Raw genomic sequence first — 72,089 nt, 5'->3', positions numbered from 1 at the left:
TATAATTTATATTTATATAATTAACATTCATAAAAATTAAACTACAAGTATGCAACATTTTCAATCTCTTTTTCACTTGCTTAATCTATAAATCTACAAACAATAATGACTCAAATCTTGGTTCATCGAGTGAGATTGATAATCTCAAGAGTGAGATCCATCTCTTTCAATATCCCACATCTTTGTCCCTCTTTTCTTATATTGTATTGTCTTTCTAGAGAAAAGGTGCAAATTAGTATGGACAAACACTAGATCCTTTATAAGTTTTGGAAGTGATCTTGTGAATTATAAACAAGTGCTCCAATTACGTTTACAACAAGAGGATGAGAGAGGATGGCCAAGAATCTTAACTGTTATTATAGAATTATATTGTATCTTCTAGAAGCTTCTCTGATCAATTCTGTTACAACAGATTCTCTGCTCATTCCCTGCACATCATTTTCTACCATTTCACTGCCACATTATGTTATTCTTTTTTTGTCTCCTTTTGCTGCTGGTACAAATGAGCTGGCAGGATATTTTTCTCTTTCTTTCTTAGCTAGAGTAGCATACAAGTAATCGTTGTATATATATATCCCCTACTGTAAATCTTGTTGATATAAACGAATATATAACTAAGGTACTTTTGACCTTGTTCTACCATTAAATTGTTCATGGTATCAGAGCACCAAGATCAGGTGCCTGTATAACCCTTTTTTTTTTTTTTTTGCTATCATGGTTGATGGTGAAAATTCAACTAATAGAACTAGTAATGGAGATCCTTGTCTCCTTCAAGGTTCAGATCATCCTAGCATGGTTTTGGTAACAGCACCATTAACAGGAATAAATTTTCTCACATGGAGCATATCTATGAAGATTGCATTAAGAGAAAACATGAAGTTGGGGTTTGTTAATGGAAAGATACCTATTTCTGATGAAGAGAGCCTTGATTTTGAAACATGGACCAGGGTCAACTACATAGTGACTTCCTGGATCCTAAATTTCATTTGTAAAGAGATTGTTGATGGTTTTCTCTACACTACTACTGCTAAGGAGCTATGGGATAAAATAGCAGAACGCTATGGAGAAAGTAATGGACCTCTCTTATACCAACTTCAGAGAGAGATTTCCTCTATTTCACGGGGAAATGAATCAGTCTCTACTTACTATACTAGGCTTAAACGATTATGGTATGAATTTGCTTGTTTGATGCCTATGCCCTCTTGTTCTTGTGGTGCATCAAAGGCAGTGGCTAATCTCCACTCCATGAATAGGCTAATGCAATTTCTGAAGGGATTGAATGGCTGCTATGATAATACTAAGAATCAAATCTTAGTTATGGAACCTTTTCCCTCTGTCAATCGTGCATACTCTATGATGCTCAGTGTGGAAAAACAAAAAGAGGTTCATATCAATTTTAATGAACATGTAGAAGGAACTGGACTGATGGTCAAGACTCAAGGGAACTTTCAGACTCAAAGGAAAACCTTTTTTGCTAAAGCTCGAAGCAAGAAGGATAAAGAGAAGAAGTTATGTGAACACTGTAAACAAAATGGACACTTGAAGGATTCCTGCTTCAAATTGCATGGATATCCAGATTAGTTCAAATATCTGAAGGAACAACAAAAGAAAGGCACAATGAAGGCAACAACTAACATGGTTGATAGCCCTTTGGACTATGATTCAGAAGAGAAGGAGGAGGGCAAGAAAAACAGACAAGATGATATTGCTAGTCTGGTTCAGTAAGAGATCAAAAAACTGATGAAAGGAAAAATGCTCACAGAAGGTAATTTCATGAATCTTGCTATGATGGATGGTTATGCAGGTAAACCCTCTCAATTAAACTTTGCTTTGAGTATTGCCTTGAGTACTGTTAATTTATCTGAAACTGATGCCTGGATATTAGATATAGGAGCCACTAATCACATGACTAGAACCAAAAGAAATTTTAAATAACTTAAACCACCACATAGACCTACCCCTGTTTATTTACTTGATGGCACAATTAGATACATTGATAGTGTTGGAGATATAGATCTACAGAATAACATTGCTTTGAATAATGTTCTTTACATACCTAGTTTTAAATTCAATTTGATTTCTGTCCATAAACTTACTAAAACAGCTAAGCTTAAATGCACTTTTACACCAACTGATTGCACTTTGCAAGACCTTCAGACTAAAACCATTCTAGCCACAGGAAAAGCTTTAGGAAGCCTCTAAATCTTGGACACTCTTAGTCTTAAAAATTCACAATGTAATGCCTCAAAATTGTTTTCAAATTCTGAAAGTAATGTTCTACCTTGTAATGTCGTCATTAATGAAAGATTTCTTTCTTCAAAACATGTATTATGGCACAATCGTTTAGGACATTGTCCAATAAATGTTTTACAACATGAAGACTTTTTCCTTAACTTAAAATTAAAGGATCTTCTTGGATGTGAAGTTTGTCATAAATTAAAACAACATCGTTTACCTTTTCAAATCAATCAAACCACTACCAAAGAACCTTTTAATCTTATTCATTTGGACATTTAGGGTCCTTACAAACTTCAATATGTTGAAGGAGCAAAAGATGTTCTCACTATTGTAGATGATTTTCCAGAGCTCCCTGGACTTTTCTAATGGCAAATAAAACACTTACCATAACCATATTCTGCCATTTCATCAAAATAATTCAAAACCAGCATGAAAAGGTTATAAAAATAGTTCGAAGTGACAATGGAACTGAATTCACCAGCCTTGAATTTCAAAAACTTTTATCTAATAATGGAATTAGTCATCATAGATCATGTCCCTACACTCCATAATAAAATGGAGTTGTAGAGAGAAAACATAAACATCATCTACAAGTTGCTAAAGCATTAATGTCCCAATCCTGTTTACCAAAATTTTTTTAGGGCAGCTCAATACTGATGGCCACTCACATCATAAACAGAACCCCATCCTCCATTTTGCAGTGTAAACCCCCATATGAACTTCTGCATAAAACAACTCCTAACTACACAGATTTAAAAACCTTTAGTTGTTTATGTTTTATGACAAATACTCATCCAAATAGAGACAAATTTGAACAAAGAGCATACAAATTATTGGCCATAGTCATGGTAAAAAAGGTTACAAGGTTTACAATTTAGAAAATCACAAAATCTATGTTTCAAGAGATGTGAGATTTTATGAATCTGTTTTTTCCTTTTTTGAGACTAAGAGTAGTAATGATGTAAATCCTCTCCCTATTCCAATAGATGAAACCCTTGATTTCACCTCTTTTGATCTTCAACCTCCTGCTCAAACTTCAAACACAAACAATAACTTAGAACAATCTCATGATTGCCAAGATTCTCCAACTTCTATTGTTTTAGACCACATTCAAAGTTCTATGATCACTACTGCACCTGCACCTACCAAACAAAGTACTAGAATCAAGAATAAACCTTCTTGGCTTAAGGACTATGTCATCAACTTCACCACTGTGGTAGACCTTAATACTCAAATAGAAATAAAAAAACTAACTCTGTATATACCAAACACCTTTCCTTTTACACAAACCACAAATCTTTCAAAACAATATGCCTCTTTTTTGGCAAATATGTCTAATATGCAGGAACTAGTTTTTTATAAACAAGCATGTACAGATCAATCTTGGATCTTGGCCATGGAGAAGGAATTACAGGCTCTATAGGATAATGGTACTTGGAAATTGGTGGATGTACCAGTAGATAAAAAGGCTATAGGTTGCAAATGGGTTTTCAAACTCAAACTTAAGCCAGATGGAACAGTGGATAGGCACAAAACTAGGCTTGTGGCAAAGGGTTTTCACCAATTGGAAGGAATTGACTATTTTGAGAGCTTCTCACTAGTGGCAAAGATTGTTACTGTCAGAATTTTTATTGCTATTACCACTGCCATGTCTTGGCCTATTCATCAACTTAATATAAACAATGCTTTTCTTCATGGATTCCTTGAAGAAGAGGTTTATATGCAGCTCCCAGAAGGTTACTCTAAAGCCAAAGAGAATACAGTTTACAAATTAAAGAAATCCCTCTATGGTTTAAAACAGGCTTCAAGGCAATGGAATGCTGAATTCTATGGCAAAGTAAAGGCAATTGGTTTTAGACAATCAATTTTTGATAATTGCTTATTCATCAAGCAAACTTCTGACATCTTCACTATACTATTCATCTATGTAGATGATATTTTGATAAATGGAACATCAGAAACTGACATTTCTCATATGAAGACTTACCTAGATCAACAATTCACCATTAAAGACCTTGGCCATGCTAAATACTTCATAGGCCTTGAGATTGCCAGAGGCCCTAAAGGAATTATTATCAATCAAAGGAAATATCTGTTAGATATCCTTTCAGATGTTGGTCTTCTGGGTGCAAAGCCTGCTGCTACTCCCTTGCCCAAAGGATTGAAACTACATTATGCTTCTGGACCACTCTTGATAGAACTAGAAAAATATAGAAAACTAATAGGGAGATTACTCTATTTAAACATCAACAGGCCTAACATCATCTACTTAGTCCAGTAACTAAGTTAGTTTGTTAATTCACCATGTGAAACACATTGGAAAGCTACTTTTTATCTCCTTAGATACTTAAAAGGTAGTCCTTCACTTGGCCTCCTCTACCCCAACAACGATGATCTGTAGTTACAGGCCTATAGTGATGCAGATTGGGCATCATGCATGGATACAAGGAGGTCATTAACTGGCTTCTGCACTTATCTTGGTCCATCTCTTATTAGTTGGAAAACTAAAAAGCAAACAACAGTCTCTAGATCTTCTGCAGAAGCAGAATACAGAAGTCTTGCAGCAACAATGTGTGAGCTTCAATGGATTTCCTATATTCTTAAAGATTTCAATATCAATGTCACCACTCCCATCTCTCTCTGGTGTGATAACAGAGCAGCTATCCATGTAGCAGCCAACCCTGTTTTTCATGAACGCACCAAACATTTGGACACTGATTGCCATTTAGTCAGAGATAAGTACAAGCAAGGTTTTGTTTATCTCCCAACATGTCCCTTCACAACAGCAGCCAGTAGATATTTTCATAAAATCTATGGCTGCTCCTCAGTTCAAACACTTGTTACTCAAGTTGGGATTATTTGATCTCCATCAATCTCCAACTTGAGGGAGGGAATGCAGAATTATATTGCATCTTCTAGAAGCTTCTCTGATCAATTCTGTTACAACAGATTCTCTGCTCATTCCCTGCACATCATTCCCTACCACATTATGTTATTCTTTTCTGTCTCCTTCTGTTACTGGTACAAATGAGTTGGCAATATATTTTTCTCTTTCTTTCTTAGCTAGAGTAGCATACAAGTAATTGTTGTTTATATATAGCCCCTGCTGTAAATCTTGTTGATATAAAGGAATATATAACCAAGGTACTTTTGACCTTGTTCTACCATTAAATTGTTTAGTTATAGATTTAAGCATTGAGCAAACCCTCTATGGACAAGCAAATAAGATGGTTCCATATGACTCCTATAACTAATGGAATCATAATCACTAAAAAATCTTCCTATAGAGATGAAAACTTGAGAAATTCAATTAGAACATTCTTACATTCATCTGCATTTAGAAAATATTGCCTGAAGTACTTGTTCCTTCCATTAATAATCTCCATGTCATTGCGTGGAGGTACACGTCCAACACCACTTTTAAGTCAATCATCGGTGTAATACCTATAAGGTATAAAGAATTACATAACTAAAATTATATTATATATAACATGAATTATAATTATGCTTGCACACTATAATATTTTTAGCACAATTTATGGTAAATAATTAATTACCAAGGATTCAAAGAATGAGCCGAGCAATGAAGTAGAGTGATGCTTTTGTTCCAACGAGACCAAAATTTTATGCACCATATTATAGAAAGTAGAACCTCAAAATCGTCATTCTTCTCATATTGATAAATAACACCTTACCTTTTCAATCATTATGTCCTACATAGCATAGATCAAATGAAGCATGGCTTCAATCCTCAACATGTTATAAATAGGTTTTGTAAACCAAAGTATGTACGTGATCTTCTCCCACCAAACATCATTCAATACTTTTTCTTTAAAAGATGTAGCTTTTTCATGGTCTTCATCCTTAAAACTATCGCTTTTCTCAATCATAACCACAAGAGCAAGCACATGATTTATAGCTAACATTCTACTCCAACCACCTTGATTTTTTCTTTAATTAAATTGACAATAACGAATTTATCTTGTCATATGTGCATTTTCTAATGTGGCCATGAAGTTAATGATTGGTCTTCTTTGAAGATCAGTCCATCCATCACTAACCAAGTTCAATCCATGTTCAACCTATTTCATCTTAGTAGGTTGCAACAATCTCTCAATATTTGCTCTTTCTTTTGAAGCAAAGTAGAGCACAATATGTTATATCCTAGAAAAAAAAAGTAACCAACAAGATTAATATTAGTTACATAAGTGTAAAAACTGACATAATATGGCTCCTGGCAAGATAAAAGGCATCCCTCCATAATAGGATATTTTAGCAATCTCATTAAGCAATTGTTGGACTTGTTCATCATTTATTTAACTTCTCTAAGAGACTTGATAATGATGATTTTTTTTCATGAATCAAATGATGTTACTCCTTTAACTCTAAAAGAACCAATCCTTGATGTGCTACATAATTACCACCTAATGGGATAGAAAAGAAATACATTAGCAACAATACTTTGTGCTTGAGAAGAAGCTATTAAAGGAATTCTTTTAGGCTGATTTTTTGTTTGCCTCTAATTCACTATCCTTTACTTCCTTTTATAATTGAGCAAGCATCTCATTATTTACTTTGGATCATACTCGAATCCAACATCTTGTAATCTTTAACACATGAGCTTTAATTCTAGAGTAGGAACTAGTAAATTCCAAGTTGCAAAAGTTACATTTAAACCTTAGATTACCTCCCTTCCTTTCAAGCTTACCAAGTCTTGTAACATGATTTCAAAAGGCAAAATTATTACCTAAGGATCTTGATGCATCCCCATCAGTTACAACATCTAAATTAGAAGAATCAACGAAATAAAGAAACACAGAAATTTTAGGAAAGAATTAAAGAAATAAGAAACTGTAGAAAAAAATTAAAGAAATAAAGATGTAAAAAAAATTCTTGGGAGAAGTAGAGAATAGATAAACTGAGTTATCCAAAAATTATAGGGAATAGAGAAACAACCGTACGAAAATTGAAGGGGAGAGAGAAATAGAGAACAACTAAGATTAAGTGTAGTTAGGGGTTTTTGTTTTATGTTTTATGTTTTTATAATTTGACCCACTAGATTTTACGTTATTTTAAAGATTATCCTGTATTTTTTAAATTTTTATTACTTTTTATGTCCTCAAATGTGTTCTCACTTGAAAAAAGAAGAAGCAAAGGATATGTTTTTTGGCATGCCTTATATGTATTATGCTATATCCTTAGAGTGCCCAACATGTATACCCCCTAAGTGGGTCGGTGCTTCATAGGATCTAACTTAGCAAGCTTAAGATAAAGCATGTTGAGAATGCAATATGTAATCCTTAATCATTATATAAAGACATATAGTATAGGGTCAATTAATAAGAAAAAAGGCCTAAACCATTCAAATGGTTAAAAACTCACACAAACATTTCTCTCATAAGATGAAGCTACATGTCATATAGATTAATACCTTTTATTCAGTCACACACCATAAATTTTTTTTATTTCTTTATACAAGGAACTTTTGGCTCACTTTTATTTATTTTAAAATTTTTAAAGAAATAAGAATTTTTCACTCTAACTTCTCTCTCTAAGTTATATTGAATCCTAATTATATCCTTCTATCCTAACTGATGATTCCTTATAAAGGTAGTATACAAAATCAGATGAAGAAGGTGGTAATGAGGCTATAATAAAATATAAGACTAAACTTAAGTTTGATCTTTCTTCTAAAATTTCTATTTTTTGTTTGGATATGATCTTTAAAAATATAGATGAAGTAAAAGATGTTACGGCTAGGTGTATATCAAGAAAGTGTTACGTAGGTATTTTATAAAAAAAATGAAAAGAAGAGGTTGAGAGTTGAATGTAAGAAAGGATATACTTAGGTTTTGCTAGCTAGCACACTCTGTAATAACATATTAACTATGAAAACCTACATCCATACTATAAATGTCATAGAAAGAATAAGACCAAACTCTATAATAGGGAGTTTTTAAAGAAACATTTTAGAGATAGAATCATAGCCCAATCAAACATAAGGGCTTAAGGATTTTAAACAACTAGTTAGAACAAAGCTTAATATGAATGTCACAAATCATGTGGTTAGGACAGCTAAAAAAAGATTATTACTAAGCTATTGAGTTGTCATATAGATTATATACATTATTACATGATTATACTGAGGTGATAAAGAAGACAAATCTTGAATCAACATGTTTTGCTAATTCATGTTCTGAAAATGCTGAAAAAGAACCATTATTTAGTAGATTCTACATATGTATCGAAGCATACAAGAAAGGATGGAAAGAAGAGTGTAAGCCAATCATTAGGTTAGGTGGTTGTTTTTTAAAGGGAATATTTAAGGGGCAGTTATTGTGTACTGCTAGAAGGGATGGGAACAACCAAATATCTCCTATTGCATGGGAAGTAATGCAATTGGAGACTAAATGTACATAAAGTACTAAGTTTGATTTAAAACGTGAAGATGACTCTGAATTAACTATGATATCTAAAATACAAAGGTAATCAAATGTACTATTTTGTTAGTTTTTATTTTTAGGTTTAGGTACATTTGGATAATAATTTACTAAAGTTTGTTTATGATTTTTATTTTTTAGGAACTTAAAACTGCAATGAAAGCTTTACTCCCTCTAGTTGAGCATAGGATATATACTAGACACTCATGTGCTAACTAGGCTACGAGATGATGTAAAGAGAGGAAAATAATATTCTGGAATTATGCAAGAGTAACATATCCTATAGAATTAAAGAAATAGATATTCCACTAAGGTGCTTGATAAAGTTGGATAAGAATAAAGAGAAATCTTTCTTTTGATTTATGGAGTTCAATGGAGACAATGGGTATGAAATCGCTGATATCGGTGGCAAGTATGATAATCATACAGTTGATGTCTTAAGCAAAACATGAACTTGTAGAGAGAAGAATCTAACAGGAATCTCATGTCTACATGCAATGTCGGCAATTTATTGTAAAGAAGACCATCCTAGGCATCATGTTGCATATTACTACACCAAAGAAACCTATCTAAAGGCTTATAACTATACTATCAACTATGTACAAGGTTGACAATATTTTCAAGAAAAGCTTGAAAAGAACTAAACCACCAAAATTTAAAAGAATTTCTGGCAATACCAAAAAAGGCAAGGAGGAAGTTAAAAAGATAGGAAAGATTTATAGAGAGGAAAGAGTTATGACACGTGGGATATGTAAATAGGCTGATCATGATATTAGGAGATGCCTTAACAAAGCAGATGAAATATTGATAATTCTAAGTGTAACCGATTTGTTAATTAAGTATTTTTTTTATTCTGTTGTTTATAATTGATCATTTTTTAGGAGGAAGTTAAAAAGATAGGAAAGATTTATAGAGAGGAAAGAGTTATGACACGTGGGATATGTAAATAGGCTGATCATGATATTAGGAGATGCCTTAACAAAGCAGATGAAATATTGATAATTCTAAGTGTAACCGATTTGTTAATTAAGTATTTTTTTTATTCTGTTGTTTATAATTGATCATTTTTTATTTTGTTTATAAGTTGAAAAGAAGGAATAAAGTAAAGAAGTTGAAAGTTAAGTCCCAAACTTTAAGAAAGATGTTGCCAATTCAAGAGTTATGGACAGTTCTGAGTTACTTAAAGAGCTGTCAATAAAAAAATAGTTTCAAAAGAAAATGAAATCATCAACTTATGATGCTAAATGGAAAAGGGTTGATATAAATATGCCAATTATTGACAAGTTTAAAATACAAAGACCATATTTAGATGAGTTTTTCACTGCATCACCTAGATATTTCTCTACTACTAGACAAATGATGGAATCAATGAGTCAAGCAGTTGACAAGATTGCTCATATTATAATGATAGACAACACTTTTCACAACCATCAATCATTAGAAAGGGTAGTGTAGGAGAAGATTGTTATATTAACTTAAAGACTAGTGTAGATCTTTACTAGTAATGATGAATGTGAATGTTCAATTTGCAAGTATCATTATCTATCTTTGAACTTAAATTGAATTATAGTTGGTTGTATCATTATTTTGTAAACTATAAACAAGAACCCCAAACCTTTGTATGGTAAGTACAATAGTAAAGATCATCAAAGCTCTACGGATGATGGCATGTCATAATCCCCAAAAGCTCACTCAAAAATTATGCTGCTTCACTCATTTTAAATATGGATTATCATATGCTACTTTAAATGCAAGGGGACTTCATTGAAATAGTACTCTTGCAGTCTCACTCGGTCAACTACAAGTTGAATGAAATAAAAGAATAAAAAAAGGCATAGACAAGTCAATTTGAAAACCATGAAATTAACATTTTGAACTAGGGCAATGATTTGTCAAGATTGTTGTATTGATTATCATCTTGTTTAGAAGTACTGTTGCAAAGTAAGTTGTGTAACTGTTTGTTTTGCTAGACATATTAAGTTGTTCACTTAGGTTGTTGGTTGACATAACTGTCGCATTTTATTAGGGCATATTGTCCTAAGATTTTTTTTTTGAATTTAATGCCAATATCTATATTCTTAATAGTAGAAATTTGGTTTAATTCATTTCATTACAATGGTTAACATAAATTAGTATAAGATGTATAGAAAATAGCCATAAATTGAGATTTGATTGCTATTAGGTAGCCAATTACACAATTCCATAACGTCATATCAGGTACATAAAAAAAAAAAAGCTAACTAATGGTACAAAAGCTAGACCAACAATGCGAGCAGCAACACCACATCCGACCATGTACATTACATCCATTTAGTTTCTCTGTAAGAGATTCAATCTCCTTATATAGAATACATATCTCTCTTTCATGAATAAATTTTTGCCACTCGATACATTGTTTGACTCCTACATGGCCTTTGTCTTTGTCCTAATAACCTTAACCTCCTCTAATCTAGCACCATTAATGGCACGACCTTCACCAATTTGAATCAAAGCTTCATTTCTTTCAATCCTTAGTTCATTAACCTGCCTCCTTAACCCATTCACATAATTCAACTGTTAATCAGTATATTCATTGTCATGCCATGGAAAGAAGTCGTATTCTACACCTTACAACTCAAGATATAAAAGGAAAAACTCATTTTTCACCTTAAAAGTTTGAGAGTACGAAGAACATAAATCACAATTACATTTGAGTGAGGATATGTGTAAAATCTCATGCATCGGTTGCGATCAAGTCCAAACTTAAGCATTATTGCTTGATTTTCGTAAGTAGGTTACCTCCATTTGCATCTGATTCTATAACTTTGATAGAAAAAGGAACAAATTGTTAACCCTCGACAAAAATATGGGACAATAAAATGAGAAGGAATGGCATTAACACTGAAGAATGATGTGGCTTGCAAAGATAATGTGTCCACTTTACAGACATGTAAAGTTCAACTACCAGAAGTCCCAACCGTTTATACGTGTCTTAACAGAAAGACTGCATTTAGCCAAATAAATAGTACGATAATCCAATCTCATCATTTAGATATGCAAGAATTTAATTTGAAAAAAAAAAATAAAAACACCGAAAGCAAAAAATACGTTCTTCCTAAAAATATTAAGAGTTCATTTAGAATTGCTATTGGATGTTAAAAGAAAAGTTTGAAATATTTTTAAATTAATAATATTGATTTTTAAATTCATTTTTAAGAAAAGCGTCAATTTATTATTTTCATAAAAATAATTTTCAGAATTCAAAATAAAATATAAAATTAAAATTAAAATTAAAAAATTACTTGTCCAACCTCAATGGGAAACGGACCCTAAGAAAGTCTGGAATTCGAGTTTTACCATTGAATTCACTCATTTGGTATAATTTTAGCATTTGTGGAAATATTGCAAATGAAGATACCAAAGAATTGGGAGAAATGTGGATCCACTATTAAATGAAGTCGGTCAACAATAAAAAGGTTTTCACTTTTCTTTGGGGAGCCATTATTATGTGTTGGGTAACAAATAAGCATGCCAAATTTCAGTACGACACATTTTACAAATTTGTTAGATAACGAATAAGCATGACGAATGCTAAGGTTTTAATTCCAAACCTCCTATTAAAACCAAAATGACTTCAACCCTGACCTAATATTTACAATTAATAATTATAAACAATAGGAAGTGGACATGTGTATAAATATATCCTTCAAAAACTCTTTTCCATTATCTTATCAAGTCACCCTTTTGAAGAAATTGGGCAAATGATTTTGTAGGTGATGATTGGATTACCAAAATTTCCCATACTCTAGAAGCATAAATATTTATATTTAGAGGCACAATTACACGTGTTTTGGGGATAGAGAACCCACGTCTATATGTATAACAGAGGTTCTAAACAACTTAATAAATAAAAAAAGATGGACACACCAAATGTTGTAACCGACAAGTGAGAGTGACATGTGATAAAGTCAGAGCTCCAAACTTCTTCCTTCCCATAGAAAATAGAATCCGCACAAAGAAGAGCACTTACCATTGGTTGGTTGGTTGGTTATGCGACGGAGCCTCTAAGCAACCCATGCATGCATCTTTTTCATTAAAATGCCGGCTAACAAACTTATCATCACAAACACAAGCCAAACCCAACACCTCAACTACACTTTACACATTTACACTCATTTTTTTAGAAAGGGCAACAAAAAGGCAGCAAAAGGGAATTAGGCAGAAGAATCATCCAATTAGAGCTGCGAGCAGTTTCACTTCCATGGACCACCTCCCCCCTTTATATTGGCCTTTTCCTTGCTGGATTGCCAAGCTCACTCACTCATCACTCAACCACACACAAAGATCGTAAACACATAATTGGGTTGTGTTCTACTACTAAAGTAGGAGTAATTCTTAGTTAAACTCAATTTAATTTTCATTTAGCTAAATTTGACTAGTTCTTAATTACATTATTACTTAAAGACTACAGTCTTTTTGTGATTTTAATATTTTGAATATGCTAATAAAAAAAACTTTACATTAATAATTGTAACTTTATGAGGAATTTTTTTTTTTACCACTTATTAGTTTGATACCAGAATTACACTTAATTATGTGAAAATATATACTTTAATTTATATCAAAATTATAAAATAATATTGAGAAATAAGCTTGAAATTCAATCCAAGTAACAAAGATCATTTTATTTTTTAAAAGAGAAACTATTGTAAATTAAGCATGCAATCAATTTCATAATAAATATAAAAAATGATTTTTTTATTGAAATAATGTAATGAAAAAAAAATATTGAGAGATTAATATTTTTTTATTTAATTTATTTGTTTAGCAAGACTTCAAATATTAAAGCTGATTCATAGCTAGAGTGGGATAGTGACTGACTAGACAGACCACGCTAACAATAGAACCGTACATACTGATGTCACACATCTATATAAACTAATGTTTAATATAGTAATTAGGAAGAGAATCATCCAATGAGAGGGATAGCAAAAGCACATGTATGTAACTATAATGGACCACATACACAGTGGATATCTTTTACTCCTCCACAGAAATAGAGCGGTGGGAGAGAGAGAGAGAGGGACCAAAGCCTATATTATCATCATCATATACAAAATCTATTTCCTCAATAACATCATATCTTTTTTGCCCATTTCACTAAAGTCCTGGCCCCTTCTACTCTCCAATAGCCACACCTATTTCCAAACACACACACACACATATTTACATAATTTGGCTACCCCTATCGCACAAGAACCCACTTTTTTCTCTCTTTTTTTATATAATAATCTAAATATCTTCCATGTAAAAATATACTATTAAATTAAATATTTTTAATTTTTCTTGATCACTTACTCTTAATAATTTACCATTGTTATCAGTAAATTTAAATTTTTATCAAATTTTTTTATTAATGAAATATTGAATTGAAATCGACATAATTTATTATTTTTTCTTACTAAAATCAACTTCTCCGCACCACATCCACAGTGTGAAAGAATCCAAAATGCAAATCTAAAGTCAAAATTAAATATATGAAGAGAATTTAAACAAAATCCAACATCAGATATGCATGAAATAAGATTTGCACCGGTATGAAAAGAATCCAAGACCAGCAAACACAAAAACTACAGCTACAAAGAAAAACAAAAGGAAAAAGAAAAATAAATGACATGTGCACAAATGGATATGCCCATGACACTCGAGTAAGGATATGTTCGTTGATGTGGTAGCATATGGATATAATTTTTTGTTTGTTTCCAGAATTTAATTACTGAAACAATTCCCAAAAGCCAATCAATTTCTTTATAAATACTTATTTTCGTGGTCGAAGTTATTTCTATCAATTTAAATATTATATAAATAAGTAAATTGAAAAAAGAAAAAAGGAATTTTGAATTTGCTTCGCTATTAAAGTATTAGTTATCCACTCCTCTCTCTAGTGACTTGAGAATTTTATATTGGAAACTGCAAGTTGCCGCCACGCTGAATCTAAATGGCTTTTGACGTCTTTTCTCTGAATCTTTATTTCCCTTTCGGCGAAAGCTTGCAGACGTAGCAGCTCTTTTCTCCACAGGAGGTCTCTACAGAACGTGCCCCAATTAGTTTCATACGCACACGTGGCAGCTTATGTATGGTTCCATGTGGACCCTAAACTTTCTTCCTCATAGATGCGCAATTGCTTATGTAAGAACACAAATATACATTTGGTAATATCCAATAGGATAATATATATATAACGACGGACCAAACTAGCATTTATAGGAAACTATCCGACAATAGTCTGGTCGCCCAGAACTTTTACCCTCTCGGGTGGCTTCGAGACTTTCTCCCCCTATTAAAAAGTTAATTATAAGAAGTAATTATTATTTATTTTTTATATTTATTTGTATTATATTAGTTATTTTTTAATATTTAAAAGATATTTTTTATTTTATTTTATAATTTTATATTAAAATCTATTAAAATTTCTATCTGTAAGGTTTAGTTTTATACTATTTATCTATTGATTTTTTATGTAATATATAAGTTGTCTCTTATAATTTATTTATTATAATAAATTTTTTATTTAATTATTATATAAAAATTAATTCCAGTGTTTATACAAAAATAATTAATTAGTGTTCTTTAATTACTTTAATTTTTAGTATAATTAAATTCTAGTAAAATTTATATATTTTAAAAGTATTTATATTAATCAAAATATTAAAAATTTATATAATTTAATTTTATATTTGTTAAAATAAAATAGATAGTATTATTATTATTAATAATAATTCTATTATAATAGAACTGTAATTTTGATAAGAAGTTTGAAAATTAAATTATATTTTTTTATCAATTTAAATCTTTATTTACGTTATGAAAGGAAATTTTAGCGCAATAAATAAAATATATGATGCAACTTGTATATTACATAAAATAATCATAAGGCAAATAGTATAAAACTAAACCTAATTAATGATCTTTTAATAAAAATTTTAACGAGAAAAGTATTTTAGTATAAAATTACAAAATAAAAAAATAAAAAAGATATATTTTTTAAATGTCAATAGATAATTAATATAATATAAAGAAATACAGAAAGCTCCTATAATTTTTAATGCAATTGTATATTAAGGAGTTAAACTGAAAACTTTAGTTAAACTATAAAAAAATTTTATCCTCCTATCAACACAGTTCTAGATTTAAATAACAAACAAAGAGGCGTCAATTTGGCTAGTGGTTGGGGTGGAAGATTATGGGTTAATTACGGTAGATATGGATGAAGGTGAGAAAGAAAAGGGCTCGGAGATGTCGAAAATCTGGTGGCATTTGTAGTAGGAGGTGGGTCTTAAAGTGAAACTCCTCTGAAACTGTCCATTCCATACTCCGCATATCACTATTTACTTTTGCAATAATTTCAGTAAAAAAAAAATAAAAAAATAAAAAAAAAAAGAGGAAAGAAAACCCACAAACAACAGCAATTGATGGTTATCTGCATAATTCAGCTAGTAAGGGGGATCAATACAATCTGCCAATCACAAAAGCATAGCTCAAACAAGCCACCAAAGGTCGCTGTTGAATGACTCTCCAACGGTCAAGTTAAAAATCTAGAATAAAATTGGCAGATTAACCATAAGCTATACGAAATGTCTCCAATGTACCGAGGGTGGAAGGAGGTATTTTTTATCTCATAAGATATGAGTTAACTCACCAATTCTATTATAACCGTCTAGTAGATTTGATGCGTATATGTAGACTAAATTTTCATAATGTTACAATAGAGTTTTTTATGTTACTTTTAACCTTTTATCCTATCTGTATTTGGCTTAAGTTTCAGTCATTTTATCCATAAATAGATCTCAGTTTCGAGATGAAGTATTCTATTCTAATATCTTTTAGAGCTTATTATCTATTTTTTTTTATCTAAATTTTGAAAAAGATGTCTTTACTAAGTGATTCTTTTTATTTTAATTTTTTTCTGCTTCTACTCTCTCTCTCTCAATATATATATATATATATATATATTGATGAATATTTGGGTTAAATCAAATCTATTTCTATTAAAAATTAAGAAATTGAAAATATTTGCATATAAGTCATCGATCTGAGCCAATCAAATCGATTTTCTTAAATTTCAAATTTCAGTACGGTGAGCCTTTGGCATATTTCGCAAAAAATAGAAAGTACTTCTTTTATTCTAACATGATTTCAAATTCATATCCAGTTAATAGATTAAAAAAAAAAGGAAGAAAAGAGAAAATAAAATAAAGAAAGTTACTTGTGAATTCAATTAACTTTTTACCAATAGAATCTTGAAAAATGAATAAAAAAATCGCATGCTTTATTTCTCTCTTGTTTGTTTTAATATGTTATATGCATGACATATATAAACAAAGAAAAGCATGAAGAAGAATGAAAGAGGAGGAAAATACACGTGAGTTGCTTGAAAGGAAAGCCTCTCGGATCATGATTGGCTATCTTATAAGCCACGCATAGAATCATCCATCCGCTTAAAAAATAAAAATAAAAAATCAATATTCACAACCGTTACACTGGTCCAACTAACGGAACTAATTTTCAATTGACACTAAATCCGACATGGACACTTTGTTTCTGTCGCATTTATTTAACTAATCAAAACTTGGATAAGTTAGATTATTGAAATAGAAAATATAATTTTTGTTTAATATATATAATAAAGCAGAAGTAGAGAAAAAAAAATTAAAAAATAGCTTATCACTTAAAAGAAATATTTTTCTAAGATTTTAAATAAATTAATAAATTTTAATTATTATAAGAATATAGATAATTATAATAAAATATAATATTAATTTCAAATTTTTTAGAAGTAGTAACGTTGATCTAAAACTCTTCCTGTATTAATTTTCTTAGAAAAATAAATTACCTTCAAAGATATAAATATTATAATAAATAATGATAACAATTGTAACATAATTCACATCCAAACTCTAAAGAAATAGTAATATTTCTCTAAAACCCTTTATTTATATTAAATTTATTAACATTTAAAATCTTCTAAGAGTGTCATTAAATTGTTTATCACGTGAGCAAAACACTCTTCTAGAGTGTTAGATAAATAAATGGATTTTAAATTCTTATAATACTAAAATAATTAATTACTTTAAAACATGAATAATTATTAAAAAAAAATAATAACAATATATGCCGGAAGGAGAAAATTTTGTAATTAATTATTATGAATTAATTTTTTTAATAATAATACTATATCAAAAACATTTAATAATTTAATATTTAATCATAAAAAATGATCGGCGGTCCAATAGTAGAATAGAGTGTATAAAATGTTTAAATTTTTTAATACATTAATTGAGAGAGAGAAGTGGTTGTTAATATGGAGTCCATAGCTAAGATGTTACTTACTTTATTGGAACAACATCCACCTGCTTAATTAGTGTGAATTCATTCATTGGTTTACTTTTTTAGGAATTAGTTGCAACGTCTTTAACTTTCTTTATTTTTGGATAGTTGTTGCCGTTTTGCAATTCCCCTTTTTTCTTGGCTTCCAATTACCAAATGTTTCTACCCTATCATCTTTCCTTATATCATAATTTACATGTGTACACCAATGGCGTTTCTTATACTCTATGTATATACACACACACTCACTCACATAAGCATGAATCTTCAAGCAATGAAATCTAACACGTAACAAAAGTTAATCTATATATGTGGCTTTCACATAATTAACACCTTGTCCACATCATAGCCATGCCTACATGATTTTTCCGTCATTGCCACACGACCAATCTTTTCTGTCATTCAATTGTTTTACTATTGTTAGAGTTTGATGCTTTTTTTAAGAAAAAAAAAAACTAATTAAGTTCGAATTCTTTTGAGCATGAAAAATATGATTTTGTGGAGAGAAAATTACTTAATTTCACTCTAAAGATTGGAAGAAATAAAAAAGAAAAAGATTACCTCTTGATGATTTCTTAATCTCGACAATAAATTAAATATTTTGTTCTTTTTCTGTCTCAGGATTAATCGGTTCTCTTTTTTAACTCAGTAAATATTTCTTAGAAGAGAAATTTTGTAAAAATGATTATCGATATATCAGTTTTGCAATAAATGGTCAAATTGGTAAATAAAGTATACTCTTACTATATGATTCTAAAAATAGTTAATGTGACTAAATTCATTCTCCAAACACTACTAAACTAGGTTGATTGTTGATGATTTTAGGAGACTATATAAAGTTGCATAATTTGGGGAGTGTAATTAGGGCTTGTCATTTTATGATGCATAAAGTAGGAGATCATTATCAAATTGATTATTATTATTTTCGTGGGAAGTTGGGGTTTATCTCAAGCAAGTCGTATACATTGATAATACTAGGTAGCATGGACAAGTAATTTATATTAGGTTCTTATGTTTAAGTATTGGGTACTCGTGTCCACAACACATGATGATTCCTTTGCTTGAGGGAAAGAAAATCCTTAGGCAAAAGTTTTTGAATAATTCTGAGAACTAGTTATAATAGTGAGGTTTGAAAGTTACCATCTATTTACATGTAAAAAGGGACTTTCTTGAATAACTTTCTAGAAATTTAATTCCCATCTTAAATAAATTCCTTGAATTTCAAAGGAAAAGGTTGAAAGTGAACCAAAAAAGAAAAATAGAGGAAAAGGTTGGACATTGGTACAACTACTGGGTAGCTGCGGTTTGACAAGGGAGTCTCAGAACGTGCTTTAACCCTTTTTTATTTCAAAAAAGAAGTCAATAATTAGTTAATTTATTTTTTATTTATTAATTTAGAATAATTTAGAACGTGTCAATTAGAATTTTTACGAATATTAAAATTACAAAAGAACTTTTACAATCTCAACTAAACCATTTTGAGTATTAGTTTATTTATTTCTTTTGAAACCAACTTTTTTCAAAAAAAAAATTTATTTTCTCATTATCTTCCGAAATTCACATAAAAAAAGATATATTGAATTTTTTGAGAAGTAAGTTTTACATTAACAAATTATAATAAAAAATTAAAAATATCAACTAATTGAAGAAAATATTTAAATTTATTTTTAACATCCAACATCAAATTTAAATAAGTGAAACATTACTAGAAAAAATCAATGATATTTATATAATTTGTAGGCTTCTTCTTCTTCTTCTTTTTTTTTTTTTTTTTTTTTACAAAAATAGCTTAAGATTTTCATTATCAAATAATATCCGCAAGTGTAATTGATCTTACAAAAGTAAACATGGGTGTGAAAGACTCATAATGCCATTAGCCATAAGCATGACAATAAAACTTACTTTCAACTTAAGATAGGTAAAAGCTTCTAAACAAAAACATTGAATTTTGTTATGTTTTCACTCAAAGACATTTCAATTCTGACCAAGAACTGAAATGTGAATTCACATTGTTATTACCTGGTCCTTCACAATTTTTTTTTTTTTCTTTTGGGACAAATCATAAATTCACATTATCCACACGGATTGATATCACATCAAAATTAGGGTAACCAATTATATGAAACCAATTGATGGTTGACTATATTTCAAATGCAAAAATAACCAAAAGAATTTTGACCTTTTGACAAATACCCATTAAGTGGACTTGTACTTTTCCTCCGTAACTAGAAAAGACTTCAAAATTTGACAAAAACAAATACCTGGTGGCATCTTTTTATTTTATTTTTAAAGGATACTAAAATTCAACCTCTTTTGGTGGTTCAACCCACCCCAATTCACCTCCATCCCTCCAACTTTGAACCACTAAATTCAATTTAATTTCTTTTTTCAAATTCCACTCGCATACAAAATAAGGTATCCAAGTGTATCATCCATCCAAAATCGAACCCTTATCCAACCTCCCTTTGCCATCCCTTATGCCACCAAACTAACCCAAAGCAAAAGTCACCACAACAAGTCACTTTTTGCATACCCTTTTAAAATACCTCTACTTCCTACTTCTGGCACGCGTCCACTTACCCATTCGGCCACGTCATCTCTATCTAGGAGTCCAGAGATGTCAACCCCACCAGAATTTTAACACGTTGTACACTCCCGTTAAAGGAATTGTCAAATGTAGAGAGAGAAAGAGAGAGAAAAATAGAAAATGAAAAACACAACCAACCAAAAAAAAATAAATGAAAAAGACTAACCTTTTTTCTTTTAAAATCCCCACCTTATTTGAGCCACTTGTATATAAGGATGCAGCCAGCTAATTACAACTCAAAACTAAACCCAATATTTTTCACATCTCTCATTCCTCAGCTTGCAGAAAAGAAAAAAGAAATAATGGACTCCTGGATCAGAGGCAACTCTGTAGGCCACGGCTCTACAGCCACCGTCTCTCTTGCCACCTCTTTCCACTCCGCTGAAATCTTCGCCGTCAAGTCCGCCGAGCTATCCCTATCGGAATTCTTACAGAGAGAGCAAAAGATTCTTTCTTCTGTTGCATCTCCTCATATAGTTAGCTACAGAGGTTGTGATATTACTAGAGAAAACAACAAGGTGATGTACAATCTTTTCTTGGAGTACATGTCTGGCGGCTCACTTGTTGACACTATTCAGGCTCATGGTGGCCGGTTAGGAGAATCAATGATCGGATACTACACGTGCCAGATTGTTCAAGGTCTGGATTATTTACATTCTAATGGATTGGTTCATTGTGACATCAAAAGTAGTAACATTCTGATAGGTGATGCTGGTGCTAAGATTGCTGATTTTGGGTGTGCTAAGAGGGTAGTTGCCACAGTAGATGTGGCGGAGACAATTGGCGGCACACCTATGTTTATGGCGCCGGAGGTAGCGCGTGGGGCAGAGCAGGGGTTTGCAAGTGATATATGGGCATTAGGTTGCACAATTATAGAAATGGCTACTGGCTGTGCACCTTGGCCAAATGCTAATGACCCAGTTTCAGTTATGTATCGGATTGGGTTTATGGATCAGTTGCCAGAGTTCCCCTGTTGTTTATCAGAGCAAGCAAAGGATTTCCTGGAGAAATGCTTGAGAAGAGACCCAAAACAGAGATGGACAGCTAATCAGCTTCTGAAGCACCCATTTCTTGAGAAATTCATTTCTCATGGAAAGCAAATTCAAGAGCCCAATAATTCAGGTAGTTCATATTCTCCTACAAGCATTCTCGACCAACACATTTGGAATTCAGTGGACGATGAATCAGAGAATTTGGACAACCTAGCCCATTCATGTCATCATGATCATGAAAGCTCACCATCAGCAAGTGAAAGGATCAGACGGCTGTGTTTGGTTTCAGAGGGGCCCAGTTGGGAACTGGATGAGAATTGGATTCCAGTTAGAGGCAATTGCAGTGAAGAAGGTGATACAATTATGGACGGAATTGAAGTTAAAAATGAAGTGGCTAGTTATGGTTCAGTGTACCAAGAAAATTATTGTGGTGGTGGTGAGCAATGGATGGACGGTGTCTTAACAGATAAAAATATTATTAGCAGTAGGATTAGTGGGGATATTTTAGGTGATTGTAAATATGGGAAAGATAGTTTTTTAGTTTGCAGCAATCTTAGGCTTGACAGAGACAGAAATGTATTGTTAATTCCTTATATCTCAATATTACTTTCACAGGCATAAAATTCATTTCTCTTATTTATTTATTTATTTACTTATATCCGTTCAGTATTCTCGAAACCTATTACAAGTGGTAAAATAACGAGAGATCAATCCTAAATCTGAAATTCTCCTTTTTAATATTTCTACAAGTAGGAAGATTAGATCTCTTTAATTATTTACATTAAAATTTAATTTGCAAGCTATTAAGAGCCATAAATAAAATAATATTTTTTAATTTTAAATTTGAATTTTAGATATATAACTGTATTAAAATTCTTAAAATAAATACTTTCAATATCCTTGATAATTTTAAAAATTACTTTTTAAAAAGAGACATTTCCCGTCTATTCATTCTTTTAGAACCATAATTGAGAGTTTCTACCTCAAACGGCTCAGCGGTAAAATAATTTATAAAAAATAGAAAAATCTAATCAATTATAAAAGAAATTTAAAGTTTTTATTAATTAATATAAAGCAAGCTTAAACAGTTTTTTATATTTTGAGCAACGGCTTAGAATCCTGGAATTTTTCCAACCGTGGGAACCCAAATTTAGTATTTTGGTTGTTGGTTAAGTTTACGTGAAAGGCATGAATTACAAAGGCAGCCAATTTGGGAATTGTCCAATATAAATCAGCACATCCTCTGTATTTGGTCGAGTCAATTTATTTAGGCTGGTAGAGTTTTAGACCAAACCCGGAAAAAGGTGGGCGAGCTTGAGTTGAGAGACCAATATATTATAGCTGCAGCAGGCATGTTCTATTACTAGTTTTTGTTTGTTTTGGTAGGTAAGTGCAGAAGTTGTGCATCCGACAGAAATGGGTGCCAATTATCTGGCAATTCCCTCTTGAGTTTTCTCTTACTAGTAGGTAAACTTAGATTATAATTCTATATCAAAATTATGTAACTAAAGTAATCGTCCACAACCTCTTTTCCAACTTAAAACTTCTAACCTTTTAAATTTATCAATATAGGATTGCCACCACGTCAATATTAACGCACGAAGTTTTATTATAAATTCAAAATTAAGTCACGTAAAAAATAAAATAAAATATAATTATAAACATATGCAACATATTATTTTTCTTTATATTAATTAAAATGGTGAAAACAATAATTGCTTGTTTGAATTAAAGTTTAAAGGCAAAAAAACTAGATTCGAGCCTAAACTCAGTTTTATTTATTTTAGTTGTCAAGGCTTTTCTCTGTTTATGGTATTAGTGTGAAATAGAAATTGAAAATTAAACGGATTATTTTTCTTCAAAAACTTAGCAAGGTATTATTCTTACTATATCATTTTTATAGTTTGCTTTTAATGTAAGTTTGATTTCTTTTTCATTTATTTGAGTTTTGAGCATTGGATATGTTTTTTTTTTTTTTTAATTATAATAGCAATTCTTATCACTCTTTCTGATACCATAATTTCTTTTTTTTATTATCAAATAAGTAAATATTTATTTTATCAACACGTTTTTTAAATCTAACAATAGTACGAAACACATATATTATATTTGGCTAAAATTCATTAAAAAATTATATTATTTAAGAAAATATAACAAAATAAAAATAAAAAAAATATTTTATTTTTATGAAATATATTAGTAAATTAATATAGAATTTATTTAGAATTTTACTTATTTTATTAAACTTCAATTTAATTCACATATAAATTTTAAATTACCTTTTATTTCCCTCAAATCATATAAATTTATATAGATGTAGATATTGTTAAAAAGGAGTTTTATTGAAGAGCAATATTCTGTGCTTACTTTTAGGATGATGTAATATTTAGTTAAGTCCCCATTGTAATTAAGGCGCCATCCACACGTAATGCAGGGCTCTAAAATCATGATGCAGGTTCAGCAATTATTGTGGAAAGCAAAAGTGAAATCAGAAATCATGAAATTCAATAGTTGCGCCACTTCCTTCAGCCTCATTGGCCCGAAAATTAAATAAATAAAATAAAAATCATTAACTATTATTTATTTAACTACGAGGGTTGGTCCTTCTTTAGAAAAAGAAACTACGAGGATTGGTCCAAAGGGTAGAAAAATTAATTTCCAATCTATCACCTAATACCTAATATCTTAATTTTGTGAGGTCCCAGAAGATAATTTATAAATAACACATGTTAAATATGTAGCATTTATAACCTAAATTCTTATATAATATAATGTTTATTACATGATACAATATATGATAAATAATTTAATTAGTTAACATTTTACTAATATAATAAAATGTTCAATCTATGTAACATTATATACATATATGATGGTGATCTTAAAGATACTATTATTTATTAAAGGCGTAATTAAAAATATAATATTGAGTTTTATACTTTTTTTATATTTTTATTTAATTACTTTAAAATTATAAAATGGATATTTATTTTTTAATAATTTTTAAAAAGATTTTCAAATGATAATTTTTAAGATTTTAAGATAAAAAAAAATGATGAGGGCTATTATACTTATGAAAAAGAATAAAAATTATGATTAAATAAAAATAGTTTGTCTTAGACTTAATAATATGAGTATTTTTTATAATTTTTATATTTAAATATAATAAATTTTTTATTAACTCGCTAATTTTTATATTAGTAAGCATAATTGACATTTATTTAATACATGCTCAGTTTTGTTTATTTATTAAAATCTAAAATACTTCTAAATTAAGAATAGATAAAAGGCTCAAACTTGTTTTCTTATGTATACTCCAATTTCTGACTTTTATAAATGAAAAAAAATTCACCAACTCTATGCTATATTGATCTAATAATAATCTTACTTTGGGTTATATTATGTAGTATACTACTTATATGGTATAATTATTTTTATGAAACTTGAGAATGTTATAAATTGATAAATGATAATTAGTATATTTAACCCTTTGGAAAAAGATGTGAATAACTTTAAAATTTACAAATACTGAAGTTATAGAGTTAGACATTAAATGTAAATAATTTTGGTCTCTTTCAATGTTTATATCATATTAAAATTAGTGTCATCTTATATTTTAATTAGTATCTATTTAAGAAGTCCTCATTATTAGCTTGGGGAAATTTAATTTAAACAAATACTTCAAGCTGAATAAATATCTTTAAATTTCTTTGTTAAAATCTCCAAAATTCATTTTGTTTCATTTCATCTTGAATCATAATGAAAGTTCTGCATCTTCAGACTGAATTATTCTAAAAATTTAGAATATTATGAAATAAAAATATATTTTTAATTCAATGAAATAAAATTAATTTTAAATTAAATAAAGTTGGGAATTTGAAAAATTCTAAACTCTTGTGAACAATAGCATGAAACTTCTGGGAAATTTACACTTCATAATTCAATGATGTATAAAATGTGTGATTAAGCTTCCAATGTCCTTCTGAATTCTTCCATTCAGAAAATGGAAGTCCACATATGAACACATCTTCCACACAAATACTATAGAAAACCCAAAAAAAGAAAAAAGAAAAGAAGGGGCATTTGTTCTTTGTCTCTAGAATTAAGATTCTTGCAAGTAAAGTTTCCTTTATAAAGATAACCAAAAGTAAAAGGAGAAATTGAAGAAAGAGGAAAGTTCTTAACTTCAACCTCAGTTCTTAAATTGAAAAGTTATTGGATAAATAATAATCACTTGATCATGCCAATAAGCAACAAGTGAAACAAAAAAAGAAAAAAAAAAGAAGCTTTAGATTAGTTCATTAAATAGTTACATTTGAAAGAAGAAAATAGAAAGAAAGACTATAGGGAGTTGCTAGATGAATTATTAATTATATGGCTGGATTTTGATTAATCTAAAACTTCTAGAACTTTTGAATTCACTTTCTTTTTCTTTCTTTTAGAATAAACTTTAAAATTCACCATACAAATTTGAGATTGGTAACTTTCTTTTAAAGATATAACTTCAGTTTTGAGTTTTACTTTTAGCTTTTATGTCTAACATGAATATGATATTGTAGCATTTAACAATATCTTTTGTATTTATATGTTTTTCTATTAAATTAATAAGTAATTAATTTTTATTTAACTTCTAAAAAAGAGAATGAATAAAAATAGAAAGCATAACTATTAAAGAAAATATAATTCTTAAAAGAAAAAAAAAGAGAAAAAAAAGAGACAAATAATAAAATATTTTTAAGAGTTATTTTCTTCCATCTTAAATTTAGAAAGAGATAATGCTGCTTCTAAAAATAATTTTAAGAAAAAAATTGATAAATTAAGAAATTTTTTAAGATTTTAATGTTTACATATAATTTCTTGGATTCAGGTCTTCTCACGTTCAACTTGAACATGATAAATTATTTTTATCTAAACATAATCTATCATGTTCCTAATAGGAGGATCTTAATCCGACATTTTATAATATTGAGAATTTATTGAAAACCCTCTTATAAAATATTATGTTAACATCAATAATTGGAGTCATTCTATCACCCAAACAATACATTATCATCACCATTATCATCCATAGTAACAATTACTAAAGGTCTAGAATCATTATTCCATTCGTCATCGCCTTTATCATCAACTGTATGCTCATCAAGTATATACTTTTCTTTAGATTTCTATCTTCCACCGTCTTTTTTAAATTTCTGCCTTTTTATTTTTCTTTCTCTTTCTCAGTTTTAGACTATTTTTTTCTTCTTTTAGATAGTGTTTGGTTGTAATTATAAAATTTATGAAATTTATTTATAAATCCAAAATCTATATATTTTAAATAAAACGAAAATTAATTCAGTATTCTATATAAGCAAATTTGTATAAAATTGATTATAATTAAACTAAATTATAATAAAATACATAAAATTTTCAAATAAATTCTATATTCATAAGTCAATACAATTTACAATACTAAAATATTTCTTTCAATTGTATTATTTCAATTTCATTTATTTTTTTTATCTCATTTGATCCCCGTACACTTCCCTCGAAATTAAAAAAACAAGCTTGACTTATCCATCATTCATTATAAAAAAAAATACATATTTGTAAAACCATTATGAATCGCACACCCATTATAATACTAAAGTCTGCTGCAACAAGATATGACAGCAATATAAAATAACAGCATCTCTTGTTTATGTATTTAAATATCTTCATAGTTATTCGACTATTATATGGTCTTGGGATGGTTTATGGTAGGTAAGCTTAATTCTAAGCGAAGGCTACATTAGTACAATTTTCACTATCAATAATTATATTACATACCCTTATTATTGATTTTAAAAGATATTATTTCGCTGTACTTTCTCATATTCTTTAATTTGCACATTAAGAGAAAGTCTTGTATTTTATTATGTTACTTATTTATAACCTGAAAAGAATGTTAGACATAATTTCTCAACAATATCTCACATATTGCATTTATTGGTCATTATGACGTACTATTTATTTCTTTATTTCACAGTACAATTTTATGTTTATTAATTTGGTGATTTAAGAATTTACCTAGTGACTTTTAAAAGATAAATTCATTTTTAATTAAATTAGTCTTAGTATGTATATATATTCTTAGAAATATATGCTTGGACATAATTTATATTAATTATTATTTTACTGTTAATTGATTTTCGTGATAACTAATTCTTATTAGAAATAATAAAGCAATAAAATAGTAAAAAAATGGAGTCTACTGTAGCAAATGTTTTAAAAAGAGAAGTCAATCGCATTTTCTTATTTTGCAAAATATTACAGTCTAGGTCCCTGTGCATATCACCATAATTCCTCTCCTTCTCCCTCCACTGCCGTCGACCTCTCTCTCCCCCAATCTCTGTTTTTCAGCCACCGTTGGACGTCGAACCCCAGCCAAGGGGAGTTTTTGGCATTGCCAACACCTTTCCGCCTCTAGTTTTTGCTTGAAACTGTTGGGTAGCGTCGAAGGGAGGAGGAAGGAAAATCGCTCCTTTGCTGCCATCGTCGTTTCACCACCTTGCCGGTGTTTTTCGACCAAACTGAAGCTAGAATCAGCTTCCCCGCCCCTTAAAACCCAAACCTGGATAGTTACAGCCCCTGACGTCGCATCTAGATCAGTGACCAGAGTTAGTGTAGCTTCGCCAGACTTGTTCGATTTTTGGTGGCCTTCTGGTGGTCATTTGGTGAAAATAACCAGATATTGGGACTCCTTGCACCTCGATCTACAAGTTGACATCCCCGGGTCACCGTCAAAAAAATTCCAGCGAACAGACTCAAGTGACCTCGCAACGTGTGCCGGCGAATAGAAAATTCGTCTCGATTTCTCGATTTATCATGCACTAGTTTTGCAAATTTAACTCGTCTTAATTTGATTTAATATTTATTGATAATTATTTAACTTTATTAATTAGTAGTTTAATGTAGTTAAATTTTGTAAGTTAATTATTAGTCTTATTGTGGTTTCATTTTGGATAAATTAACTATCAGTTAATTGAATGTGTTAGTTGTAGAATTATGATTAAATTAGATTAATAGCAGCATTAGTTTCAAAATTAATTGCAAAGCGTGTTAATTAAACTAAATAATTATTATTGTATTAATTGTGTTGCGATGGTGAGCTGGGAAAGATTTTGTAGTTCTGGGAGACCTCACTCATGTTGAATTTAGATAATTATTTAGAAGTGTTTTTGTAAGGTTTTAAACCCGTTTTATGAAGGTCGAGATTTTACCGAATTCTTGGTAGAATCGGAATTAAAAGAATTTAGGCAGTCAAATTCTAGAAAAGTCTAGGATTAGAATTATTTATAGAGTTTGTATTAATTAAATTATTTATGTGAATAGATATTTTATCAGTTCAGCCAGTTTCGCCGGAGTTATAGGAGCATCTTAAAGATTCGACTGAATTGTAAGTTAAAATCATATAATTAGGACTATCAATTTTTGACACGACCTAATTAAATGACACGACACGATACATAGCTAAACAGGTTTGGCTTTAGGATAAACATGTTCGAGTTATAAATGAGTTAACCCCTTTATGACATGGAAATAAATCATATTTAAATGGGTTAACCTGTCTAACCCGTGAGTGATATAAATAAACATGTTTATTTATTTATTTAAACGGATTCGTAGATTAACAGATATGTATATAATATGTATAAATATGTTTAAACACATTTATTCTCTCTTCATATATTTAAATAAATAATTTTATCATTTATAAATATATAATTATATTTTAAAATAAATATTTAAATTTAAGTCATTTTGTAATTAAATAAATATATTTTTGAAATTATAATAAGTTAGTTTTTTATTTAAGAAATATATTTTAAGAAATTAAATTTATTAAACGGGCTATACGGATCAACCTGTTTAAGCTAGTTAATAAATATGTTTGTATTTGGATTTGATGTTTTGATACGATTAGTTAAACTGGTCGTGTTCGGGTTAACTATTTTTATGTTATACATATCTTGGCACGACATGATTAGACACGACACGATTAGATACAACAAGACATGAATTGCCAGATATAATCAACACTTTCTACATCATGTGACTATTTAATTTAATATTATTAAATTTATTATTACTATTATTATCGATATCATTAATTACTATTATCTTTATTTTCTTATTTCTATTGTTATTACTGTATTTTAATTACTGTTATGATTTAATCCATACTGCTATTTTAGTATTCAATATTAAATTGGATGTTATTATTAATATTATCATTATTTTGCATACTATTATTGCTATAATTTTAATATAATCCAATATGGGGACTATAATAGAATGTGCCAGTTAATGGATTGCATTAGGACTACATGCACATCAGTAAATATCAAAGACATGTAAAATGAGTTATATATGTGATGTGCAGTCGAACATAACTCTCTTACGAGATTCATAAATTGCCAGAAAAAAGATTATTGGTTGAGCTTTGCTCAATGGACGCTAGTCTTATTAGAAATAAGAGAGCCTATCAGTTAATATAATTGGAGTATAGAGTTCTGCTAATATTCTCATCCTACTAATATATAAATTATTTAAAATAAATGACATGGGGCGTAATTAATTATTTCTATAAATATATTATATAATTATTTTATTTCGGTAGTTACATTTATATGAGATTATATGATTTTAACTCACTCTTTAGACTGACAATATCAAATTTATTTTTCTGGTGATAGTTAGGACTTCTTACAGCTCCATTATTTTGCTATCCCGATTCCATTCATCTTCAGATTTAGTGAATTGCTTCGTGTATTTTTCTGTATCTAATTTCTAGACACTAATATTTATGTTAAGATTTATTTTATTATGATTTGAAATCTTATACTATTTAATGACATGTTAACTTAAATTATTAAGAAACGAATTTATTTTACAGTTATATAAAATAATTGTGATTGTCGAATATTATTAAAATATTTTAAGTATAAACATGCATAATTATAATTTATTAATGTTAGGTTTGCTATAGGTTTCGTGATTTTATGTCTATTTATTTTCTAGCGCTACTCACAAACCCATAAATCGGATTATGATGCAAATAAATTGGAAATAAAGAATATGATTTCAAAATTGACAGAGAGAATTTTCAACAATCACAATATTAAATGAATAAATAATTAAAAAATAAATTTTAGAAATTAGGGCAAAAACCTTTATTTTTTTTTCCTCAACTCAAAACCAAATAAAAAGTAATAAGATAATCCTGAGTTATTAAACTAAGGCAGAATAGCCTTACTTCTATTGCAAAATCGAATTTTTTTGATAAAAACTAATTCATAAGAGTTAGATAAATAAACAAACTTGTTTTGAAGTTGTGCTGTAATACTAAATGATATGAACAATTAGTAACTTACAGAAAATCTAAAAAAGATCTAAAGACATAAAAAATCTTTGACCTAATATTTATAAAGAAAAAGGAATAAAGGTATAAAGAGGCATATTTACCCCTCAAAGATTATGCCTTTGAGTTTCTAAAGATAAAATTCTAAACATAATATGATTACAATAGGTATTAAATAAGAAGATATATAAAATGACTTAGTCAAAAGCTTCTAATTAAATACGAACCAAATAAGACTAATTAAGAAAGACTAAAACTAATAGAAATTAATTAAAGTTCAATCACTATCACAAAAATACTAACAAACAATCAAATATCAGCGAATAACTCTGCTAAATACTAATATATGCCAACTCAGTGAAAAATTGAATATTCACATAACGTTATTTAATCACTTCTTAGTTATAATAATTTTAGGGTTTTACCCATGAAGTTTAGTTTACTATACAAGCCGGTCCCTATATTTTTCTTATTATATCAAAATTCCTTAATTTTAATAAATCTAATTACTATTTCTTTCGTTTAGTTGAAGAATTAAACTAATAATTTAATATTATAGTTTGATCCTTAAACTTATTATCAAGAATCAATTTCGTTCAAAGTTAATTTTATTAAATTAAAATAAAATTTTATTTTAGCACAATTTAGTTTTAGTGTCTAATTAAAATAATTAATTAATATTCTTTTTCTTACTCTAATTTTTTTATTTTTAATACAATCTAATTCAAACAAATTTTAATATTTTAAAATCACTTATATTTACAACAATATTATTAAATTACTATATAATATAATTCTAGTTATTTTTATAAAATAAATATTTCTAGTTAAAAAATATCATTCTATTACTATTTTGTTATATATTATAATTAAACTATATTATAAGTAAATATTAAATTGAATAAGTATGTCTTAATATAGTAAAATAATCTAGACACTAACTAGTTTTACAGAAGAAATCTAAAAATTGACAAATCCACTCTCAATGAAGAAATCACGATAATCTTGTTTTCTAAAAATGAATTTTTGTATCAACTATTCGAATAATATCAACACGAGTAAGATTTTTATTTTTAATATAACTTAATTTTAGTGTCTAATAAAAATAATAACATCAAACTATTTATCTTATTCAAAAATTTAAAACTTAAATGTATCGTAGTTTAATAATATTAAATAAAAATAAGTATTTTAAGTACGTGTAAATATTTTTAAGGTCAAATTATACTAAAAGTAAAAGATATAAATAAATAAAAGAATATTAAATTTATTATTTTAATTAGGCACTAAAATTTATTATTTTAATTAGAAACTAAAACTAACTCATGTTAAAAATAAGATCTTATTTTAATTTGATAATAAGATTAATTTTGGACGAGTCTGATACTTAATAATAAATTTAATAATTAAATTATAATCTTAAATTACTAGTTTAGTCTTTCAACTAACATAGAAGATATAGTTGTTGGTTTTATGGGTAAATTACTACGGCTCCCTTGAGATTATGTGAAATGCACAAGTCGATCTCTCATTTTTTTAATAATACATTATAATCTCCCTAAAGTTTAGTATAATATATTATTTCTCCCTTCCATTAAAATAAGCCATTAATATAATGTGAAAATATAAATTTACTCTTAAAATGTTATGAAATCTTATAGGATGAATTACTACGACCCTCTTATGCTATATTAAAATTACTTTGGCCCTCTCATCATATATTAAAATTATTATATATCAAATTTAACATCTTAGAAAATGATTTTTGAAAATTTTATTATATATTCAAGATAAATTATAATTATGATAATTTAATTATAAATTTGAATATAATTATATTTAATATTATTTATAAAACTTAATAATGCATCTATGATTATATTTTTATTATTCAAATTTTATTTCACTAAAAATATATATTTATAAATTTAAAGAAAGCTTCTATATACAATTTATAAACAAAAACTTGTGACTTTATTGATTATATTGTAATTATGAGACTAAATTTACTAACTTTTTAGTAACTCAGTAAATTACAAAGAATTTATATAAAATTATTTGAGTTGATTTTGAAAATATGTCATAGCAAACTTATCACATTCACCTTAATTGTTATAATTTATAATTAATTATCAAAATTTATTATCATAATCTATTTTATTGAAGTTCTTATTATAGTTATTTATGAGAAACTTAAATTTTATAATAAGTTTTTGTTATAGATTATTTTGTTACGTTAATACAATGTACTAATTGATAAAAAGAAAATTAATTTCAGTTTAAAATTTAAGGACCTATTGATGTATTGTATCATAATCGAGGGAGAAATAGTAATATATTTCGAGGGCAGTTTTGAAATATTAAAAATTATTATACTTTGATTATCAGAATATTCTCTGAAATTTTGACGGAAGGATGAAAAAGTATATTAAAGTAAACCTTAAGGATATCAATAATGTATTATTGAAAAATGAGAGACCCACTTGTGTATTTCACATAACCTCAGAGGGATCTAGTAATTTACACTATTTTTATTAAAATTCAAAGAGGTTTTGATGTAAAGAAAAGATGCAAAACCAACTTATATATTAAACCAAAATTTAAGAGGTAAATAGTATTTAATCTTTAACTTTGAGAAACATTAAGACTGCATTGGAGACTATAGCAAAACCTTGTCATTTTTGACAATTTCAGAAAAACTTAATGGAAATGGAAGAACAAGAAAATTAGGCATAAAACTAGAAGCTCACGATGCTAGAAGATGAGTCACTTTGTTCCCTTCTCTACGAAACATGGGACTATTGTACTGATGAAAGAACTGCACTTTGTTCCTTGATAGATTGAATAATACTCCCAACTTCATTTATCGATTCCTTTGGATCCTTAAGTTTCACCACCACTGTAAGGCAATTGCTCTCTAGTACAATAATCTAAACATATCTACAACCACTTGTAACCCCCTAGAGATAACCATTGCTTTTGCTTCTTCAAACCCGCATCCACAACGTAGAACCATATTTGATGCTACTTGGACATCACCTCTACTGTCTCTTATGATCGCCCCTAAACCCCAACTGCCATTTCCATGAAAGCTAGTATCAGTATTAATTTTCATCCAACCATCTTGAGGAGGAACCCAGCGTGAATCCTCAAGAATAAGATCACCCGGAGCTTATGAATCATTTTATGTGCTAGTGAAATTACCAATATCTGATCCATTTTAATATTATTAAAAGCCAATATACTTGGATAGTACCATATTAGATAACACGCAATACCAGCCGAATCCTGGTTACAACAGTTCAAGAGGTGCATAAACCATTATGTAAAAGGAATAGAGTTATTAAAAGCATTAATTCCCAAAATATTTCCAAACCATATCCCTTTCGCCTAATGACAATCTCTTAATATGTGCTCAATTGACTCCGTCACTTCTCCATATTTGTCACAACCACCAATGTATGTGTTCATTCTGCTACCACTGATGCCTTTCGTTAGGATAATACTATGAAGAGCCTTCAAAGTCAGATGTCTAGCCTTTAAAGGAACTTTTAGACCCTAAATTTTATTCCAAACAGCACACAAAATCGATGGAGAAGCTGTAATATGAGACTCCCTCTCTATAGCTAATTGGTACCTAGACTTCACACTATAAATGCCATTATTAGTATAGTGCCAGATTATCCTATCCACTTGTGCTCGTCTTTTTAAAGGAATGCTCAAAATCGTCTCAACACAGAATACACAAAGACTTGTCGAATCAAATCCTCTTTCCACGTTCTAAGATCAACATTTATCAGGTCACATACATGAGATATTACTAAATTTGGGGGAGATGTAAAAAGTACCTTAAAAGTCGAAGGATGAGGCAACCATTTATCTTGCCAAATTTGAATATAAGTTCCACTTCCAACTCTCCAATGAATTCCCCTCCTTAACAAATCCCCCGCCCCAAAAATGATCCTTCATGTGTAACTTGAATTGTGACCCAATCCAGCATCCATAAATCCACAATTCAAAAAGTATTTTTCTTCTAAAATGCGAGCCATAAGGAAAAAACGATCTTATAATAATCTCTAACTTTGTTTCACCAATAGCACCTTGTTAAAAGCCTTGACATCTTGAAATCACATGCCTCTTAACTTCTTAGGAATGAATAACTCGCTCCATTAAAGATAATGAATATTATTATGATACTTTGATTTTTCCCATTAAAAATTAGCACTTAAAGATTGAATATCCATTAGCAATTTCTTTAGCAATATAAAGACACTCATCACATACATGGGTATTGATTGAACCATGGATTTAATGAGGACTTCTTTAGGAGCAATTGAAAGGGATTTTTCTTTCCAGCCAGATAATTTCTTACCAACTCGATCATGTATCATGCTAAAAACCTATTTCTTAGATCTACCGACTATAGTAGGAAGATCCAAATATTTTTCATGCTTCGGAACCTCTTGTACCCCTAATACTTGACATAATAACTCTCTTCTCGCCAAAGGAACCCCTCCATTGAAAGAAATGCTTGACTTATCAAAGTTGATTAAAGATTGCTCATAATCCTCTTAATTTTTGCTATCTCATTCATCATCGCCCTACTGAAAATAATGGAGTTATCTGCAAAAGAATAACTGGAAAACCACAAGAGCATGACGAGCAACCCCAATACCATGAAGCTTGTTTTCCGATTCAGCCTTTGTCAGTAGACTTGAGAACACTTCAGGACAGAGAATAAAAAAAGGAGAAAAGAGGATCCTCTTGCCTAAGGTCTCTTTTAGGACTAAAATAGCCATGAGCGTGACCATTAATCATAATAGAAAAGAAACAGAAGAAATGCACCCTATAGTAATAGAAATAAAACCATGAGGGAATCCCATTCTACTCATGACATGTTCTATAAAACTCTACTCAATAAGATCATAGGCCTTACTCATGTCTAGTTTAAGGGCCAAATTACCTCTCTTGTCATTCTTCCTATTTTTCATATGATGAAAACATTCAAAGGCTACCAGGATATTATTATTAATCAACCTATTATGAACAAAACCACTTTGGTGATGAGAAATAAGATCAGGGAGAATCAATTTCAATCAATTTTCTAGCATTTATGACACAATTTTATATATCATATTGCAGAGGCTTATGGGTCTGAAGTCTTTCAGGGAATTAGGTTGGTTAATCTTTGGGATCAGAACAACATGGGTGTGATTAAAAGAGGGAGGATAAGGGGCACCATTTAGAATATCAAGCACAACATTAGATACATCCTAACCAACAATAAACTAAAACTTTTGATAAAAAATATGAGGCATACCATCAGGACTAGGGGCCTTATCCAGATGCATTTGGTTAAGAGCTTGAAGGACTTACTCTATGGTATATGGTCTTTGTAAGATTTGACAATGTTTCATGCTTCAAAGGCATTCATACTCCTTCAAGAGTAGCATCCATTTGGGATGGGTTTGAAGAGACAAATATGTTTTTAAAATAATCAATAGCAACCCCAACAACTTCCTCCTCCCTTCACCAAACCCCCGCTCATCATAAATACCACCAATGAAATTCCTTTTCCGTCTTTGATTAGCTTTAAAGTGAAGATAGGCCATAATTTTATCTTCCTCCTTTAACCAATGAGCTTTAGCCCTTTGTCTCCAAAAAATCTCCTCCCGTTCTAATAGAACAATAATTTCATTTTCCACAGCTTAGGACTTTAGAATAGTAGCAAGTGAGGGCTCACGGCTTTGAATAATTCTAAGTCAAGACTGTAAGTCAAGTAGTTGCACTTTAATATCTCCAACAACAAGTTTATTCCACCTCATCAAAGACTGCATGCAACCATGAATCCTCTTGTAGCCAGAGATCCTAGTTGTGTCACTCCCATAACTGATATACCCATCTTTCACAATCCCAACGCAGTTGTCCCTTTTCACCCAATGTGCTTCAAATCTACCAACCTTTTCATTTCTGCCCATGCAACATACTCGCATATACTCTCCATCACAAATCACCAAGGCGTGATTAGAGTTTGCTCTCGTTAGGGTAAGAACACCATAATTAGGAAATAAGTTACTCCAAGCGTCATCACCTAAAACTCTATCGAGTCTTTCCATTATACCCAAATGATCTCTGTTACCTCTACACTACGTAATTTTATTCCCTATAAAACCCAAAAATCTTTTAGACCCCCCTTTCCACAGCCTCTCTAGACCTTAGCATCATCGTGAAAATTCCTATCCTTACCTCCTCTCCTCTTATTATCCCATATAATCTTATTAAAATCTCCACCAACAATTCAAGCACCATGAGGCTCAGCTCCTAACTCATCTAAAAGATCCCAAGACCACCATGGAAGCCCGTAACACGCCAATTCATCCTGGACCCTAAGTCATTAACATATACATTTATATAATTGAGAGAGGATGATCTAAAAGACCCAATCCACCTCTATAACCCTTATTCTCAACTACTAAAACATTTGAAAAACCTAAACTACTATACATCATAATAAAGTCATCACTACTTAACTTAGTTTCAGAAACAAAAACCATCATCAGGAAATTTTTGCGAATTAAATCAAGCAAGGTACAAACTATTCAGGAGATTTCCCAAACCCCTACAGTTCTAGAATAAGTGTTTCATGGCTCCCGGCGGATTCCAAATATTATTATTCGAGTTGGCTGATAAATCAAAGGTGGAAACATTGCAGCCATTTCTTGACCTCTTAAGCTTATCTCTCTCACCGTCTTCTAAATCACCAGATTCAATAAAAACCTTTAGACAAACTTGTGTTTTCCTTGCTCAAAGACATGTACTGTACTACCGTGAACAACTCCAATTTGAGCTTCTCTTTTCCAACGTCTGCCACTATCACCAGTCCCTTTTAGAGTCCCAGTATTAGTAAGTATTAAGTTTTACATCATGGGTGTTTCACGTACAATAGTCCCATGCACGTCCTTAACATTGTGCCCTACGTGTAGAAAGTCCCTAACCATTACCCCTGGTTCACCATCCATGTCTTCTTCTCAGACGTCCTTTCTACCAAATTGAGCAACGACTATCCTCTCATTCTAATCATCCTTCTACCCATCCAGACTAACATTAGCAGATGATGCTTCTATAGCTTTTTTATTTCTCAATGCACCATTACTACCTTCCTTATGGCCTTCATTAAAATTCAGTTTTCTCACTAGTTCTTTGATAATATTTTCTTCTCTTTTTGTATCATTCTTTTGGCTTTTCTTAAAAACTTCAAAGGGGAAGCCCTCATCCACTCACTATATTGATACTCATTTTTCCTTGGCAATCCTTTTGAGTTACTACAGTCAATATCAGTATATGCCTTAGATGACCACATCCATAATAAAAATTTTCAAGCCGTTCGTAAACAAACTGCATGTAATACCCGAAATTTTTTTTAATAATGATTTTATTAATAATAATTAATAAATAATTTTTATTTAAATTAATTTAATTTAATTTTTATTTGGTATAATTTGGAATGATTAATGGGAATTTTAATGTTAGACAAATAAATAAGTTATTTTCTATATCTAATTAGTTCAATTTTTAAGAAATTAATTAAGTAAATCCTTTGAGAAATAAATTATATTTTTGGTTATTCGAAATTTTTCCCAAATGCATATTTATATAAATAAAATATATATTGGAGAATTATGGAAGAATTTATAAATGGTGTTTTCATAAAAGAATTTTGGGGACATTGGTATTGTAATTAGCTAGTGGTATTAAATTTTAAGTTGTAAAATATTTAGCAAATTGATTATTTAATTTAATTGTGTGTTAGGACTAAATTGGAGATTTATTTTGGGATGAGGATTAAAAGTAAAATTTTATTATTATGGGGGTTTAATGAAAATTTGTATGTTTGGTATTTTTGTAAATAAATATGTCGGCCAGGGGTAGATATGTAATTGTGTATTTCCAATAATTCTAATTTAGCCCAAATTAAATATTAGGGGCTTAATTGAAAGGTTAAAAAGAAGTTTGGGGGTTAATTGTAATTTTTGCAGGACGAAATTGTTAGTAATTTAAAAAGTTGAGGGACCAAAAGGTAAGAAAGAAAAGTTCAGGGACCAAAAGTCGATATGGAGAAGAAAGAAAAATAAAAGAGATCGGGGAGAGAGAAAATGCGGGGGAGAAGAGGAAAGGAGGAGCTGCGGGAGTCGGAGGCCGACCGCCGGGGGCGCAGGGACAACATGCGTGAGGAGGAAGGCAGTCGAAGCTTCCTTGCCACCGTGCATGCGATTCCGGCGACGGTAGCCACTAATTCTTTTGGCGATCGACTCCTCTCGGCGAGAGCTTCCTTTTGGCAGCGACGACGACATGAATGGTGGCTAGAGATGGAAGTCCGCGGTAGAGAGAGAAAGTGGATGGCAACCACGTTTTCAAGCGAGCTCCGGCGGAGGATGGATAATCGGAGGACATATCCCGATTCTCTTCAGCTCAAGCTTCGCAATGGCATTTGTTTCGTGGCGATCAGACTCATTTTGCAAATCAACGATCGGGAGTCGGATCGGGAAATTAGAAATGGGGATCATCAACAACGCGTCATTTCGAGTCCGATAGTGTATTCGGATCGTTGACCGAACTCCGGTGGCTGGAGGCGAGTCGACCGAGCAATCAAGTGTCTCGGTAATTTTCTCTGGCCATTGATTTAAGAATTCTTTGATTTAATTTATGTTTATTAATTTGTGTTAAGTATTAGATCATATTTGTGAGTCAAAAATAATTGTTTATCGAATTGCTTGCCGTAGTCGTGATTCTGTGTTGTGTGGAGGAGTCGGAAAAAATAGTAAAGTCTTGGGAACCAGACTCCCGTTGTATTAAATTATTAAATATTTGAAGTGTTTTTCTGGCAGGTCCTGGACCCGTTTTACGGGGGATAAACGTCCGTATTTTAGGGGAGGTTCTGCTGAATTTTTGGTAGAATTTACTCGAGTCATGATTCTTAGACAGTCAGTCCTAGGAATCTAGACCTAGGATTAATGGTCAATTGTTTCAGCATTTTGATAAATTGTTTTTTGTGATTAGATAATCCGTCTGTTCGGCTAGCTCCAATCGAGGCACCGAAGTAGAGCTAGGAGGTCGCCAAAGCTGTGAGTTAAAATCATATATCGATTATGCATATGTCATGCATAAATTTTTGATTTGCTATCATGATTATTTTATTGCAAGTTCAAATTTTTCATTTAATTATTATTCATTTGTATCATGCTTTTGATTACTATTCATTTATGTATCATTTTCTTTACCATTGATTTTATAATTGCATGATGACACGGGATGAGACGATATTAGAACTTATTGGTTGGATAAGTGTACCGGTATAAATTCGTGAGTGATGGAAAAGGGGTAAAATGGTAAATTTAAAAGGAAAGTTTAGGACTTGCCCTGGTCGAGCATCGCTCTCTAGGCTTAGTAGAGTGTGTTTGCTGGAGATATGGTCCCTGATCGAGCTTGCTCTCTAGGCATCGGCTTAGTTGGAAATCAAGTGTTCAGGCTAGAGGTAAGGATCCTGATCGAGCTTGCTCTCTGGGCGCCAGACCTGTTGGATTAAGAGAGCCGAAAGGCTAAGACAAGTGACTAGATTGGAGGTAAGGTCCCTAATCGAGCTTCGCTCTCTGGGCACCAGTCTTGTTAGAATGAGATAAGTCGAGATGTTAGAGTTAAGATTAGTCGAGATGTCAGGAATGAGATTGATCGAGATGTTGTTTGGGATTAGGGTTCTACTGAAGTACCCCGTCCCGTTGTGTGTGAAAATTATTTTATTTAAGCATGGCATGACACGTATGTTTTTACATGACTTATGTTTACTTCAAATTAAATAAATGTATGATCGAAGTATATGCAAATGTTTTTGAATATATGATTTTAACTCACTCTCGAGACTAACAGTCTCAATTTTACTGTTTTTCATATCCGTGACTGTTAGTCTTCCCGCGACTCTTATCTAGTAACCCGACTCCTTCATCATCGGGTGATGTAATTTATTTGGTATTTTAACTTGTAAAATCTTAGATTCTCCGCAGTATAAATAGTAGGTGTATCAGTTGTAATTTTCTGTAGTTTCGGGTCTCACCTAATTCTTCTAGCAGACCGAATTAATTATGTAAGATTTAACAGTTAAGATAAATTATAACATCAGTAAAATAAGATGAGATTTTATTGAGTTAGTGAGTGTCAGGCTTACTTCTGGATTCGGTGGCCTTATGCCTACCCATTCCCTAGTGCCGGTCACGGGCCCACAGATGGGGTCGTGACACAGCACCCGCCTTGAAGCCTTGTTATGATATTTGACCATGATACCCCTAATCAACGGTTTTGCAATGGAGAACTCCACCCTTACTCATACATATTTCCACCACCCTCTAGGGTGTTCCTTATCCACCTCAATCACCTTGTCAATATGTTCTCTAATTGTTTTGGCAGTGTTCACGTTTATTTTGAAAATAGGTAAATTAAGAAACCTAACCCAGAATTAAACCCCCTTAAATTTTATCTCTAAAGAAATTACATCCTCATCCAACTCATGAAGGAGCAATAAGTGATTATCAAAGACCATGGACTTCTTTTTAGAACCCTCTTCTTATCCTTCATATGAAAGAATTGGAAAATACATAAGTGTTTAGACCATTCTTTCATCCCAAAGCCTTTATTCAATTTCCAGATCTGATTGAAAGTCATTTTCATAATGTCAGCATTAACATGTTCTTTGGTCAGAATTTTTACCATAAGACACAGCTTCACCTTAATCACATCCTCACTCCTTGACTCTGAATCTAACACCAATTTTGTACTTTGAAGCCTTACTTGATGACCCCATCGACCCACCACCAGATGGACGAAGACCCTAAATGAAGGACGAACTCTTGAGGATAAGACTATGACAAGACCTACAAAATCCTAGCCACAAAGAGACTAAGGAAAAAAGGAGACTCAAAAGAAAATAATCCATAACTTTATAAATGCATGTGCACATACTTGTTTGTATTATGTTTGGATTAGTTAAAACAAGTTGATTTTCTCTTCTATGGGCCTAGATTTATGTTTTGTTTTGCTTAATCATCACTTCTGAAAGCTGCTCTTTTTACACCCTTGGACATCATATGCCAAATGATTGCTATCAATCAAGCTTATGGTTATTTACATTAGTCCTTGTTTATTAACAAAATTTGAATGGTTCATAATCCTTATTTCAATAAGATATCTATTAATTTGGTTCCATAATTTTCATTAAAATTTAAAATTAATTATTTAGTTATGCCTTAATTCTCATGAATAAATTTTCCATATGGGGAGGCATTAATAAAGTCCATTTAATAAAAATTAAAGCAAACAACACAAGAATGAAAAACAAGATCTAAATCAGATTTAAAAATTTTGAACTTACTAAAATAAGAAACAAATTTAAAAATAAAAAATAAAACCAACCATTATTCTTTAATGTGACAGTGTGGCCTAGAGAAGCGGTCCAATGAAGGCGGGAAGTGGACACCGGGGCAAGGATAGGATATTTTGACAAGGAGCGGCTTTTGGCAGGCTTCTAGGATGGCAACACTCTAAGGTAATGGGGGTTCATGAATGAATCGAATTGCACATAAAAATAGGGTGGGGAATGGTTGATAACATATATGTAAAGGGTTGTAATTAATCACATGAGGTGCTTTTTGGTAATTTGACTATAGAGTTATAGGAATTCCAAAGTTAAACGTGCTTGGTTCAGAGAAATTTTAGGATGAATGACTTTCTGGGAAGTTCTCGAATCAACCAAGGAGACAAAATCGTAAGACAAGTGGGGGTTAAAACGGACAATATCTCATGTGATCTAGTTCTGGTTCGTTACATTTAAAGTTGTTTCTTTCTATAAAAGAGAATATAAACAAAATTTTTAAGATAAAATATTACTTTTATTAGAAAATAAGTAATATACTATTTAATGTAAACGTATTATCGAAACTAAATTTACCTAAAATAAATTATCTCTTAAGATAAAGTGTAACAGTCTAAAATTGATTTGAAGTATATTAAATTAGAAAAGGAAAAAAATCCCATTACATAATATAATAATTATTCTAACTTCCCAACTATACCACCAAAGTGAAAAACAAATAATTCTAGTGAGTTTATATAATGACTGAGTAACGTGAGAAACACCTTTATAAAAAATTAGTATGATTAAAATGTATGCATATATAATAATTATAATTTTTCAATAGTTTTATTTTTAAATTGTATATTGTAATTAAAATTGAGATATAAATAATTTCTTTTGCTAAATATCTGACTACTTAATTAAAATTTAGCGGTTACTATCAACCTATTATATTGTTACTAGATAAGTTGATTTTATAAAATTTATAAATTTAACTTAACTTTATATTTTGGTAAAAGAAATAATTTAAATTTATAAATTTTAGAAAAGTTACTCGCTCTCCAATTTTTTTATTTTATTTTAGAGCTTTAGTTTTATATTTAGAAAAAAAATATTTTAAGATTTACTATTCTAAAAATAATAAATTGTTATAATACTTTTTTTTTATTTCTGATAAATTTATGTTATTTCATGATAATTCTTAATTCTAAATAAAAAAGAAAAATAAATCATTAATCTATTTTTTTATGATTATTAATTTATCATTTTTATATTTAATTTATAAATTCATAAATTTTAAATTTATCTTTTGATCCGAATAATATTATAAATTTATAAATTTTAATGAAATCGAATAATTTGTTTGCGGAGGGTAATTTTGTGATTGAGAAAAGAAAAAGGCGCCAGATTTTAGTTTCTAAGGACTATATTTAAACTAGTATTTAAACAAATAGAGACGTTGATTTAAAAAAAGAAAAAGAAAAAGAACAAGTAGAGGCGTTATTTTCCTCCACCATCAGTTTTTCCTTTCCCCAATTAATTAAAATAAAAAATGCAAATGAAATCACCGCCACAATTCCTCTCCCAAATCCTCAAATACCAAATCCTTTTTATTTTATGAAATTTAAGGGAAACAATAAAAAAATAAAGAAAAATAGAAAGGGAAGAATCAGTGGCCAGTGGAGTGTGTTGGAACGATGCTCCTTCAATCTCTTACCCCAACATTCTCCATCCCTAATTTTCACATGCATCATCTCCGCCGAAACGATGTCGCTTTAAATGGTGAGTTTCGTTGTGATTTGAATTTGATTTTGCGGGAAGTTGTTTTGTATTAAATATTCCTTTGGTTACAGTATCACGAGTGGATGGCAGAATCAGTTTGCCGTATGGGAGATTTGCAATTACAGCTTCAAATGTTCAGAGTTCAAGCTTCAATGTGGAGAAGAAAAGGTTCATACATTTATTTATTTATTTATGCTAATGATTTTAATTGGACCCAAAAATTAGAAAAAAGAAAAAAAGAAAAATGCTCGCTCTGTCCTGAAAGAATTATCACTTTCAATTACGAATATATTAAGAAAGTTAATATCTTTTATAGTTGATACCATTAGACATTTTAACTGCCAACTCGTCCATTGTTGTCGAATGATTTGTAACTTTTTGAGTTTCAGTATTACATTGAAACTCAAAATGGATTGAATAAAAATTTATAATTTTGAAGCAAGAAAGTGGAAATTCAGTATACGTGATTATATTTATATTTAATAAATGAAGGACATTTTTACTATTAGTTATTCACTTAACAATTAAAAGAAAAGTGAATTATAATTTGAGATGGACGAAAAGGAAAAGAAATGAATTGTCTTTTCTGGATGGAGGGAGTAATAATAATAATAATAGAATTTGTTAGACTAACAAGCATGTTTAATAAAAACTTTCATTAATTAAAAATATTATCTAGTTGGACAATTTGCAATTAGTAATATTATCTTATTTTACTAAATTCCTGCTCAAACTTATATTACTTGCACTTGCATTTGTTTGAAATTGGGTTGGGGTCAAGTTTAGTTAGAGGTGTAATTTTAATTTTATGTTCATGTTCAAAGGTTTCTACCTATTTATTTGTTTAAACATGGTCTGGGAAGAAAAATGCATATTTAAATTTATACTTCTTATATTTGGTGAAGCTGAGTTGGTCTATTTCTAAGTGTTTATCTAAATAAATGTTTGAAGTATAGATTTGGATTGGTTAGACCAAGCCAAAAGAAAATATAAGACCAAGCTCGTACAATTTTTGAATTGGTTGGGCTTAACTGAGCTAGGGATTACATATTATGGCTGATAATTAAGTGTTCTAAATAAAGCTATAACTTTATATTTGTATCATATTGTGGCATAATAAAAAATGGCATAGACATGTAACAATTCTTTTTATTAGCATATTCGGTTCATTATAAATAATTTTGCATTAGATTTAATGGCGCTCCTAGAGTAATTGCTTAAATTGAAACATATGTGAGAAAAGGTTGAGGTTGTAAATATTGATAAAATTTAAAGGATTGGCTAAAATTGATAATCCAAGCAAAAAGGATATTTTAAGTCGAGAGATGTCATTAGAGAGTGTATGCAACTGTGAGAAATCATTTATTTAAGTTAGATCATGCATTCAGATGGACATTCAATTATTCCATAATAGAGAATTTATCTGTGTTGACGCAGAAAAGTGGTGGAACACATCTGTCTGCTGAAAGCAAAGCAAGATTTGTCTAAAGAGGATGAGAATGACATGCTAGATTATTTGTACACTTCCCAATATCAAATGCGGGGAATTCTTGCAGTATCTTTGGGTAAGTTTTCCTTGATTTGTACCTCTGATTCAGATTTCTTCACTTTAACGTTTGCTATTAAATGGAAAAAATCAATGCTCAGTACTATTTACTATGTTTAATTTCATTGTATTTAGATGATGTCATCTAATTATTTATTAGTAGAGTGGAATTACAATTGTTGTATGAACCCAGAATTCAGGAGCAAATTTTTTGGGCTAGGAATGCCCGTGTATTTCTTGAACCATCATATGTTTATGTAATCATGTAGACATTCTATTTTCTTCTGAAGGGCGCATCTCCAGTGACACGGTAGAAAATTATACGCATGCTGTTTTCATGCGTTTCCAAAGAAAGGAAGATGTTACAAAGTTTTATGAGAACCCTTTCTATTTGAAAGTTCTCAAGGAGCATGTAATGCCATACTGCCATGTACGCCCTGACATGTAAACACCAAAACTATATTACTTAACAATCATATTTCCTTTTGACTTCCAAACATATACGCTTTGACTTCTTTGTTAGGTTATGCTTGTTTGACTCATGTTCATGGCACTTTTTTCAGGAGCTAATTAATGTGGATTATGAATCTGAAGTAGAAGATGATATTCTTCCTATATTTCGAAAAGGGGAGGTTTGGAATCATATATTTCGAAGTTATTTGTAGTTCTTATGAATTATTTTGGAATTAATCTGAATGAAATTATAAATATTTTGGGTCCTTCAATTCTTGCTTAGGCTTACTTTATGATAAATGAGTTGCAACCATGCAAATGCTTAAGGACTGCTTTATTCGAGAAGGAAGTTGTAGAGAGTCTCTTCACCTCATTTTACCAAGTTATTTACTTTATATGAAAGACATTGATATTTACAGTTTTCTCCCTTTAGATGTACCTCTGATGTTGCAATACCTTCCAATTACTGGATTCTGTTGGTAAATTTTGACATGGAGATGGAATGCTTTCTGGTGGCAGGAGTTCAACTATGGTTTGGAGTTTGTGCATCTTATATCATTTGATGAGAGTGCACTTGGTGAACCTATAGATGATGCATTGGCATCTCATGAAACGTTGACAAAAGAATTTCCCTCCTTGATTGTCCAATCTACTCAAGGTGTGTTTCAACTTTGAAGCAAGAGGTGTATTGTGATTTTCTAGTCAGTTATTAGCATACTGTCTTGTCATCCCCTTGGAGACTTCATTTCATTGGCTAATTGAAGAATCAATTTGACTTGTGTTATTGACGATATGCATATTATTGGACAATAATTATTCCTTACCATATCACATGATTATAATTTCTCGTTTATATGTGGTGAGCAGGCTCCAATTTTAATCTCAGCAGTCAGGAATATACTCATGGAGTAGTGACAAGATTTCGGTCATGTAGGTTTGCTTTTACATCCTACAATATCTTATTAATTATCATTTCCATTCCTTTCATTGTTAGTTGTTGGCATATTTTGCAGTGGAGGCATTTGAAATGTTTATGGGCAGCAGAGAATACAAAGATGTAAGAAACCCAATGAATTAATGGATGTGGCTCTTCTGTACTAAGCTTTCTTTTTGTTCACTTTTTAAATATCTAATTCATTTTATCTGGCCTAAAAATGGGCTTGTTCTTAATGCTGCAAATGAGTTGAGTTGCTTACGAGCTACTTGAAACTCGGGTTGATAAAAGCCCGTTCAAGCTATTAAGCTAAACAAGCCGAGCTCGAGTTTGATTTACGAACTTGACTAGCAACAAGCTGAACCGAGCTCTAGCTTTCTAGTGCTCGGCTGGTTTGAGCTCGTGAGCTAGGTCGTTTATAAGCTCACCAGTGGCTCGTGAACTAACTCATCTAAAAGCTTGAGAACTACCTCATGAATTGGCTCATTTATGAGCTTGAGAATTTAGCTTGTGAATAAGCTTGATAGGAGCTTGACAATAAGCTCGTTTATAGCTTGATAATATCTTTTCTTATTTAAGTCTCTTCTAGAGTTTGCATTTTTGTCTATATTTAAGAAAAATTCTCGCTATTATAATTTAGCAAGTAATACAAACCGAAATATATATTTGCTAGAATATATACATGTACAATGATTATTAATGTGAATGATTTAATTTAATACAAGTGAATATAGTAATTAATTTTTTTTTATTGTAGACATTTAAATTTTAATACAATGCTTATATTAAGGATGAAATTGTCACAAACTATGGAATTTATTTTATTCTGATGTACGACTTTTTTTTTTTATTGTTTCTTAGAATTTATTCTATGTATTTTAATTGATGCTTTATATTTTGTAATTCAATTAAGGGAGCTCGAGCTTTAATTCGGTTTAAGCAAGCCGAGCCTGAGCACTCAAAAGCTCGGCTCGTCTCAATTGCACCCATATTTGTTCTTACGTGCTTGCTTACTTCATTCAATTTCTACTCTCTGACATGTTTAGAAAACTTGCTGATATAATTAAAACTTTTTGGGGAAAGGGCAAAAATATCATCTGTGTCTTAATTGTTATACCATTTCTTACTTGCCACTAATACTGCTGTCTGTACTGTATTATTTTAATGTTCAAGCTCAAGTTGCTGAACAAGCTGTTTGGGTTGTTACTTCTGAGAAAACTTATTAAGAGACCTAATATTTGTTTGATAGTGCTGATGGATGTAGGGATTAGGATATAAGTTTAGAACTTTCATATGTCAAAAACTTGAAATGTTGAAGAATGAATAGTTTCTTTATTCTTCTTTTCTATTTATCACCAGTAATGTCTTCTTTACAATTTTATCTGCTCATTGTTGCATGTGTTTTAGTCAGAAGATTAACTGTAAATAGTCTGAACTATTGAAAAAGCAGATGTGGAAGACAAAATTTAAGCTCATCATCAAGAAAACACTTCCCATACATTTCTCTGTTGATCCCGTGGGCGAGGAGATTATGTAGTGATGGTTCATTTGTTTTATGGTTCTGTTCCTGCTCATAGAAGCTGAGGCATAAATGAAAAGATACAACCATGGTGTTTTTATGGAATTTTAGCAGCAATTTAGAATCACAGTCCTGCTCGGTTTTTGATTTCAGGAACAAGCACACAGGTGAGCATCTTCACATTTGCGGTTCATACTTTACTGGTTCCCCTCTTTATTCTTTTAATCTTTTAAATTTGTAATGTATTAAATCAAACATTAATTGATTAATCCGCTGTGTACTTTCTCCATGTTTTGTTTTCTTTTCTTCAAGTGAAATATAGATTCCCATTTCCTCTTTCAACTATGATAGATAATTGAAAAGAATGTACTTGAAAATATAGTCTCCTTTCTCCATATATATTCTTTTAAACAGTATTTATTTGTCCTGTCACTGGACACTTGGTTTACTTCTCCCATCACAGGACATTTGTTTTACTTTTCTCGTCACAGGATACATAAATTTGTTTGGGTAGAGTAAGGTGGTTTAAATAAAAAGTTATCTTCCTTGTTCATGTCAACATAGAAATTGAATTTAATGACAGGATTTGGTATTTGATCTGTCTCCTACAAAAATCCTTATGAGAAGCAACATATTTGGGGCATTTCAAACGGAAAAGTGGTTCTAGCAGTCAGACTCATTGACAGAGAAAAGTGTGTGCTCTTCCATTGTTTTCTTACATCATTGCTATATTCCATCAAGCAATAAGTTTGGTCAGTCTGCATATAAGCTTGACATGTGGACTTGCATATTTCTAGAGTAGTTGGTTAGCAGTATTCTATTCAACCTTTCCCTGAACAGAATAGGATTGCATATTGACATGCATGCAAATATGTATATATAGATGAATAATTTTGATCTTCCTTAGTTTACAATGGATGTTAAATCTTGGATCTATTGATGCACTGTGTCACAACATAGAGCAGAATCAACAAACATCTGCAAACATATAATTAAGAAATTCCCTTGTTCTCTGTCAATTTGAGCTTTAGTTTAGCTAACATTTTCCTGCTTGTTATTGCTGCCTGTAGTAAAGATAGTTAAGAAAAGGAAAATTAAGCGCTTGTTTACTCGTAGAAAAACTATAGCTTTTTAGAAAACTGTTCAAATAAAAATAAAAAATAGAATTTTTGTATTTACTTATGCTATTTTTTTAAAATAGAAATATAAAATAGTTTTTTATATTTTTAAAATTATAACTAAAATTTAAAAGTTTTTAAAATAAGTTTAACATGTTTTTTATAATTTTCTTTTAGAGTAAAATTTAAAAGACTATCTTGTGGTTTGATGCCTTTTTATTTGAGGAATGGAGATATTTTTTGTATCAAAAGAGTACCATGTGTTTTATTTTCTTAACATTTTTTAGGTACACGTTTATGTTTTTATTTTTTATTTATATAGTTTTGCATGTATTTAATATGAACTATTACAAAATTATGATTTTATAAGCAATAACATTTAACAATGCATCAATGAACTCATAAATATTATAAAAATTTTATTTAAAAGAAATATTTTTTAAATCTGATTAACATTAAAAAATATTATATTTTAATAATTTTATAATTATAAAATATTTAATTGGATGTTAAATTAATTAAAATATTTATTTTATTAAATATTTATATTTGTATTAATATTTACAATATAAAAAATGAGAAAAAATTCAATGTATCTAAAAAATACTAAAAAAAATAGAACATATGTTATTCATTTAATACAAAAAATACTTCTGTCATTCAAGTATAAAAATGCTAAATCACAGGATAATTTTTTAAATTTTATTTATTTTTATATAAAGTCACTTGTTTTCAAATAAAAACAGGGAGTTTTTATTTCATTTATTTCAAATTTACTTTTTATATTTAAAATATTATCTAAGTAGAAAAGTAATATTTTTTAGGATATAGTTTAAAAAATAACCATATGGTTTGAAGTTTTTACATTTAAGGGACAAAGGTATTTTTATATTAAAGGAGTAACATGTGTTTCATCTTTTTAGCATTTTTTAGATACATTCAATATTTTTTTCGTTTCTTAGATTTTAAATATTAATAGAAATATAAATATTTGATAAAATAAATATTTTTAATTAATATACTATCTAATTAGATATTTTTTATCATAAAATTGTTAAATATATATATATATATATATATATATTCATTTTAATTAAATTTAAGAAATAATTTTTTAATATATTTAAGAATTCTTTGATGTATTGTCAGATGCCATATTGTTTATAAAATTAAATTTAGTAATAGTTCATATTAAATATATATAAAATTATGTAAAAGTAATAAAAATATAAATGTGTACTTAAAATATTAAGAAAATAAAATACGTGCTCATTTGATACAAAAAACAGTTCTATCCCTCGAATGAAAAAACGTCAAACTACAAGGTAGTATTTTAAACTTTATCCTTTTTTTTTTAAGTAAACATGTTTTATAAATTTTCTATGAAAATAAGATGTTTTTATTTTCCTTAAAAATTAAAAAAAAGATTACTACAAATAAACAGTCACTTGGTTCTTTTTATGTTGATGCACTTGATTTATTTTATAAACCTTTTAATTTTTTTGTTATAAATGGAATAAATACTTGAATTGGGGGCCCATATCAGTTTCAGATTAAAAACTGTTTACTGTTAAAATTTCTCATCATGTAGGTTGACCGTTAAGGGCTTAGCTCCTTTAAAGTTGTAACTCACAAAATGCTACCAGAATAGTTATCATATTGCAAGACTGAAATCCATGCTTAAGTGCAAGTGTTTTTGCATTGAAAAATCATGTATTCTTTTTCACTGTTTTTATTATACATATTTTTGCCAAGAGAAAAATAGAGTAAAAATTTATAGTACAGAATGCTACAAGTGTCACTATAGATACTGCTGAAGAGTGAAGGCTTATCAGTAACGAAGTGGTGTTGGTTCTGAATTTTGATGAGAAGCTCCAGAAATAGTGTCAGTTTCATGTTCACTGAATCCCTGAAGATTTCTGCAAGAGAAATGCCTAAAAAAGTGGGAATCCAAAATCAATGCTGCTGTTCTTCCCAGATTCCTCATTTGTCATTCTGTCGACATGGAAGCAACCTGAAAGCACAAATATGGTCACTACTAAGAGAAATATGATCTTGGGATTTTGAATAGCCATATGAAGTAAAGATGAGATACTGTGTGAATGGCATCAGTATCCTTTATGTTTCTCTTTCTAGTTCTTGCATTCTACAAATTTAGGGTGCTAAGTTGGCACAAAAGTTCTAGGAAATTATAAAGTTGAACTCATATTTTGTAAATATGAAGTTGAGCTGGTATAATTGAAAGGTAATTCGCAGTTTATGTTATTAAAATTATCTAATAGACTGAAAAGGTAAAATTAAAACAAAACTATAAATTTAAAATGTAGATAAATTATATTACTGTAAAACAATTTTCTTACATATTGCAATTCTTCATTCTGTGTTACATTATTACGAATTATTTATTATTAATTTCATATTTTTATACTTCTAATGTATTTTATACTTCTTTTTTACTATAAAATTAACTTTATTTTTAATAATATGCAAGCATTTTTATAAAGAAAAGGACTACGTAACTGTTGTGTCCACATTTGATGTATATTTTAGTTACGGTAGATGAATATTTTGTATTTTAAGATTCATATTGGTATTATCTTTTACAAAATGAAATGTTCAGTTGTTAATAGTTGGTTTTTTCAATTGTTACTGTAAATGCGTATGCAAATGCAATGAACAAAGGTGAACATTTTTGTCTTTAATGAATGAATGTTGATCAATTTTCTTAGTACTGATTTTGAATATAATGATATTCTTTTGAATTTCTTGAATATTGATTCGCTTTTATGTATATTATTGTTATTTTTTATGTATATGTTTATTTTATATACATAAGCATATTGATAATGAATATTTTATATTTAACTAATGAATATTTTAAAAGCACATTGTAAATCCGTTATGCTTTGCTGACATGTCAACAACTTAATGATGTGGCGATTAAGGTTTCATATACTTATTGGAACTCTATGATGTGGAATTTTTTAAAAGTAAAAAATATAGATTCAAATATCCCGAATGAATTTGGAATTCTAAATCTAACTGAAATTCTTATTTTCTAGCTCTTTCATTTGCTTCTAAGATTTTAGAAAAGGGAAAAACAATGGCATTTGAAGGCTCATCTTCTTCACAATCAACAAGAAACTCGAATTTAGATGGCAGATTTTTCTAAATGCAATTATAATGTCTACACACCTATTAGGGTAGCAAAAACACCAAAAAATAGGGTAAGGAGGTTTCAAGGTTGTGCAATGTTTGAAGATCCTAGGCATGAGCCTTGTGAAATTTTTAGATGGATTGATTGAAGTAGTTGTTAGAGGTGCCGTGAATTTATCCCTCGACTGCAAGAGAAGATTAACGAACGTAAAGATAAGATTGTTGTGTGTCGAGTAAAGGAAGTGAAAATGGGACGTGAGCTAAAGAACTATGAAGAGAAAATTAGAATTAATGAGTTAAAGATAGGTTTACTGATTGCAGAAAATTAAAAGTTGTATCAAGAGCTTGAATCCTATAGAAGATATGGTAAATTGAAGAACCCATTGATTTTTTTTTTATTATAATAGTTGTTATTTTATGTATTGTTTTAATAGGAAGACTGAGACTAAAGCAGGAATGAGAGAAACTGTTTGTAAAAATGCCATGGTGGTATAATAAAGTACAAACTGTTTGTAAAAATGCCTCAATGACAAGATTAAGTTACTGGATATGTAATGGGTTCTGTTTTTACATATCTACTTTTACCATAGCTTTTTGCCTAGTACTAGCTTGAATAACACATAAATTTGGACAAAGTTGAAAAAAATACATATTAAGTAAATAAAATAGTTGTGCCATTGTAAACTTAAAAAATACTATTGTACCATAAAAATGGCAAGTTCCATGCATTCAAAAAAATAAAAAGAATTTGGAATACACATAAGGATTGTACTCTAGAGTTTGCCATCCTAGTGCAACACATTTTTAGGATTTAAGAGACTAAAATGATACAGATTTGCAGTTTCATAAAAGTATTGCTTAAATCTTCTAAACTTGTGACAAAATAATAAATTTTCAGCACAATAACAAAAAGTATACAGTTTCATTAAGAAAAATTCCTTAAATCTTCCAAACATGTTTCCTTGCTAATGCTTTTGCTTTGCCTTTAGTAGTAATCTCTTTTGCAGCAATTCCTATAAGTTGAGAGCCCTCTTGAAGTTATTGAAACTACTCGAACTAGGTTGTGTAGTTGATGCCTATGGAGTGAGCAGCTTTAGTTGATTGGGCTTGTGTATAATGGGTTGCCTATGGATTGGTGGCATATGGAGTGGAGAATGCTAGAGAGTGGACTGCTCTAGTTGATGTGGCAGGAGGCTTGAAAGGACCTGGCCTTATAGGCTTGTGTGCATTTTTCATCAAAAGTGTAAAAAAGTTAAGTTGTGACACACTATTGCCCTAAAACTCAATTCATGTCAAGCAAACTCAGCTCTTACTTTGAGCTAGTCTTTTGCGTTTTCAATCTTATCCTTCTTTGCTATAGAGTTTCCCCTATAACAGTAGCTCTACAACCACTCATATTGTCGCCAATTTACTTATAATTTCCACAAACCACATTACCTCCAGCTCTATAAACCTTGAATCGATTCCTAGGTTCATTTGCTGCTCTTATCCTATTATTTTAAGGTCTACTAGTTGGTTTTCTCACAATATTAGGGTGAATGTTTGGGAGTTGTCCTCTCCCATTCATGACTACCTGGAATAGGCTGAAATATGCGCTTATACACTGATAGAAATGTTTCTTTCAAGTAGTATGAATATTGCTCAGGTTTCTCTCTATTAGTGTAAATGGCAGACACAACATGTTTACAGGGTATACCACTCAAATTCCACATTCGACAGCTACAAGTCCTCATGTTTAAATCAATTGTACTTGTAGTGGAATAGAAGTCCAACTCATACCTCTTTGCTCCTGGTAGTGTACAAAAATAGTTCAGAGCCTCAAGTTTTATCCTCTCCAACAAATATTGTGTATTAAGGAAAAACTATGAACCTTATACTTTAGCATCTAAGTGTACTTGACATGAAATCGCTTCATGAGCCTCTTTCTAATCCACTCAAACATTGTGAAGATATGCATATCTCTTGATGATTTAATATATGAGTTAAAGGACTCACATATATTATTATGAAGTGCATGAGACTTAAGGTGTGTTAAAAAGTGAGATCTTGCCCAAGTCTTTGGATTATGCTCTTACACCTAGTTCCAAGCATCTTCATTTAGCTTCTTCAACTCTTTCATATAATATTCTCACGTCTTCATTGCTCCAGTAGTAGTTACCATCCATAACCTTTTTTTTAAGGTAAGATCTCTGTACAATTCTTTGAAGTTCTCATATATGTTTTTGACATAGTGTCTATGCTCAATGGACATATTCACTTCATTAAATGCTTCCACAAGTCCCTATGTCAAGTAAATGAAAGAAAATTCTTAGAAGCTAAAAAGCAAAAGAAACAAATATTGATTAAAAAAGGTAAGCAATGTACCTTTTGTTGATTAGACACACACCCATCCAGTCTCTTCTGGCCTACCAAAGTCATCAAAAAGCAGATTGAAAACTAAATCGATGATGCCTTATCTTCCACATCCACAAATCCCAAAGGTAATGGGAACATATTTTTGTTTCCATCTCTAGCAATTGCACATAAAAGTTGTCCACCCATAGATATATTTAGGTGATAGCCGTTTAAGCCAACTATAGGCCTAATCCCACTTTGATAACCTTGCTTTTGAGCTGTAAATCTCACATACATATGTCTAAACAACATAATTTCTTTTGGTCTGCCTCTCAATATCTCATTATCTTCTTCTCCAATCTCAATAGTTATAAGTTCTATATTCAATTTGACTAAACTGCCAGACATTCTTTTCTTCATTATCTCAGCATAATCATACAATCTTTTGTATTGATCACTAATGTCCCTTTCAATTATCTTCCTAGCTAATCTTTTAGCTCTATAACATTTCTAAATCGAAATAGACAACCTAATATCCTTGACAGTTTCTTGTTCATAGCTTTAACTTCCTAACTAGGATTATATTTAAAATCTTCGTGAAACTTCTCTGCTATATATGAACTTGTCACAAAGTCTCTAGGACAATCATGCTTAGTTATAAAGTCTTAATCTGGAATGCTGACTTATCTTGTGTATCTGAAGCATGGATAAAGAATCCACATATGTCTTTGCATACTGCTTTGATTTTTCTATGGTAATTATTAATCAACTTATATTTGTATCCCCATTTCACATCCCATTCTTTTAATGCCTTTCTGAACACTTTAAAGCTAGTGAATTTCATGCCCTTGCACAATTGAGGATCATTGAATCTTGTGCCATTATTTGTTATCAACCTCCCTAGCATAAATGCATTTTGATATATGGGGATATGATTTTCCTAAAATTACTTTAACTAATTTGTAAGAACCTCTGCTAAAATCTTGTAAAGAACCTAACATAGGCTTTAGGGCACAAATCAAACATGTGATTTGGTGAAGGACATTTTGGTATCAAGATAATTCTCATTGTATTCAACTCTACTAGAAAAGACCTGTATGTAACGATTCTAAACAGGAAGATATTATATCTTTTCCAACTATATCCCAAAATTTGTAATAAAATGCTGCATTCATGTCGTCTTTCCCTACTGCTTTGTAAGGGCTCATAAAAAATAGTGCTTGTTTTATCTCTTCAGTTGTATACTTAGCCTCTAGTTTGTGCATATAATCAGTAAGTTTCGACTGAACAAAATGCAATACTCCACCAAAGTTGACATTATTATTAGTTGAGAAAAGATTAGTAAAATAAGACAAAGAAATATTGTGCATGTCGGCAATATTATCCCTCTAAACACCAGCACTATCAAACAATCCCCATAGAAGATTATTCCTTTTGCATGCAGAAGCTCTTGAGTGAAAAAAATCTTATATTCTTGTCCCTTTCCCGCAGCCAACTAATCTGAGACCTTTAACACCAGTAAGTTTCCTCATAAGCCATGTGTTCATTTAATTCAGATTTAATAACTATAATTTAAGACGAAACTGATGTGCTTTGATCAAGTTGCATTAAGACAACCAACTTATCATGACAAGAACATATCCTTTTACACAAGAATCCATATTTTGCACGATGCCAAGCTGCTAAAGCAGACCCATTATTTGTTATCTTTTGACACACAGTTTCAAAGTAGAGTTGAATTCCATGAGCTCTGAATTACTTCCTTGCATGAGGGGTCCCTTAGCACATTAACTCAAATTGAAATCGATATTCCGGTTTACTAAAGTGGGCAATATTCAAACTTAATAAGAGTAGGATATGATCAGATACAAATGAGTGTTAGTGAATAAGATTAAGATATCTTTTCCAATCACTATTTATAAATGCTATATCCAATCTCTCTTCAGCTAAATTCCCTGAACTCCTTCCTCTTTTCCATGTATACTAATTACCAATATAACCTACATCCATTAAACCATAGTTGGACACCTCTTGAAACCCTCTAACCTTTCAGTCACTTCGTCTAGAACCTCCATTATTTTCATCATAACTAAGAATGTCAATTAAATCACCTATAATACACCATGGACCTAAGTGCAAAGATGCCAATTGAGATAACAACCTCCATGAGTCATGTCACCTATAAGACTCAGGAAATTCGTAATATCTAGTAAATCGCCATTAATGAATATTTGGAAAATCAACTAACACATCAATGGAGTTAATAGATAAAGAAAGAATGAATACCAAAGAATTACCATTGTATAATAGTGCTAAGCCTCCAGATCTCCCATGATAGTCAACATATAATGTACAATCATAACTCAACTTCCTCTTTATACCTTCTATACATTTGGTTATAGATAAAGTTTCCATGAGAAAGACTATTGATGGACGAAGTTGTTTAACATGGAACTTAAAGAATGAACTGCTCGAGGATACATAAACCCCGACAGTTCTGACTTAATAGATTCAAAATGCTCGGTGGCCTTAAGTGACAAGTGTTAACGGATCAACAATTGAGGAAGCCAAACCTAAAGAAGAGGGTGAGTCTATAACATATAAAGTAAAGTCATACTTTTTTTTCCAGTTCAATAGGCTAGGTATGAGTACCGTCAGATAATGTCATATGAACATCTGCTAATGCAACGGTGAAGGGTAAGTTTGAAAGTATATTGATATAAAAATTCTCTATTGAGTTTACTTGTATTGGATTATTCTGCCCATAGTGCTTAACCAAACCAGAAGAATTTACTGAGTCTGTTGTTGTAGAGGCTACTCGATCCTTATTACATTAGTGGATTTTGTGCATAGCCCTAGATCTTTCTCTTATCCATTGTGAACTTTGGATGAAGAGTGACGAATGGGGTTAAGGGGGAATTGCTTGAATCCAAGTGCCATATTGTTTGTTAGTTGTCACAAGTATTGGGTTATTGTATGGTAGAAAGCAAGCTAAATCAGTATGTTCAAGATGTCCATAATAGAAATAGAAACTTGGTAATCGTTCATATTTAAGCGAAATCCTACTCTTCTCCTCCACCTTTTTGGATTTGAATTCCTTTATGAATGGGCTTGCACACATCAAGATGTACTCTAACACGTAAATAATCCCTTTCTAGTTCACCATATGATGGAATATTAGTGTCAATATAATACCTAATTGTATTGCCAATATGTTTGCTAGTCACAAAAGTGCAATTGCTCAATGGTAAGTCATAGACTTGTATCTAAATGCCCATAAAGAAAAGTTCAATTTGAAAGGGCTGAACATTACCCTGATATGGTTGCAATAAAAGAACACTTTAGTCAAAAATCTAGGGAACCCATTAATCACCCTTTTCATGTCTATAACATGGTAGAATTTGAATAGGATTAGATCATCTCTAATTCTCTTATGGCAACTCCTTTCATTAGTTTCTTTAGTGTTGCAAGAGTGTTTTTCATTGCTTGAAAATTAAAAGGAGCGGTTATTGAGGAATTGCCTAATAAAACACCAAGGCGTTAATTGGTGACTAGGTTCTTCTCCTGCATTCTCTATCAGACTCAAGCCAATAGTTTATGTATCATTTAAGTCGAATTTGGACATATTATAAGTTTCATTTACAGGTGATGAAGCCATTAAGACAAATCTTAGACTAATTAAGGACAAGTATGACATAAGAAAAGAACACGCAAAGAAAGTTTAATTGCCATTATAACTAACTTAGAGAATCAACAACATAAATAGGAAAGATATTAAACCGCTCAAGGTTAAAATGTCAATTTGCTCCCTAAACTTGGAGCTATTGAAGAATTAGCTCATATTATAATTTTCTGACTAATTTATCTCGCAACTTTGCAAAAATGGCAATTCACCCAAATCAAATTACTTAGTCAATACGAAGAGTTCAATTTAATCCTTCAATTTCATACTAAATTTTGAATTTTATAAATATAGCTTTTTATCAAGTTAGAGTAAATTATTTAATTATAACGTAATTTACTCTAATTATGTAATAAAAATAATTAAATAATATCTTTAATTAAAAAAAATTAAATTAAATATTATTACCAAACTCATATAAAATTATAATTTTATAAATTTAGAATAAAATCTTATATCTTAGCAATATTTAGTCTTAGTTTTTAATATAAAAATATTAATTTAATTCAGGCTCAAACTCGGTCTGGATCTTGACTTGAAAAAATGAAGAATATTTATAAAATTATTTAATTTAATATTACCAAAACTTATTTGAATTATTTTTTTTATTTTCTTAATTATTTATATAATCATCGAGTGAAGATTCTTGACTGAGTCACATACAAATTAAATTATTATTTTTTATTAAAAACTAGAATTAAATATTACTAAAATATAAAATTTTATTCTATTTTTGTAAGAATATAATTTTATATAAATTCGACAATATTATTTAATTTTAAAATTTTAATTAAGAAAATTATCTAATTATTTTTATTAAATAATATAAATAAATTATGTTAAAAATAAATAATCTTAGAATAATTTCTTAGCCAAGTTCACACATCACAAATGAGTTTAATTAAAGTCTATACGAGTTTAATAGATATGATTTATTTTCAATCTATTTAAAAGATAAAAAAAGGCATTATAATATATTTAATAAATTTATAACTTTATTATAGTAAATATATATTTATATATAATATAAATAAAAGCATGTAAATTTTATATTCAAATCAAATTATTGGCCTATCAATTTACAAGCTAGCTTGGAGCAGTGTCTGTCATTAGTGCAAAAGAATCCGATGTCTCTCCAATTGGAATTTGACTATTAAATAATATTTTTTATATTATTTAAATGTAATGTTTCTAACAGTATTTTAGTAATCTATTAATATTTTTCGAACTATAAAATATTTTAAAGCATGTTTAAACTTGTTAATTTATTTTATTAATTTAATTTCTATAACTATGTTTTTTATTTTATTTTATTATGTTTATTTTTTCTTTCATTCCATTTTAATTTTTCTGATTTAATTTAGTTCATAAAATATATGCATGTTAGAGTGCATTAATAAATAAAATATTATCTTAAGTTTAGTTTTCATTTTGCGCATGAAAAGAAATTATGAATTCTACCTCTAGAAATTCCGATTACTAATAAAATATGTATTTGAACTTTTATAAAAAATAAAATTCAACAAATTATAAGAAAATTAAATGATAATATTTTTTATTTTATATAATAAAGAAAACTGAAATGAGAAAAGTTAGAAAAAAAAAGAAAAAGAAAAGTTGAGACCTAAAAGGAAAAGAATAACAGTTGAAGAAAAAAAATAAAGATTATTATTCATAGATTTGAAAAATCAATCAAATATAAATTAAACATCAATCAAACATTAACTACAATCAACCAAATATTAATAAAATTATTCAAATTAACTAATTTCATAATAAAAAAACACTTAATTTTACTTTTTTCTCATATTTTTATGTGTTTTTTTATTAATTTCTTTTTTTCTTTTATAAAAATAAAAAAAATATCGATCAACTTGTCAATGGAACCTATTATTTTTTTTTAGGTTTATTATGTATATGTATTAAAAACTAAGGAAATAGATTATTTAAGATTGCTTTTGTAGAGATATATATATTGAATATGATTGGATTCTTATTGTTTATTATAATAATATGAGTTTTTATTTTATTTAAGTATTATTTTTAAGAATATTTAGTAATTTAATAATTCAGAAATATTAAATATTTCAAAATATATTTAGACGTGATAATTTATTTTTCATTAATTATATTTGAGTTATTATGTTTCTTAAATTATTTTATTTTGCATTTTATTTTTTATCTTAATTTTTTGTATTGAGTTAATTTAATTTAATTAATAATTATATATTATTTTAGAGTGATTCTAAAATTATAAAATATATTTTAGAGACCTAATTATTGGAATATAATTATTTATTTTTGTTATGCACTTAAAATATGAAAATATGATTTAAGCCTCTAAATAAAAAAAAAGATATATATTAATTTGAGTTACTATAGGAATAATGTTATAACGGGGACCTATCTGAAATTTCATTGAAGAAAAATATCAATACAAATTCTCTTGTTCTTCTCTGTTCCTCGTACTATTTTCTCTCTCTACTTGGTCATTTTTCCCTCTTTTCTTCCTCCTATGGACATTTTACCCTCCTAAACTCCGGCCAAACCAACTTCTTCTCATCCTAAGCACTTCAGCAACACTAGTTTCGTCAGAAATCATTCGATTTCGGCGTCTCGAAGAGAGAGAAAGCGCCTCTCTCTACTACCGGCGACTATATAACCATGTTCGGGCTTTCTTTGGACGCTCAAACACTGAAAATGGCTTCTCCAACCTCAAAGACTCTAGAACCAACAAGGATAACCCCGATCTAGAGCTTCCATGTATTCCTTATAAATAAAAATAGAAAAGTGGAAATGAAAAAAGAAAAAAGGTAAAACTGCAAACAAGAAAAATAGAAGGTAAAAAATGTTAGGAATTCAAGAAATTCAACTAAATTAATTGGGGTGGACTGCATATGGAAGTGACGGAGGCAGCTAAGGAAGCATTTATTCTGGTCCAGTGATATAGTTGATGAGCATGAATTTGAGTTCAGATTTGACATGAATTCAGTCAATAATCCAAGTGATGTGAACGGGAAAGGCTGAGGCTTCCCATTTCTTATCTCATATTTCCTTATCATCGAAAAATGGTTTGGATTTTCAGTTGGTCTATTTCAAAAATTCAAACCAAGCTTTGAACTCAAAATCTTCTAGTGCATGTTGCAGGTCATCATTTAGGGCCTGAACTGCTAACACAATTGCATCATCTCTTAGCTTAAGATTAAGAAATCGAAGAATAAATCCTATAGAACTTGAGTCGATCATGGAAATTCCCACCCATAAAGTCGAATGTGCACTTAATCTAAATCAATTTGTGGATATGCACTTCCATCATTTTATGAATATATTCCCTGTCAGTATTATGAAGTAACTCAAACCATTTCCTTGTCATTTTCTTTTTCTTTTTCACGTTCTTGATTTGATATAATACTAAAACCATACTTTTCATATACCCTCTGAGATATATGTGTTGATTGATTCTCTGTCTTTCTTTCTATTTCTTTTTTCGGTTTTGTTTCATTCTGCAAGGAATTAATCTAAACCCTTGGCTTCTTCTCTGACCCTTTTGCTTATTCTCCTGCATTCTTGTCTAATAATCGCACTCCTGTCATACCACACTTTCGAACTTAATTGAGTGAATATGTACTATCGTATTACATTCTTTCTTATTAAAGGCAGGCTTTTTATGTCAAAGACAAGACCATTAGAAGAAAATAGCTTGCTAATAATTTATTCTCAAAATCTGAACTCTGTGATGAGCAAAATTCTTTGCCAGTTCAATTAATTTATGACTTTTGAGAGTAGGATATATTCTATATATAATACAAATAGAATATTGTTTCTTTGATTATTACTGGGGAGTTCATAAATTTTCTGCTTCAAAATTTTGTTAGAGGCTCTTTGACAAAGAGATTTTTAAATTCACTATTCATTTCATCATTTTCTTTAGTTATTTGCCATTTGGTTATTATTATTATTATTATTATCATTATTATTATTATTATTATAAATTTCATTCATTTAATCAACAAGATGATTTAGAACAATATGGTCTTACAATCTTTGTTAGCTCGTTGAAAATCTTATAGTGCACGTGGGAAAAACATTTTCAATCTTTTTTTTTAAAAATTATTTTTAGAGAAAAATAAGTAAATTAATATATCCTTTTTCTAAAATTAGACTCAAGAAAAAAAAAATATCAGAAAGTTAATATTATTAAGTTAAAAAAGTCTAAAATTATTTCTTTTAACACTTATGCACCAAAAGAAACCATAGAAAATTAATAAAATAAAACCTTAGTAAAGAAAAGATTATAACAGCCAATAAAATCTCAAGTCCAAATAAAGGCAGTGCAAATATAAGGAAGAGGGTTGGGCGAAAATGGCCAAACATGAGCTTAACCACACCTGCGGCGGCTGATTCATCCCTAATACCGTTCAGTCCACTGTAATCCCTCTCCAACAGCAACAAATTCACCCATCTCGGCAAAAGCACAACCTTTTCTTTTTAATTTTTAGCCAAATACCTATTCCACTTTCATAACATTATTACTATTATTATTATTAATCAACTCTCATGCATTGCTGACATAAGTCTGAGGTTTCTGTCCACATAAAACAAAATTTAATTTAGGTCGAAATATATACTTTTTGGCATATTAAAATTGTAGATACAAAATATATACTCTATTATAACGTGGATAATAAATAGACCTTTTAAGTAAATTTATGTTTGATTATCTCTTCCTTTTAAGCATTACAATACAAAAAGAAAAAAAGAAAAAGAAACAATATGAAGAAATACATACTTAGCTCTATATTAACCTGTGTTAAAAATAGCTTTTTCTTTTTGACATTAGTAACTCGTTTTTATGTGAGAATGTGACTAACATATATGGAAATATTCACAATTGGATGAGACTGATATGTTATAGATTTTCAGGTGTCAGCAAGAATAGTGTTAAGAGTTAAAGCAGGATCATTTGGTGGGAAGAGTGTGCTAGTATTAAGGGCTGTGAAGGCAATCAAACCCAGAGAGACAACAACTGAAAGGGATGATAACACCAGCATTACTCCATGGGCAAAACCTCCTCTCACTTGCTCTGCATAATCTGCTGAAGCTAGTGCCAGTACTGTCAAAGGGAATGCGTATGCCCACCATGCTACATTAAACTTTCTTGTTGATTTCTTGAACAGGGCTGGCCTTGATACCTGTTAATTTTCATTAGACGACTGTATTAATTAATAAGATCTTTAGTTCCAACATGAGAAACTATATTTATTTTCTACGGGCAGGGAAATAAATAAAATTTATGATAGAATTGTAAAGATTTAAAACAAATATAAGACGTGTGAGAATTCTAATTTAGTGCTTGAACAGGGATAGCTGGATATCATTAAAAGGATTGGGACTGGACCAGCATTATATAAAGGTTGCTTGATTATTTTCGGCGTGTTACAGTCAATAGTTGAATGAATTAAACATACACAGATTGTTATTTTTCCATTATTCAAATGTAAAATACACAGATATGTGTCACTGGTCTGGCAGTTTGATGTAATATATCAAGAGTAATCAAGTCATATCATTTAAAATTTGGTCGGTTGATTAGTAACTTGTTGAAAAAAAAAATCTAAAATAATTTCACCAGAACTAAATTGTCAAGATCTTTGTGGTCCCTAATGCATGTTTATTTTTTTCTGATGACATATATAACAAAACAATTCAATTTTGATTCTACTTCTTGAACCATAAGACTGATAAAGCCCTAACCTATATCTTACCAGTGATAAGAAGAGGAAAAGCGAGAGAAAGAAGAACATTTTTGCCAGGTTATCGAAGCTTCCAGAAATTGAATTCCAAGCCAAACTTGCCATACTTGGAGCAGCAATGAATAAGAAGAAAACTGGCCTCAACATTGTTGGTAGACAATTGCCACCAGATAACCTTTGATATAATGTTACAAATAGCACAAGATAATGTGCCATACCCAATGAGAACATGCATAAAGAGCTCTCTTTCCACCCCATTTGTGCTGCGGCTTGAGCTCCGACCAAGTTCCCGATCACTGAAAGCTGACTTGTCGGATTGGCGGCTGTTGACAATGATCTCTTCCCTTTAGTAAACCACTGGCCGTAAATCTTGACATCAAGAACCAACATTGGAACAACAAAAGCCCACCAAAGGACAAGATAGTACGTACTTTTTGGTTTAAGAAATGGCGTCGACTGAAGCAAAAGAAGCCAAGAAATCCAAGGAGCGAAGAGATAGTTCACTCCTACGTGATGCAAGAATTCAGCCTTCACCATTTCAAAGTGAATAAAGCATCTAAGAACGTAAAGAAGTGAGAGTGAAGCAACTGTAAATAGAGCTATTGACCAAAGAAGAATAAAAGCTGTGGAGGGTAGAAATTGAAACACACGTCGAAGAACATGCGAATCAATTGATCCATCATCTCCAAGAATTTTCCACAGCAAAGCTTGGCTACAAAGGGAGAGGCTTATCCTAAAATATCCAGCATGAAACCTAGCCAAGATTGAAATAAAAGACTCCTTAATCATCTTTAGAGAGTAACAACAATTTGTTGGTGGCTGTGGTGGTGTTGCATTAGATGAAACATCAATCACAAGATGGATATGGGGTTGGGGCTTCTGCTTCTCAGCCATAGCAAATTCCATTTCCGATGGTTTCTTGAATAACAAGTTGATGGGATTTATATAGACATGACCCTGGAAGTTGAACGAAGAGTATTTGTCTGTGTGGCATGAGGTAGAGGCGGCTGAGTCCGATGGGGCTAGCCCTTTTAGACTTTGTTTTTAATTTACATTGAATTTGTGAGTTGTTTTTCAGGTCTTTACAGCTAGACCCCATGCCAATTGGGACCCCATATGTGTTGATCTTGTCTCGCTTTTTCTCTCTTCTGTCTTTAGTCAAGTGGCACATCACACCAGTACTTTTCCCCCTCTGTACTTTCAATTGTCAACATGACTCATATAACTGTGTACAATACAAAAGATTCTCAGTTATCCATGAGATCTATTGTCCACCTATAAGCCATGATGCAATAATCTTGGAGCTAGAATTCATAAATTCTCCCACACCTCGTGTGCTTCTCTAATTTATTATTATTATTATTATTATTATTTTGTCTTAGATAAATTTAGACAAAATAAATTTTTAAACTCTTTATTTTTTTAATTTTATTTTATTGAATCTTTTAATTTTAATTTTATTTCATTGAGTTTTTATATTTATATTTTAATTGTATTAAAAACTTAATGGTTTTTAATTAAAATAAAATTAAAAATATAAAAAGTTCAAATAAAATAAATAAAATTTCATAAAATATGTACAATTTTTTTTAATAAAATCAAAAATAGATATGCAAGAACTAAATAAAATAAATTAAAATTGTAAGAATTTAATAAGACAACGAAAAATTCACAAACTTAATAATGAGTTTTGCTGTATATTTAACTGTCACAAATTTAAAAATGATAATTTAGTCTCACATCCCATTGATTTATATGTCTTCTAACATGGCAATAAATATAGAAAAGTGATGTTATATTGTTATATCGTTATATAGATATAAATCTATTTTTGAAATCTACTTAACAATTTAAATTTTTACTCAAAATAATTTTCAATATCATATTAGAGCTTCTATAATTCAAACATCTAAAGTTTAAATTTTTGGCTATTCTAAATTATAATTAAATATTTCAATGGAATTAAAATGAACTTAATGCTTATTCTAATAAGTATTCGTATATAAAGATATATAAATTCTTCTTTTAAATATTGATAAATATATTTCATTTCTTTCGTTCTTTATGTTTTTGTAGCAGAACAGAACTAATGTATGCAGTCGTCCTAATAAAAATACATATTAAAGTGAAGTTCTTGGTGGCTTCTTTCTGCGTTCTATATGGCCTTGTTGCTAGCTAATCGCAAGGCTGTGTGTATATTAATTGGTAGGTAGGTAGGTCTGTATTCTGAAGTTAAGAACCCACCGCTCTTGTCCCTTCATAGGGACCCTTCTTTTTCTCTTTCGAGATATGCTGTTTGGTTCACATTAGGCTAAAAAGGTGGAAAAGAAAATTGAAAAGAAGATGGACGAAATTTTAATATGATGTTAGATAATTTAAAGTAACAATCTAGAAACCTATCTTTGAATTCCCTTTTAGTGATTTCTTTTTCCATGCGTGCATTAGTTAGTACTAATTTATAGACTAATTGGAGGATGGTTAGTGACAACTGATGACTGACTGCATACATGCTTATGCATTGATAAAATAATATTTCTTGTTGGCTAATGTACTACCTTTAGGTTGTTTGTCATACATGAGTTGATTTCTTTAGATTAAATAATAAATTATGACATTCATCATGAGTTGATTCTAGTAATAACTTAACCTCTCTATTAAAATAATATACTATATATGTGTTATTAATATTTTAGATAATTTCAATTCTCAAAAATCGATTTTAATGGTCTAGGCATCATAGACAATTATAAGACGATATACTCATATACTGTAAGTTCTACATACTCATAACATTAAGATTTAATTAATTTATTGGTTAGACACTTATTTGATATTGAAATTCTTGCACCAAATAAAAACTGATCGCACATCTTCAAATAGACATTTAAACATGTAAAAAATAGAAAGAAAATGATAGCTTAAGTATAAATAAGTGTAAAAATATTACTAATTTAGTGATTAGACACCTTTTTTAAAAAAAAAATTCACTTTTTTCTTTCTTGTTTATTGTTATTATTATTATATTTTTTATTTAAGAAAAATAATATTTTGATAAAAAAATAATTAATCTGGATTAATTAAGCTAGATAAGGAGAACATTATTGTAACAATACGTAAGAAAAAGAATAGAAAATGAGAAGAAAAGAAAAGAAATAACCATCAAGATTTATTATTAAAGCATAGAGAATTTCTAAAGTCTAAAGTTGAGTTTGGTTTTAGGTTAAGTTAATAGATTAATTAAATAGTTTGATGACTAGGATAGTAACTTGTTAATTTTTTTAAAAATGTATTAGTCTAGCATTAGATGCTTTAGACATGTTATTATTCTAGCGAATTAAATTACTATATTTTAGATAAGTAACTAATATATTATCTAAATTAAAATTAAATGACTATAATAAAAAAAAATATATGACGAGAATAAAACTTAATATAAAATTAAATGATCATTTATATAATTATCCCGTTAATATTATCAGTAAAAATGACTATATATATATTATTTTAAAATTTCTAAATTAATCTTACATGGATTTAAAGAGGATAAAAGACCAGCTTGTTTTCTTTCTCTTTTAACCAAGCAAGCTTCTTTCTTTTCTACTTCTTTCTTCTTTAATATTTATTAGTGTCTTATCTTCTTGATTCTTCCTAGTCAAATCTTCTTGTCCCTTCTCTATTTCCTTTCAATTTATTTACAGGGCAAAAGAATCTTTTCTTAATTTGAATCACATATTAATTTAGAGATTGAAGAGCTAAAGATTAGAAGATGTCCATAACAAGTGGAATTAATAACACAATAGTAGGAAGGTAAAACTACCAATTGGATTCGTAGAGTTCAAATTTTTGAGAATAACTTAAACGAACATCGACTCTACTATTACGGTAAGGAAAATAAATGTGACTCTTGGCTTGATTGATGTGTACCTATAACACCTGTAGTTGAAGCCTCAATGAGTAATAGCACCCAAAACTTTAAAGCCGTGGTATAGAATTTAGGTAAAGGAATTTGTATGGTGCAATTAAGGCATTGAAGTAGAAGTTAATAGAGCATAAAGAAGCCTTGGTTGAGTATAAGGCAGAAAATAGAAAATTATGATAAGTCTTGCTTGAAATGAATTTATTTTACTTGAAACTAATTTTTATGTTTTTTTAGTGCTTATGATCTTTATGCAATCGTGGTAATTATTTAAAAATTATGATTGAAAATTATTTTTGAGTTTGTCTACATGTTGAATTATAGTAGTTGTTTCACTTTGATGGAAATGGAAATTTCTTATAATTTCAATAAAATTTATGTGCTAAAATATGTTATTGTAATGATTTCTTTATGCTATAAATGATAGATGAATCCTTGATAGGAGAAGTCGGTTGTAATGAATTTAAAAGTTAATAAGGCATACATCATTTATACATGCTAAGTAAGGAAACAATAATAGCATACAATGGAAATGAATTTTGACAAAGTATGTTTGTCAGTTTCATTAACCCACTCTAAATGAGTAAATGTAATTGAGCATTTGAACTGTCGAAACCCTTCAAAATAAATGACTGATTTTCCTAAACTAACTTGTACAAATAGTGAAACCAAGTCGAATCCCAAGGGAACTAATATGAATAGTTTTTCAAAGTTAAATAATAAAAATTTGAGGGGAAGGGAGAGTTTTGAACGTTTGAACCAAAATTATAAATAAATAAGAAAATAATAAAAGTCGAATATTAAAGTAAATAAAATTCAATCTTACCAAATTTTCAATTCAAGAATGCAAATTCCATCCAATTGTAATTCTGATCATAGGCTTAAATATCAATTTTTCTATTTAAGTACTTAGTCTACTTATTTGGAAAAGCCACAACAAGTGTAAATTCTCCTAATTTAATTGACTCAAACCTTACATCCAAATCAAAACTTAACATTAGTCAACTGGGCACGATAGCGTTCCATATTAACTCAATGATAGCATTAAAAATAATGAGAATGACTAAACCAACATTAATTAATCGAGATAGCTGCAATTGAATTAATCTTGTTCCTTTATTTCCCTAAAGCCTATCATGCAAGCTATGTAATTCGGAAAGGCCGGAATCACACACAGATAAGCTAGCTTCTTGCTACTTGTATCAATCGTTCATGACAATTACGGATCATAAACTCAAGTTTAGCAATAGAAAAATCAATATCAAATTGAATCGTCAGTTCAATCAATATCAAAAATTCATAAACAATAAAAATAAAAAATAAAGAATACTTAAATTAAAGAAGAATTTTGTTAAGCATAAAGCCTCACAAAATCACAATTTGAATTTATTTACTCTTGAATCAGAAACTAGAAGTTTAGCCACACATGGTGGAGTAAAAATTTACAAGAGTTGTAGGGAATAGAAGAAGAAAAATAATAAAAATATCAAAACTCTCAACCATCTGTCACTTTGTAGAATTAACCTCCTTATGTAGGAAGTCAAACCTAAACCCTACTAAGATTATCCTTATCCAAAAAGAAACAAACTTCCTATATAATCTTAATCCCATAAGGAATGATAAGATAAAGGGTAATCTAAACAAATAAAACCCTAAATAATATGGGAGTCGGTTTTCCTTATCCATCACTTCCAAAATAAAGAAAATAACATAAAGGTAGGTCCACCACGAATTTAACTAAAAATTTGAAATTCTCTTCAACAAATCCCAACAGCTCACAGATTGTAGGGCGTGTTCACGCCCTATTGAAAATAACCTTCTGCATAAATTTTTACTCTTCCTCCAAAAGACTTGGTTTCTTGACAAGTGATGCTTTAAAACATGTCTTTAGGCTGAATTCCACACAACCTTGATATTTCACCACCTACATTAGAACAAACACAATTTCCATAATTAAGTACAATATCCAATCAAAATATAAGGGAATTAAACACAATAAATATAACTATTTATGATCTATTACCATTACAAAATTTTAAGCCCCAGTACGATGATCAAATATATATTCAAATGTATTTTCAGGTCTTGAACTGTAAGAGACCCAAATTACATCTAATAAAAAAAATTGCCTATATGATTATCAAAAGAACCTTACTATTTGACATCCAACCAAAAAGTAACAAAAAGGAATTGAATCCGTAAAATAAGCTCCAAAATATCTTAGGTAGTATAAATTTTTTAGCTTGTATTCTTTATTATTGAGAGTTTATGCTTTGTTAAGTGCCATTCCTTCTCCATTTGGATTTAGGTTTCCTCCACGACTTTTTGCAAAGAGTGAAGAAATTGAGTTGTTAGTGTTTGGTAGTATGTAGTAAAGAAAAAAAAAGAAGAAAGAATCTTTTCCTTTGCATACATGCTATATGTGATATTTCTTTAAGTGAATTAAAATAGTAGAATGAGTCATCAATGAAATCTCTATTTTTGAAGAAGAAAATATAAAAATGAGAAAGAGAAAGAATTAAAAAATGGAGAATGGTAGAAGACAAAAAAAATGAGAAAGAGTCTTTTATTTTTACATGCATGCCATGTGTGGTATTTCTTTAAGTATTTTTAGTGTGCCATTATGACAGTTTGGCCTAGAGAAGCAGTCCGAAGAGCGCGGAAAGTGGACGCCGAAGCAATGATAGGATGCCTGGACAATGAGCGACTTCTGGCAGGGTTCTAGGATGGTATAAGGTACGGAAGTACATGAATGAATCAAATTGTATATTGAAATGGGGCAGAGAAAAATGGTTGATAACATATATGTAAATAGTTGGGACTAATCACATGAGGTGCTTTTTGGTTGTTTGGCTGTGGAGTTGTAGGAACTTCAAAGTTAAACCTGCTTGGTTGCTGAAATTTTCAGGATGGATGACATCTTGGGAAGTTCTCGAACCCGCCAAAAGGACAAAACTGTGAGGCCAGTGAGGGCCAAAGCGGACAATATCTCATGTAATATGGTTCCAGATTGTTATAAATGGTATCAAAGCAGGATCCTTCTAGGAGATGTATGGTTTGAGGACAAACTAGGCGGAAGCTGGTGGGCATATGATAGCTTGGTCTAGATAAGCGGTCCGACGAGGGCGTGAAGTGGACGCTGGGGCAAAGATAGGATGCCTGGACAAGGAGCGGCTTCTGTCAAGCTTCTAGAATGGCAGCACTCTAAGGTGCAGGGGTACATGAATGAATCGAATTGCACATTAAAATGGGGCAGGAAAATGGTTGATAACGTATATGTAAAGAGTCGGAACTAATCACATGAGGTGTCTTTTGGTTATTTGGTTGTAGAGTTGTAGGAACTCCAAAATTAAACGTGCTTGGTTCGTGAAATTTTTAGGATGGGTGACCTCTTAGGAAGTTCTCGAACCCGCTAAATGAACAAAACCGTGAAGCCAGTGGGGACCAAAGCAGACAATAATTTATATGATCTGGTTTCGGGTCGTTACAACTA

The 72,089-nt window shown here is 30.0% G+C and overlaps 3 protein-coding genes across 10 annotated transcripts; 2 read left to right on the top strand and 1 right to left on the bottom strand.

Annotated features, from left to right (window-relative positions):
* The first annotated feature begins 20,518 nt into the window (after positions 1 to 20,518).
* On the top strand, positions 20,519 to 22,250 carry LOC8285896 (mitogen-activated protein kinase kinase kinase 18). The gene has a single exon (XM_002524790.4). It carries the CDS (start codon positions 20,847 to 20,849, stop codon positions 22,242 to 22,244), a length of 1,398 nt encoding a protein of 465 aa, XP_002524836.2. The 5' UTR covers positions 20,519 to 20,846; the 3' UTR covers positions 22,245 to 22,250.
* Positions 22,251 to 43,778: 21,528 nt separating this feature from the next.
* Positions 43,779 to 52,063, top strand: LOC107261700. Of its 8 annotated transcripts, none has more exons than XR_007216799.1 (11): positions 43,779 to 44,185; positions 44,257 to 44,353; positions 45,623 to 45,750; positions 46,022 to 46,161; positions 46,295 to 46,363; positions 46,704 to 46,842; positions 47,052 to 47,114; positions 47,198 to 47,241; positions 48,548 to 48,804; positions 49,221 to 49,329; positions 51,563 to 52,063. XR_007216799.1 is itself a non-coding variant. In XM_048377356.1 (9 exons), the coding sequence occupies exons 1-9, from the start codon at positions 44,101 to 44,103 to the stop codon at positions 48,653 to 48,655; spliced, it is 873 nt and encodes a 290-aa protein (XP_048233313.1). In that variant the 5' UTR covers positions 43,779 to 44,100; the 3' UTR covers positions 48,656 to 48,982. The 8 variants fall into 8 exon arrangements, 3 of the variants coding, with proteins under 3 accessions (XP_048233313.1, XP_048233315.1, XP_048233314.1); XR_007216800.1 differs by having other exon boundaries at positions 51,541 to 52,063; XR_007216802.1 differs by lacking the exon at positions 49,221 to 49,329.
* Positions 52,064 to 63,622: 11,559 nt separating this feature from the next.
* LOC8285893 (S-type anion channel SLAH4-like) lies at positions 63,623 to 66,131 on the bottom strand. Its single transcript, XM_015722757.3, has 2 exons — positions 64,693 to 66,131; positions 63,623 to 64,119 (listed from the first exon to the last, which is right to left on the bottom strand). The coding sequence occupies exons 1-2, from the start codon at positions 65,584 to 65,586 to the stop codon at positions 63,847 to 63,849; spliced, it is 1,167 nt and encodes a 388-aa protein (XP_015578243.2). The 5' UTR covers positions 65,587 to 66,131; the 3' UTR covers positions 63,623 to 63,846.
* Positions 66,132 to 72,089: the final 5,958 nt, after the last annotated feature.

This window comes from Ricinus communis, chromosome 7 (assembly GCF_019578655.1).
Source record: "Ricinus communis isolate WT05 ecotype wild-type chromosome 7, ASM1957865v1, whole genome shotgun sequence".
NCBI lineage: Eukaryota > Viridiplantae > Streptophyta > Magnoliopsida > Malpighiales > Euphorbiaceae > Ricinus > Ricinus communis.
The sequence above is the reverse complement of the archived record's forward strand: the minus strand, read 5'-3'. Positions and strand labels throughout refer to the sequence as shown.

Excerpts from the sequence above, each read along its gene's own strand:
- LOC8285896 (XM_002524790.4), top strand. The coding sequence starts at position 20,847 with ATGCAGCCAGCTAATTACAACTCAAAACTAAACCCAATATTTTTCACA.
- LOC107261700 (XM_048377356.1), top strand. The coding sequence starts at position 44,101 with ATGCTCCTTCAATCTCTTACCCCAACATTCTCCATCCCTAATTTTCAC. Across the intron at positions 46,364-46,703 it reads CTATATTTCGAAAAGGGGAG|GAGTTCAACTATGGTTTGGA; the intron begins GTTTGGAATCAT and ends TTCTGGTGGCAG. Across the intron at positions 47,115-47,197 it reads AGTGACAAGATTTCGGTCAT|TGGAGGCATTTGAAATGTTT; the intron begins GTAGGTTTGCTT and ends CATATTTTGCAG.
- LOC8285893 (XM_015722757.3), bottom strand. The coding sequence starts at position 65,586 with ATGGAATTTGCTATGGCTGAGAAGCAGAAGCCCCAACCCCATATCCAT. Across the intron at positions 64,120-64,692 it reads TTTTCCTCTTCTTATCACTG|GTATCAAGGCCAGCCCTGTT; the intron begins GTAAGATATAGG and ends GAAAATTAACAG.